Source organism: Phyllostomus discolor, chromosome 9 (assembly GCF_004126475.2).
Source record: "Phyllostomus discolor isolate MPI-MPIP mPhyDis1 chromosome 9, mPhyDis1.pri.v3, whole genome shotgun sequence".
Classification (NCBI taxonomy): domain Eukaryota; kingdom Metazoa; phylum Chordata; class Mammalia; order Chiroptera; family Phyllostomidae; genus Phyllostomus; species Phyllostomus discolor.
The window spans coordinates 89,325,071-89,395,570 of NC_040911.2; the positions used below are offsets into that span (position 1 = coordinate 89,325,071).

Sequence of the window (70,500 nt, forward strand, 5' to 3'; positions counted from 1 at the left end):
CATTTTATCACACGCTTATCAGTCAATGGGCATTTGGCTTGTTTCCACTTCTTGGTGACGATGAGTAATGCTGCTGGGGACATTCGTGTGCCTTCCTGCACACCTTTCTGCGTGGCCACGCGCTCTCCTTCCCGATTCCCAGGGCAAACCTGGGAGTGGGGCTGCTGGGTCACGTGGTGCCTGTTTTTACAAGCCCCGCCTTCTAGCTCTGGCTTTCTCGGACCCCGGGGGTGTTGATGGGGAAAGACTCGCCATTTCCATTGGCCAGCCTCTGGGGACTAAGTTTTCTCTTCCACTTCCCAGGCCTTTCTGCGGGATGCCACGGGCGAGAGTCAGCTGGGTTCTGACTCCCGCTCTGCCATCCACGTGCCAGGGGACATCCAGCAAGCCGTCCTACATCTCCGAACCTTGGCTTGCCCACTGGGGAAGTGGGATGGTCATCTCTGTGGCCTGTTCTGAGGGTTGGCTGGGGGCATAAGACTCCAGCATGAAGTTCATTCGGTCAGCGTGTGTACCGCTGACCGACGGGCCACGCACCGTTCACGGCAAATGAGACACACACATCCTAGCCCTTACGGTCCTGTGTTCACACATGGAGCATTCCGTGTAAGTCTCACAATGTCCCTGGAGGGGCACCCTACTGGTATCCCAACGCCCAGAAGGAGAAATGGAGAGAACTCTGGACTTGGGTACCCCACCTCTTCCATCCCGCTTTGGACTTAATTTAGAACCTCCGAGGACTGAATTGTTTGAAATTTTATTGAAATAGGCCGCACATACAAAAAGAGGACCATTATATGCATTATATGTATATGGAGTTGGCACATTTTCACAGGCCGAATGTGCCTGCTCACCCAGCGCCCAGGTGAAGAAAATAAAAGCCATCCCAGTCCAGTCCGTCCCCCACCAGGGAAAACAGCCCCGACTTCCCACACGCAGATGAGTTCTGCCTGGTCATGAACTCCGTGGGTGGGGCCGTGTTGACACTAGCCTTTGTGTCTGCTTCCTTTGCTTGACTTTAGTTCTGTGGCATTCGCTGCTTGCGTACCCTTGCAGGTCCTGTGTTCTCAAGGCTGGGCGAGGCATCGTTTTTGTTATCCTCTGCTTGTAATGGGTCCCTACGGCGGCTCTTGACACAGAGCACAGGGCTTCACGGTTTCCCGGGTACATGTCTCAGTGTCCCTGCACAGGCCTGCTGGGGCGGGAGGCCAGGAGGGGGAGCTGACCCCGTCCTGGCCTCATGGTGCACGCGCTTTCAGGCGGCCCCTGCCTGGCCTTCGGCCTTCTGTGTCTCCTTCCCAGATCCTATCAGCATTCTGTCGTTCCAGGCTTGGCCTGAGACCCACGTGCGAGCTGGCAGGCTTCCTAGGCCAACAAGAGCAGCTGGAGAGGAGAGGAACTGGAGGGCTGGGAATATGGCCCCAATCAGACCTCCCAACAGGGCTTGCATGGAGGCCTCTGCCCCCTGCGTTCTAGAACAATTTGGGAAGGGTTAGGGTTCACGTGGAGATGAAGCTTCCTCTGGGCTAGGCTGTGATCCAGAGAGGGCAGGCGGCCTGGGCTCCAGTCCCAGCTCTGCAGTGAGACCTGTAAAATGAGGGGAACGGCATGCTAACCGAAGGTTATTTGAGGAGTAAATAGTGCCACACATGTGAAGGTTCCTGCCAGGAGTAAAGCTGGCTATTGGGGTCATAGTGTGCTAGGGGCAGCTCAGCATTTTCTGGGCACCATGACATTGAATCTGCACATCAGTCACGGAAGTGGGCATCCCGTCATCCTCACTCAGCCGAGAGGCTGAGAACGTGCCTGCAGCCACACTGTGGATCCGCGGCAGAGCCGGGCTTAGATCCTGCCCCTGTGTGACTCCAGACCCCTGACACCAGGGCTGGGGGCTGCTCTTGGATGGGGACCCAGCAGCGCTGAGCTGCCATGTGACCGTGCACTTGGGGACTGTGCTCCAGGGACCCAGACTCAGGCCTCACACCTGGTTTGGAGAGCAAGCACCCAGGCTCACTTTCCCTGTTTGTAAAATGGGCCCACGTGACCAGCAGGGCATTTTTTCTTCCTGGGTTCCTGGCTACTGGGCCCCCAGGGCTGGAGCAGGCTTAGGGGCTGGTCAGGCGAGGCTGCTGACCCAGTCTAGCCCTGGCAGATCTGGCTGGGGCAGCCCCACTCCTGCCTGTAGAGAGTAGGCTGTCAGGTGTGGGTTGTGCTCTGATCCTGCCCTGAGTGATGTGAAGGGCTGTCCGCAAGGTGTTGAGGGGACCTGGAGGTTGAAGCAGTTGGCTGCAGCCCAGGAAGGCTTCATGGAGGAGCAGGGTTTTGAAGGCTGAGTAAGAGTTCCTGAGGTGGAGATAATGGTAAGCGTGTTCCTGGCAGAGGAAGCAGCGATGAGTATCAACTGCTCACCTCCATCACCTTCCCCACCTGCAATTGCCCAGCCATCTCCGTTTTCAGGGGGCTGGAGCCTGCAAATAATATTTTCCAGAGCTGCTTGCCAACGAGTTTCTGATTAGGGTCTGCCAGTGGGGAGAAGGCAGGAGAGGTGCCAGCCTGCCTCTGGCTCCTGCCGCAGCCGACTCCAGCTGGCCCTGCCGTCCCAGCAGGCTTTGCGGTTCCCAGGCTACAGTGACAGCGCCCCCAGCAGGTGGGTGCTGCAGATGCACTCATGGGCTCCTGCCTGGCCAGGGGGGCAGGTCCTGCCTGATTGCTGGGTCACGTTCCCCCATCTGCTCTTTCACATGCCTCTGGAATCAACTTCCCTTATGAACTCGGTCTCTGATTGAAAAAGTCCCGTGGTTTCCGTTTGCCAGCGGGTTACTAACCGGTAGACTGTTTGGGCAATCCAGGCCAGACCCAGGATGTAGGGTTCAAGGAACAGAAGGATACAGCCCCCAGATAACATGATGATGGGTGTTCGTTTAGATTTATTTTTCAGGTGCTCATCATGTCTTTTAACACGAGTTTCCCGAGGGCCAGAGACTGTCTTCCATTATTGTTTAATCCAGGAGCATTATCAGCGGCCGGTCAGTCGAGCGGCGGGGGAACCGGGGGGGGGGGGGGGGGGGTGGAGGCAAGGTGAATGACCGAGTTCCTGCAATTCTGGAACCCCAGACTAGACATGGTCCCACCCCACACGGCGGCCAGGAGCCACCTGCGGCTGTCCAGCTGCACGTGAGTGATTTGTGTTCTTTACTGTATGTAACTCACACTACAATAATAAAGGACAAAGTAAGAAGTGTATAGGCGTGAGCACTTGAAATGCAGCTCTCCGAACTGAGATGGGCTGTCAGTGTGAAATATGCACCACACTTCAAAGACCTAGCGTGAAAATAAGAATGTAAAGTCTTTGACTAATAATTTTTGTATTGATTATGTGTTGAAATGACAATATTTTGGACATATTAGATTACATAAAATACATCGAAATGTGTTTCACCTGTTCCTGTTTACTCTTTTTAATGTGGCTGCTAAAAAAAATCTTAATGACATGTATGGCTTACATTTGTAGTGTGTGTTATATTTCTTTTGGACAGCACTGGTTTTGTGAGAGCTGAGTTCAAACACTTTGATTTACCAATTCAGCATTTATTAGTGTCTGTTTAAGTGACACTTGGTCCCCACCCTTAGGGACTTCAGATGGAATGGTGAGGGGGAGAGATACACCAACATGGAATTAAAATTCTCAGATAAATGTTTGAGTTGGTCCATGTCTTGGGGCTCTGGGGGCTTGAGACAAAATCTGGGAAGGCTTCACAGAAGAGGTGACTTTCCTGTTAAGCTGCATAGGATGAGTAGGCGCTCACCAGATGGGTAAGGAAGAGGAAGGGCACTCTAGGTTTAGGGTACTACCCATGCAGAAGCTGAGAAGTTGGCAAATGCACGGGGTGTTTGGAGAGATACAGGAAGTTCACTGTGGCCCAAACACGTTTTGTTTGGAAAAGAGGCTGGAGAGGGAGCCAGACTGTGTAGAGCCTTGAATGTCAGTCAAGTTTAGACCTGGCCTGTCCTGCTGTGAATGAGCTCACCCACCCACCCCGCTCAAAAGCATGAAAAGGACCAGACCAGACTTCATTAGAATGTGAAAAATAAACTCTTTATTTCAGTGCTCGCTCCCTGTGGCTCAAAAGGCTAGCTGCTATCCGCGTGGAACTCAAAAGCATTTATAAATCATGGAAAAACAGAGCAATATTTATATAGAATGTATGCGTGTTGGCTCATTTTGTGATTCTTCCCTGTGCAAAGCAGTAGGTTCTACATGCATCAGCGTGACTTTCCCCAAGGCCCTCTCCGCGTTTTGGGGGGTCCTGGAGACTGTGACCCCACTACAGATAGAGAATGCCCCCTCTCTCCCTCGTCCAGGCTTAGGGAGGCCCAGTCACGTGGAGACTGCAGGCAATTAAGTCAGAGATGACAACTCACAGGCTCCCTGAGCTGTTTTCCAGGGCCTGGTCCTGCGAAGAGGGGGTGGCCGAGGGACCGGCCTTGCGGGTGAGTGATCAGCACAGGCAGTGAAGGCCCTTGTGAAATCTAGGCATGGCGGTGGGGAGGCTCCTGGGTGGAACAGGGGCCTCCGGGGCTCTTTGCCCCTGGAACTGGGTCTGAAGGAAGGTGTGGGTCCTGGTTAGGGCTGGGGGCAGAACAGTGGGCCTGGGCCTGGTTTCACTCTTAGAAACATCCTGGGCGTGAGGCCTACGTCTCTGTGAGACCAGGGAGCAGGACTTGTCGTCATGTGCAAGGCTGGATCCTACAAGGCATCAGGTGTGCAGAGCTCAGAGGCCCTTGGAGATGAGCCGGTTCAGCCACTGCACTGACCGGTGAGGACACCAGAGCCCAGAGAGGACAGGGCACTGGCTGGCCGGGCTTGGGGCTCTGACCCTTTCCAGTCCTTTCCCACTTCCTCACCCCAAACGGGTTCTTTCGGATCAGGTCCCAGAGGGTCTTGCTGGCATTCTCAGGTCAGGGCTGGTGTCAGGAGCAGGGCACTGGACTCCGAGTCAGGAGGCCTGTGCTCCGTTCCCATTACTTCATATGACCTGGTCTTTCAAATACCCACAAGCCCACCTGGGCAGGGCGGGCCCCGCCTTTCTCCGAGGCTCAGTCTCCTCATTGAGAAAGCAGCTCCCACCCTGCAGCTTCCCATGGCGATGGATTAAAAGGGTTGGTGGCTGCGTGGGCACCAGCAAGTGCAGGATACACTTGGCCCATTGTAGGTGCTTCACAATGGTGAGGAGGGGAAGGGACTGTGGGAGAAGCTCAAGCCTGCCTATACCTGGGACCCTCCCCATCGCCACCTGTGCTGGCCCCTGGGGAAGGGGTACAGGACATACCAGGGTGTTGAGTTCCCCAATCCGGCCAATGGGCACTTTGTCTTTTTTTTTTCTCTAAGGGGCTATGGAATAGATCAAACAATATGGCAGGTGGTGATCAGTTGCTTTCCAAGTGGCATCTGGGCTGGAGGGGGAGGCGTGGGTCCCTTCTCCCTGATCCCAAGCCCAGTCAACCAAGGCCAGGGCTCCCGCTGTGGAGGCACAGAACGTTGCTCACAGGTAGGGGGGTAGGAAACCAGGCTCAGGGGGCGACATGGGTCTGGGGTCCAAGGAGGGGCAAATTTTCCTCACTAGTGTGGGATAAAGATTGGCGGTCAAGTTGAGGGCTCTCAGCTAGCTGAGGTGGGGCTGGGCAAGGGAGCCCCTTAAGGGGGGCCGATGATGACATTCCGGTAGCCCTTCACGGCCTTTAGCTTGTCACTCTCGAAGTTGACCACCAGCTTGTGGAGGCCCACGTGGTGAGGCAGCAGGTTCACCCTGACTTTGGCTTCCGCCCCCGCGTCCACAGGCTCTGGGCTGTGGAGAGAGAGGAAGAGGCTGAGGAGATGCCCAGGCCTGGTCCCCACGATGGGGGCAGACTGGGGTGACCCACGACTCCTGAGAACTTAGCACAGAACCTCTGTGTCCACGGGGGTGTGGCTTAATGTTGACAGTAATAGCAAATGACAGTAATGAATGGACGTGCTCACTGCTCTGGCAGGCCCTGGGCAATCTGCCCTACTATGCGTAGAGGGGCCTGTGTGTGTGCATGCGTGTGCGCTCACACACACAAGAGAAGCCCACAGAGTGCTTGGGGTAAGAGTGGGTGTGCTCAGGTGCCCACATGCGTGAAAATGCATTGAGTTGTACTTGTGTGATCTGTGTTCTTTATTGCATGTAACTTACCTGACAATAATTCAGTAAAAAATAAGACGTGCCTATGCTCATATATGTGTGTGTCCATAGATAAGTGTCTAAGACACATGTGTAGACACTCAGGGTACCTGTGCTTGCATTTATGTGAGGCCTGTATGTTGGGGGCCAGTGCTTAGCGATGGAATGTGTAATTGTTTAGGTTTATGGAGACACGTGCAGGGAACCCAGCTAGCGCGTGTGTATACTGAGGATAAGAAGTTGGGAACTTTGCCCTGAAAGCATTTAGAAGGGGACCCTGGGGCATAAGAGTCAGGTTGGTAGGTAGGTATGTGACAGATGAGATGACGAGCCATGGGCTGGAGTTTGGTGCCCCGCATGGGCATCTGCCCTCCGCCCCAGGCCCCCAAGCTGGAGTGACCGGCACTTACAGTTCCACGGCCTTCTGCTCCTCGGTCAGGCCAGCTCCCTCCACAGTGAAGACGCAGCCTCCCAGGGGCACGGTGAGTGGGTTCTGCATGGACACCTCAGCCACCAGCTTGCGGTTCTGCTTGGGCTCTCCCAGGATCTGGGTCAGGGCACAGGGCAGATGTAAGGGGTAGCACTGAGGGAGGGGGACCAGAGCCCCCCAAGGGCAGGCAGGATCCTGGCAGGACCATCTTGGTATCTGCTGTGATTTGGCCCAATATTTGCTGAACAAAGCCTCCTCCACTCTGCCAGTCTCACCCCATGCCTCTGTACCTCAGTTTCCTCATCTTGAAAAAGCAGGTGATGACACCAGCCCAGGCCTCCTTCATGGAGCAGCAGGGGAGGCTCCACACAAGCCAAAGAAGGAATAGTGCCTCCCTTGTTCTAGGGTCTGGAGTGGGAAGATCACAGGCTTTGGAGCCCCTTCTTCACTGTGTGACCCCGCCGAAAGTCACTACCCTCTCTGAGCCTTGGTTTCTTCACGGAAGAGCAATGCCTGGCTGCAGCGTTCTCATAAGGATCGCTGAGCTAGGAACGTGCAAGCTCCCGGGAGACTGGCGCACCGTGCTCACTCCCTCCCCCTCCGTGCTGCACCATTCATTTGTAACTGCTGCCCTGGGGGCTCTGGGGCTGCGGCTCCTTGAGAGTGAATCACTGTGACAAGGACCATGACAATGACAATAGTCAGCTTTTATTGAGCCCTTACTATGCGCTGGATGGGGCTCTGTTTTTCTTATGGATGCACATTTAATCCTTACAACGCCTACCTTACAGATGAACAAACTGAGGCAACAAGGGGCACAGCGACATGCCCGGGGCCCCCTGGCCACAAAGCCAGGCAGTCAGGCCTCAGCGACTGCCCCACCTGCCCCACCAGGGCCCAGGCTCTGGGCCTCCAGCTTTAGGAGTTTAGCTTTTAAGCATCTGTGACCCTAAAATCCCTCATTTCCATGACCCTACCATTCTGAGATTCTAGGATTCACTCGTAAGTCCCAAATTCTTTTGGCTTCACGATGCCGTACTTGGATGACGCCAGGGTTTGAGGACCCCTGAGGTGTCAAAGAGCCCGAGCGCGCAGGGATGCAGGTGCATGAGGCTGGCCCGCTCCCAGCCCTGCCCAGCCCTCTGCTTACCCGGATCTTGATTTCCGGGTTCTCCAGATAGATGTCCCTCTCGGCCAGCAGGTACTTGTTGTCGGTTTGCTGGATGAGGAGGCCTCGCACCTTGATGAGGTTCGACTCCGTCAGGTAGTCACAGTACTTCTCGTAGAGGATTGAAAGGGGGATGCTCTTCTCTGCAGGGGTGGGGGAGGCACATTTAGTGACTGAGACTCCCCCCACCCATCCCCCACATTTCCACGGGCATAGCAAGGGGAAGGAACGTGCTTGAGCTCACCCCGCCGCCGGCGAATGTCTGGGCAGGTCCCAGGCCTTTCCCCCACCCATGAAGACTTCAGAGTCCCTTTCTCGCCGGGAGCCAAGGTCTGGGCTTTGGCAGACCCCCTGGGGGCGCACACCCCGACCTTGGGGAAAAGGCTGCATTGGTGTACCCAGACCTCTATCCATTCGTTCCCAGGGGAGATCTGTCCCAACCTCTGTTCAGATAACGCCGGGGGCAGAAAACCCAATCCACTGCCAAAAGGGACAGAAAGGAGTGAAAATTCCTGGTGGGGCAGAGTGGAAAGTCTGACCAGCCCCACAGGAAAGAAAGCAAACGCTGTCCCCTGGAAGCTCCGAGGGCACGGCCCCAACGAGTGACCTTTCCAGGAGGCCAAACCAGGGTGGGCTGGACCTCTGAGAGCTGTTTTGCCCGCCAGGGACCCCAGCCTTGATGTCGGGCCAGATGCTGACCGAGAGAAGGAAAGGGGTGTGCAGCAGCCAATCATTCCTTAGGTGATCTGCCTTGCTCCGGAAGGCACCGGGGGCGGGCGGGTGCGATCGCCAAGGCCACATTGGCTGCATCCCCAGTGGCCCACCTGGAGGGGTGAGCGTGGGACAGGAAGGGGGAGGGAGAGAAGCTGCAGCGCAAGGAGGCCGGGGTCAGGGGTGGGGGTGACTGGATTCTGTTCTGCTTGGCTTCCTATCCAGGAGCGCATGGAAATCCCCCAGATCTTATCGTCGAAGAATAACTGGCAGCTCAACCAAGTGTGTGATCTTCAAGGGCGGCTGAATCAGCCTCAGGTTGAGCTTGCCCCTGGAGGCCACACCAGGGCCCCCGGACCAGCTCCGCCTGGCCACCTGTGGACACCACGCAGGACCTCCGCTCTCTCCCTGTGGCCGGTGCCCTTTGGGGGTGGATGACAGAGCAGGAGGGACCTCTCCTGCTGTGAACACTTCCTCGGGAAGAGGAGAAGCATGGACAGGCCTGGCCGAACAATGCTCCAGGGGCCCACCGGTGTCTGGGAGGCAAAGCGGGCTCCACAGGGGCCCAGGAGGAGACCGTACTGGCATCGCCGGCACAGGCTGAAGTTCGCTTCACGCCACACACTCCAGGAAGGACCCGTCCTCCCTTTGAGGTGCTGCTGAGCCCAAGAAGAAATGACTCGTGTGGATTCTAACAAAGCGGCTGGAAGGGCTCCTCAAAGACAAACCAGTTTGTACAAATGAGGAACACGAGGCCGGGGATGGAGAAGAGAAATGCCAGGAGCCCACAGCCTGCCCATAGAATTGCCTGAACTAGAACTTGGGTGTCCTGATCATTCCCCCACAGCTGACACTTAGGCCTGGACCAGCCTGGGCCCTTTCTCTGCCATCAAGGTTAGTAGGGACTCACACCGTGGAGCCCAGCACTGAGGCCTCTGTCGGGCGCAGTGGGTGGTCAGGAAAGGTCCACGGGACTTCTCAGCCGCCCCACGCCTGTTTGCTCCTCTGCTCAGTGAGGAGTGAAGGTTCCGCCCCATCCAGGCACCACGTGACACTTTGCAGAGGTCTCCTGAGCACACATCTCCTCCTTCAGTCCTCACAGGGGCCCCTAGGTGGGGCTGCTGCCGCCCCAGTGCGTGGAGGAGTCCCACATGAGGCTCAGGGAGCATCGCCACCCTGTCCGCGGTCGTGCGTGTAGGAGGTGGCAGTGGCCAAACTCAAAGCCAGTCTGACTGGCCCCTGAATAACATCTTTCAACGGTGTAAGTGTTGGGGCTTCAGCCCCGGTGCCAAGTGACTCCATCACTGAGGGGATGGCCCCCTCTCAGGGACCCTTGACCAAGTGTCTGCTCTGGGCATGCAGCCCCAGGGGTGCCCACGTGGTGCCCAAGACAAAACAAGGAGGTGGTGCTGCCAGTACCACGGACCCCTGGCCCAAAATGCAGACAGGTCTCCTTCAGAAGTGGATGGCCCAATGCTGGCCCGTGGGGCCAAGGCCGAGGTCATAAAGGATTGGAAACGTTCGGGCTGGCCGGCCGGGGTGGGGGGCTGACGCTTCACAGACACAGAGTACTCTGGCCTGGGCCTTGCCACCAGGTCTGTGTGTCGGAATACTCGTTCCCATGTGCCAGCCTCTGTCCAGTGGGACAGTCCCACACCGACCGGTCATGACTCCCCTGTGTCTGATGGGGACGCGGAGGTTCAGGGAGGCGGCCCACTGCCCAGGTGGCACAACCCTCAGGACCCTCAGAGGACAGTCAGTGTCTCACTTCCTGCTCCCAGGGCCTCTCCCAGCTCCGTGACCCCCCTGCCCCCCTCGTGCCTCTGCCCCCACGCAGAAGGCGGGCCTGGGCTGCTGGGGCACAGGAGACGCCTCTGAGCTGCCTTAACTAAGCGTCCTCCGTGAGGCCACAATGCCTCTCAGGGTCTCAGGCTTAGTTTAAGGAAGGTAACTAGGCACAGGGACAAAGCTGGGCAACAAGAGGAACCAAGGAGACGACCGTGCAGGCATCCAACGAGGACGTTTGAACGACAGAGACTCTGCCCAGGGCTGAGGGCTGGGCTAGTTACCCCCAAACGGGGGAGAGCCCGGTACTAAGGAGCAAAGGGAGGGGGTCTGCCTCTCGGGGAGGCCAGGACGGGTGTGGGGCTGTCTATGAGGAGGTGGTCGGAGCTAGGAGGAAAACCCTTCTCCCCGCAGAGGGCGGACGGTCCTCCCGTCACTCTTAAGGCGACGCTGTCCTAAGTGGCAGCTTCTGGCCCCTTGCGGCGGTTCAAAGTAAGTGAAGTGAGACCTTCAGTTCTGAAGTTGCGCCAGCCACATGGCCCAGGAGCCCCACAAAACTACCGCCCCCGCTCCGCACAGCACAGACACGCAACTCACGTTGCAGAAGGTTCTGTGGGCGGCAGTGGTCTAGAGAGTCTTTTCCCAGAGGCTGAGGACCTCCGGAGGGCAGAGGCCCCGGTGGGGGGTGGGAGAGTTGCTGGAGCCCGAGGGGAACAATTAGCTGGGAGAGAGCGGTAGAGAATCTGGGAAAGCAGTCAGGAGCCCCGAGAACACCAGAGGGAACAAAACAGGGTAGTTGTGAAGAGTACAGGTTCGAATCTCAGTCCTGTCACATCCTAACTGTGTGGCCTTGGGAAAGGTACTTAACCTCTCTGTGCTCGGCCATCTCACTTGGAAAATGGAAGCAATAAAAGACTCTGCTTCCCACTTTTGTTACAAGAATTAAATGGGTTGATGTTTATAACTGTGCAGGACAGAGCCCAACCAAGAGTACGTGCCGTGCAGGCGTCAGGTGAACTGTGCAGGCTAAGCGCTCAGGGCACTACCTAGCACTTCTGTCAGCGCCAATCACTGACCCGGGAACCAGGGCCTTACCGGAGTAGGGCTCCAGGGAAAGATCCAGCGTGTCGTTGGAGCCGCACACGGGCCCCAGGACGCCGTTGTAGCTGACGGTGCGCGCGCAGAGCATGAGGCGGCATGTGTGGTCCTGGTCGGTGCTGTTGGTGACGTAGGCGAAGACATCGAAGTCGCTGCCCATTTTCATGCCCTGGGCCACACGGATCCGCATGGCCACCCCCATCTCCTCTTTATTATCCAGCTTGTTCAGGTGGTTGGCCTTCTGGAAGGCTTCCCTCTCCTCCTTGGACCCTGTGGGGACAGGCGGGAGAGCGTCTCCGTGGCTGGAACCTGTTCCAACGCGAACGGGGCCGGGGCCGAGAGAGCCGGCCTCTCAGAGTCCTGGTGACTCAGAGCAGCCCCGAAGGAGTGCCTTCTCTACACTTCTGTGCCAGGAGGAGGAAAGAATATTTTCTTTATTTTCCAAAGCGAACTCCTAGGCATCCCTTAAGACCCAGCCCAAAATGGCCTTTTCTCCAGGAAGTCTTCCTTTTTTTTAATCCTCACCCTGAGGATATGTTTTCATTGATTTTAGAGAGAGAGAAAGAAAACATCAATGATAATTTGCCTTCCACATTCGCCCCGACCAGGAATTGAACCCACAACTTAGGTATGAGCCCTGACTGGGGATTGAACCCACAACCTTTTGGTGCACAGGATGACGCTTCAACCAGATGAGCAGCCTCACCATGGCGGGGTGACTCAGTCACAATGTCTTCTGGAATTTCACAGCTGCCTATTGAGCATTACAGTGATTTAGCTCACCAAATTGGTTTCTGTTTTTGTGGTTACCCTCTTGAGCTGCTTGAGGATTAAGACTGTTTACTTTCCTTCATTTCATACCCTTTAGCCTACCATAGTGCTGGGCGCATAGTAAGCCCCAAGACAATGCGAACTTTCTCACCTGCGAGCCTTTGCCCTGGGGGATGACTTCTCCCAGAATCCCTTTCCCTCGGCTCCCGGCCTGTGGAGCTCTGCCGCAGGAGTGACTCCAGCCCCTCCTTTATGCTCTGTTTACCTCTACTCTATGCTCCTTTCATTTCCTGCCCCCCAGGTGTTATCAGGTTCATATTTACTCCTTCTATCAAACCATCAGCTCTAAGCCTTTCAGAGGCCAAGGAAAGCGTCTTTTCCTTCCGCGTTATCCTTTACACCCGAAAGCACGGCCACTTAATCCCTAACCCCCAGGCAGCTCTGGGAGGTCGGTGGGGGTCAGATGTGGGTGGGGCTGTGGTTTCTCAGTCATCTCGGTGAGCCCAGCTGCGCTTGGCACTCAGTAGATGCTTAGAAAATATCTATCATATCGGGACTGGCTGTCAGATGTGCTCGAATCCAATTTTTAAAACAAGCTACATCCTTTCTCCCCCCTACCGATTTAGCATGGGTAACAGAAAGAAGCCTCATCTTTGTGTCTGATCGAACCCATCTTATCTTGAAATTTCTCCTGGTCCATTTCTCTTTGATTGAACCCCTCCCCATCCTCCTCCACGCGGCTCCCCTGGCTGTAGGAGAAATACCGCCCAAACACACGTGACGGAGCCCCAGGAACCTCTCCTCCACAGCCCATCCGCGTCTCCCAGCCTCTCTGGTGCAAACATGTTGTGATAACAAAGGGTGGAATTACTCATCTCCAGTTGTAGGCGCCACAGCTGGTAAGTGCTGTTAGCACACGGCGCGGACATCCCTGACCTCTCTGTTAGCATCCACGCCTCTCCCCTTCAGCAGCCATTCCCTGCAGGTTTATTGAGTCAAACCCACCAACCAAAAAAAAAAAAAAAAAAAAGTGAAGCTCACAGACCCAATGGAATCCTTTGTGGAACGTGGAATCCTTTCCCTAAACAAATAATCCTCTAATAATAATCCTCTAATAATCCTTTGGTAAGTTTGCACCTGTTTCCAAGGAGTTTCTGGGAATGGAGAGGAACCACAGGTCATTCTTGAACGCAGGTGGCCAAATAGCACACACACAGGGCTGGGGAAACGGGCGGCTGCTCAGCACGGCAGTGCTGGAGGCGTCAGGCACCTACCCTCCGGGTACTTGTAGGTGTGGGTGATGTCCTCCCGTTCGTCACGGCCCACTCTCTTCGTGCTGATATTCAGCCCCACCAGCCGGTGGTTGACGGACTTGTGCATGGTCCCATCCTTCTGCCGGATCCAGTCCACCACGTCGGCGTTGACCTCGGCAAAGACAAAGGGTGCGTCGTACTTGACGCTTAGGTCGCCCTCCTTGATGGCACGAACCGGAACTGGGCCACAGCAGTATGTCCCTGGTTGGGGGGAGGAGGAAGGAGACATGGGCCTGGGGTGAGGGTAGGGCGGCACCCTCCAAAACCTTCCACGATTCAGGCACACGTGGCAGAAATTCTCCAGAGGATAAAGCCCTTTGACTCAGGGACTCCACTGCTAGGAAGGCAGCAGAGGGTAAGAACTAAGGATGAAGACGCTGGAGCCCAGCTTTTAGGGTGCGAGTCACAGCTCTTATTAGCTGTGTGATGTTGCGGTAGTTACTTAACTTCTCTGAGCCTCAGTTTCATGTGGGGATGGTATTTGTTCCTACCTAGTGAGGACCGGCACACCCTAGATGCTCTGTAAGCAATAAGTAAAATAGAAGAACATCCCAAAGCACCCTAAGGAGCTGAGAGAGGCAAGCAGCCAGCGGTATTTGAGGAAGCTGGGCATCTGTCTGGTGCAACACACGGGCCACTGCCGACTACCTCCGTGTGGTTTACCACCGCCTCCAGCTGCTCACGGATTTGGAAGTCGAGGACCGAGGCTGGGTAACTACCTTACACTGTATCCATTTGAGGGAACCCAGTAACCTGAAATTAAAATTCAAGTCACAGAACACTAGCCGATGGAGACGTGTGAACGGCACATGGAAAAGTAACAAAGCCAGCATAAAAGGCCACGTGCAGCCAGAGCTCTTAACCTGGGGTCCACGGACCCCTAAGGAGCAACAAATAGAACTCAGGGGCCCGTGAGCCTGGATGGGAAACAACAGGACATCTTGGTTTTCACAGTACTCGGGTAGCACTTCCTTGGATTGTGAAAGCAGACAAACCGTAATCTTAGGTGCTCTTACGAGTCGTCGCCCGTAAAACCCAGATATTTTCATATCGCTTTATAGTGGCCCCACGTATCCGGAGACACCACGTGTGCTCATCTCTGCCCCAAGTTATCAAATGTATTAATTCTATCACTAGATCTTGTTATGGGCAGCATGTGTTATTATATTACAAATTTATTTTTAAATATTTTTGATAGCTATATTTCAGTGCAATCGGCTTACTTTGTAAAGCCTAGGTATCGGAGTCTACGAATTTAAAAACATTTGGAGAAAGGACCCTTTTGGCTTCACCGGTTTTGCCTTGTTCTCGCTCACCTGCACGCTCATATACAGAGAGAATACAGTGGGGAAATACTGGAATCTGTGAATGAGTGTGAGTGATACTTCTATTCACGGGAGAGGACAGAGTTGCTCTTTGACGTTTTCTTTATGCTTCTCCTTATTTTCTGTTTTCTGCAGTGAGCATGAGTGACTTCTCAAATGATAAACCAGCACATCGTCAAACACCGGTGGGGTCCCCCACCCTCGAGCGGACCAGCCGATGACGTTTGGCACCAGCCAGACCTGGCTTAGAATGCCAGCTCTGTGCTCTCCAGCCGAGGGACTCTGGGGGAGTGCTCTCTGAGCCTCGGTCTCCTCATCTAGGTAATGGGGACACACCTACCCACCTTCACTCTTCTCCTGGGGCGTGGGGTCCAGGGCCTGCCATCCGTCATACTCTGGCTTCAGGTCCGGCCTGGTCATCCATGACTCCACCCAGCAGTGGAAGTTCCTGTTGGGAAATGCAGGGGGACGTCGGCCGGGACTTGCCCGCAAACTTCCAGTCACCTCCCCTCGGGGCAGTCCACACCGGCCTGTCCTGAGCTGAGCCCAGCGTGGCTCCCTGACACTGCTCTTGGCTCCTCTCTCTCTGCACCCTAGGCAGGCGCTCATCCTGTGCTGAGAGTCATTCTCGATTCCTTTCCTCCCCCTCCCTCCCCTTTCAGTGGCTCCTCAAGTTCAGTTGAGGTGACCTCCTAGTTTCTCGCTCCATCCTTTCTTTTCCAGCCTCTGGAAAACAGGCTCCGCCTTGGGGCAGGCCTCAGCACCAGCCACCTGGACCAAACCCCAGCCCCCACCTCCAACCTTTCCCTCCAGACCTCCTCCAAGGTCACTGGCATGTCCCTCTCCCAGTTGGACACCTTCGGTGGGGTGAGAGCCACTGCCTTTGAAAGCTCAGACCCCCTGTCCTGGTATTCCAGACTCCCAGCAATGTTGCCCATTGGCTTTCCCTCCTCTGGGCCTTTGTGCGCGCTGTTCCCCTGCCTGGAGAGCCCTTCCCAAGCCCTGTTTCCCCTTGTCCAAACGGCGTTCAGCTTTTAAACCCAATTCAGATGCAACTGCCTCTGAGAAGTCCTCCCTCCTCGGGGTCCTTCCCAGGACACCATGGGGCCCTGGCCCCAGCCCTGGGCCCCGCCTCACCAGATCATTTCGCTCTTGCTGCTCTCGAGCTCCCCGAACTCGTTGCGGAAGTACTCGATGAGCAGGTTGCTGTTCTGGTCGTGGGCCGAGCTGAAGTTGGTCACAACGCGCGTGGGGATGCCCAAGCACCGCAGCACTAGGAGGAGAGGGGGGAACACGACGGGGAGAGGCGTCAGAGGCGGAGCTGAGCGCCTGAAGACATCTGCCCCCCACGTGCGCATCTGCACCCCACTGAACACTGTGCCCTCGGTTCAGGTGGCGAGGGTGTGTGCCATCCTCTACCTGGGCAACGGTGCCCACCTCACTAGTCACCCCATGTCCTTTCTGTCCCCCTCATATCACAGCTGATAGAACATGACTCTAGAATGCAGATCTACATCAACACGCCTCTGCTAAGCCATCCATCGCTCCTCATGGAGGCCGGACTTCCAGCTGTGGTCCCTTGGCTTCACAGGGTCTGGCACCTGGCTGCCTCCTGCACACTTTGCTTCAGCCCCCTTGGCCTCCTTGCTGCTCCTCCAGCACTCTGCACTCCTGCCAGCCACAGGGGCATCAGCAGGTGCTGTTCCTGCCACCAGAAAGCCAGCCCACCAGGTTTAAGTTGCCCCATCGTTTGCACTCATACCAAGTCTGGGGACTCATCCTCATTCTCAATGCACCGGCTTGTGAAGGATGGGTCTTATTTCTCATCCCCGGAGCCCAGCATGGGCCTGGCATGAACTATTTTGTCAAATGGGATGAAGGTGTAGGTGACGTAGAGCGAGGAAGAGAAAGGGAGGGAATGAAGGAATGATAGAGATTCTGAGCGAGGAGTGAGCGGTGAAACAGGCGGAAGAGGAAACAGAGGTCAGGAGGCTGTCCCGTCAAGCCCTGGCTGCCTCCGGCTGTGTGGCCTGGGGCCAGTCCCGTCACCTCTCTGGGCCTTATTTCCTCTTCTCTAAAATGGGGTCAGGGTACAGGTGCCGCAGGGTCAGACCTGTCGGGACACACTGTGGACGCGGAGGGTCCCGCATTTCCACCAGAGCACACGGAGGTTGTGGGGACTGGCATCAGCAGACAGGGGGGAAGGACAACCCAGGTTTGAGCCTTCCCAAAGGGCGGTGCCGGGTGACCCCGACAGGTAGAAGCATGAGGGGTTTTGCTTCCTCATTTTTTGTGTGCTTTTTAGTTATTATATGTTGTAAGAGTAGCATACTCTCAGGATAGGACAAGGAGTGTAAATATCTAAAAAGAAAAGAAGTGAAACAAAAAAGTAGGTTCCCCTACTAATGGTATAACCTACAGGGCTGTTGTTTTACTTTTAGTTTTGAGGCTGAGTGGCTGAGTCTGGAGGAGGGGCGGGGGATGTGAACTTTGCCCACCATCAACCAGGGCAAGAGCTTCCCAGATGGCCCTGGCCCCTAGCCAGGTGTGCGGGCGCCAGGGGGAGGGAGGGGAGCAGCTTTGAATCTCCACCTCTTGCCTGGTTCCTGTGCCCTGAGGCCTGGGCAGAGGCCAGGCTCGCTGCTGCCCTAAGTGAGGGCTGGTGTCCCAACCTTAGGCCTTGCCCCCCCTGCCGGGCCACCAGACTCCTGTCCCCACTGCCCAAGGAGCAAGGCATCACTCCTGTCCCCAGGGATGGTATCCTAGAAAGCCTCATCCTCAGCACACCTGGTGCCAAGCCCAGCCGTGCCACTCACCAGCTGTGTGACCCTGGACAAGCCACTTCCCCTTGCTGAGCCCCCATTTCCTCCTCTCGGAGGAGCTAATATTAGCAGCTTGTCAGGACGGTGTGATGATTCAGAGTCGCTGGGCGTGGGCAGCCTCTCTGCCCAGGGCCAGGGCGGACCGGCTAAGAGTGCCATGGAGCCCAGCGCTGCTAACGTCTCGTCCAGGCAGTGCTGGCCAGCTCGCAGGCGCTGAGAAAGTGCTCCGGGATCCAGCCGAGGAAGCACAGCTTCCCCTGAAAACCCCCAACCGGAACCTACCCTGAGCCAGAGACGGTGCTTAAGGCCCATCTCCCTGGGGCCCACAAGCCTGTGAAGCTTAGTCACTACCGTCTCCATCCTACAGATGAGGAAACTGAGGCTTGGAGATGCCAGTTCTCTTGCCCACCTTCACGCAGGGGTGGGAGGCGGGGTGGAGATGAGACCAGGCAGTCCGACTCCAGTGCCCGCAGGCCAGTCCACCATTTGGTTTCCCTAAAGAAACACTGGGACCAAGGGAGTCAGGCAGCCCCTGGTTTGCCCAAGTTTTCCCTGGTTCCATGACGTACCACGCCTGGGAGGAGGCTGCAAGGACCTGAGTCAGCCTTGGCCATGGGGACAGAGGACGGTCAAGGGCAAGACCCGCTTCTAAACCTGCAGGCGGTCACAGCCTAGGGTGACAAAGGCAGTTGCAGGAGAGCTTGGAGACCCAGACCACGGATGGGGGCGTTTCTCCAGGAAGCCCGTGGGGTTCACTGACCAGATGTGTTTTGGGCCTCTCAGAAGAAAGGGTCCAGGACAGAGGAGTGTCCACCAGAAAGAGGAACCCAGAGGTCACCAGGGTGCAGACGGTCATGGTGTGGTGGTGATGAGGAAGGAACAGCAGGGACCGTCCAGCTGGCGACTGGCGCCGGGCTGTCCCCACCCAGCCTACCAGCGTGGGAGATGGTGCTGAGGCTGCTGGGGACCCTTTTCTGGGCCTGAGCACTGGTCTCAGAGTCAGCAAAACTAGAAACCTGAGATCAGCCTGTTCCTCCGCCCGATAATAGCGATACTAGTGATAATAGTACTAATAGGCAGCTGCACTGCCTGAACATTTGCTGTCATGCATCTGAGATCATTTTAAACATTTCACACATGTTAACTCACTTAATCTTTACAGCCACCCCAGGGTGAAGGCACTGTCATGCCCATTTTATGTATAACGGGACTGAGGCTCGGAGGTGGTAAGTGATTCGCTCAAGAACATGCAGATGGGAAGACGCTGAGCTGGGGCCTGCACTCAGGCCTGGACTCCAGTTCCCAGGTTCCCCGCGGCCTGGAACGCCAGCCCGTGCTCCTGGGCACTGCCGGCAGCCCCAGCACAACCTCCAACCTTCTTCTGGGCTCCAATTTTCAATATTTTTTAGCAATTATTTTTCTATTTTTTTGGTTTTAAATTGCTTTATTTTTTTCCTCCTCTGCATTTTCAAAAGTGTGCTCTCTTCCTCAGCGTTGGTGGGGGTATTATTATTGTCGAGTTATTAATAAGTCATACCTAGCGAGACCTGCACTGGGCCAAGTTCTATGCTGAGCGGCTGTATGTCAACCCCCCTCCCCGGGAGGTAGGTCCTGTTGTTTTCCTCTTACAGATGAGGAAACGGAGGTTCAGAAAGAAGTCATTTGCTCAAGGTCGCACAGCAAGTGAGTGCAAAAGTGGGGGCTTTTAACTCAGGTGCGCCTGGCTCTGAAGTCCGTATTCCCAACCCCAAGGCCGCGCTGCCTCCCAAATGACGTCCCCAGCACATCCCACTCCAGGGCTCTCAGTGCCCCCCTGTGGGGTTCTAGGAGCAGAGGGAAGGTTCCAGGCCCTCCCACGTCCCGGTGTGCAGCCCACCTACCTGTGCAAGCCACGGCAGCAAAGACCCAGCACTGGCCGTACTTGACCTTCTGCAGGCCGTAGTTCTTCCAGCGCCGTAGAATGTCCACACTGCCGATCCAGAACATGGGGCTGACACCATCCGAGTAGTTTTGGTCCCAGCGTCCCAACAGCACTCCCTGGTCATCGTTGCAGTTGACCTGCAACCAGCAGGCCATCAGGGGGACCAAGTCAGGGTGAGGGTGGCAGCTGTGCCAGGCTGAGCACCAGTGTGGCAGGGTGTAAAAGGCAGGGAAGGGAGTTTCAGGGTGGGGGAACAGCAGGTGCAAGGTACCGAGGAGTGACAGACTGTGGTGCATCGGAGAGGGTTGGGACTGAAGCCCGGGGCCAGGAAACAGAAGGGGGAGGGAGGAGGTGAAGAGGTGATGCTGGAGATGAGGATTTGTCTGTGACCCGGAGTGACCTGAGTGACCCAAAGGCCAGTTTTGTCCCCTGCTCGGATTGTGTGATTCCCCCAATCCCTGCTCCCTCGAGAATAGAACCCAGCCTTCTGACCACGGCCCACAAAGTGGTCTGGCCCCTGCCCACTTCCGCAGCCCCACCCTCACCCTGCTCCCTCTCCGCACTGTGCGCCACCACACTGGCCTCCCCTCTGCTCCTCAAACCCGCCACAGTGAGCCCCTCCTCAGGGCCTTTGTACAAGCCGCTCCCTGCACGCTCCGCCTGGAATGCTCTCCTCCTCCCAGTTGTTAGAGCAGCTTAGGGAGGTCCCCAGCCTTCTCTGTGGTTGGGCCCTGCGGTCAGATGCCCACACAGCTGGGCTCCTTCTGTGCCTGCGTCATTATTTATGACTCTGCACTTGTTCACACGACATTTCGGCTCATGTCTGTCTCCGCCCTCCCTCCCACCAGAGCATGAGCTCTAGGAAGTTAGCCCAACACATGTCTTACAACAGGCTGTGTCCCCAGTGCATAGGACATGGTGGTACTTAATAAATATCTGCCGAATGAATGAACGAGCGAATGACTTTGAGGAATCACATGTCAATATCTTCATTTGGGTAAATCTTGTCTTTCGAAATACAAGCTCTCTTCGCTGAGACTTAACCATCCCCTGAATACCCCTACTGCACCCTCTCATGGGCCCCTGGGCTGGGCCTTGCCACTCACCATGGCGCTCACCACCCGACACACGTAGACGGGGTTGCTGCGGCGGCAGCAGTCACGGCCACTGTCCTTTTGGAACTTGGGGTTGACATCTAGGAGCGTCAAGCAGATGTCCAGGATATCACCTTCAAACTGCATTCAGAGGAAACAAGAGGAGGATGAGTGGAGGGAGGCATCACCTCCTCCAGGAAGCCTGCCAGGAAGCCCAGCAGCTATAGGGCTTCTCTGCTCTGTGTCACACGGACTGGGAGCTTCAGGCTTGGTCGGCCCCATCTCTTTGATGCCAGCTCCTCCTGGCCCAGGAGGCAGGTGGGAGTGGGACAAAGACCTAGCATGTGAGAAAGGAAAAGGGGGTACGTCTGCATCTAGGGCCCAGCTGGGGGGTCCTGGAAATTTGGAGACCACAGAGTGGGCAGTGCAGTGTCCCAGGGGCTTCCTTGCCCTCAGTCACCTTGGGCCCTGCCAGTGCCCCTTCCCCCTTCTGCTCGGCCAAATCTCCCACTTCCCCTAAAGCCTGACTTACCCTGCAGAGTGGAGGAATGTCGCCTCCTCCCCCACCCCCCACACTGCTCTGGTTGGAACCCACATGGATTATAGAGAAATCTAATCTCATCACTTGCCTGTTTCCTCCACACTCAGAGTAAAGTCCGGACTGCCCTGTGGCCTAGGAGGCACTCCATGGTCTGGGCCCAGGGATGCCCCCCGCACCTCGCTCTGCCCTCAGGGCCTTTGCACTTGCTATTGCAGCCTTTGCTTGGAATGTTCTTCCTGCCACTCTCTGCGTGGCTCCCACCTTTCCATCCCTGCCACTCAGTAGTTACCTTTATCAAAAGTAGGACCCTGTTCTTGTCACCTCCATCTGTCATGTTCAAAGGCTCTCCCAGCTGCCCCTGGCTCCCCATCTCTGTGGTCTTGTCCCAAACCAGACCCCATCATAGGTCTCCCTCCATGGCTTGAACCCTTCCTTCTGTGGCTCCCTATTGCCATCAGCCTGGCATTAAGGCCAGCTTACAATCTGAACACTGCCGACTTCTCCTGCTTCATCTCCTGGGGCTCCTTCACAGACATGGTGCTCCCTGAACTACAATGAGCTTCTTAGGCATGACTGTCCCCTCTCCAAGCTTTGGCCCACGCAGTGCCCTTTGCCTGGGAGGTCATGCACCCAGCTCAGACAGCGCCTGTTTCAGGAACTACCCTGGCCCCTGTTGACAGTTATTTCCTTCCTTCACATCGGGAGGTTGAGGGGGTGGGGGCGAGACGGTTCTTGCTTCGTGACTTTTCTCAGCAGTGTCTTAAGAATTTATTTAAGGGAGGCTGGATGGTAGGGGACAACCAGCCCAGGCTGGCCTGCAGGAGGATGAGGAACAATATGAGACAGAGAACAGCCACCCAGCTGAGGTCAGACAAGTCCAGCTGAGAGAACTATGCCCTGGCTGACCCAGAGAGTCCTGAGAAATAATGAAGGATTGTTGTTTTAAGCCTCTAAGGTTTGGGCTTGTTTGTTACTCAGCAGTAGCTGGCTGATACATCTAGACCAGTGGTTCTCAAAGTATGGACACTGGATCAGAAGCATCAGCATCACCTGGGAACTTGTTAAAACTGCAGATTCTCAGCCCACACCCAGATCTACTGAACCAGAAACTAGGGATGAGCCCAGTGTGATCTGTGTTTTACACGCTTTTCCAGTGATTCTGATGTATATTCAAGTTTAAGGCCCACTGATCTCTATAATGTTTAAAGCCCTCTCTCAGCACATGCCTGCACCTAGTAAACACTCTGCAAGTGCTGCCTATTAGTTTGATATATGGGCTTGAATGCCCCCTTTTCCCTCCTGGAGTGACTGCCTGCCCATGACTCCTAAAGGCTCTCCTAATTCTTCCTCACCTTAAATATCCAGGGCTGTGGCTTCCACGGTAGGTAAGGCAACCCTTTGCTGTGTGACTTCAGGCCAGGCTGGTCTCTCTCTGAGCCTCCAGCCATTTCAGGGGGCTTGAATCCTGACAGCATGGGGTGGGTGACTCTGACACCCAATCACACCTTTGCAGCTTAACTGCCCCGGACCCAGGGCCCGGCACACAGTGGGTCCGAGATGGTTGGGAGGGGCAGGGAGGGGCCCTACCTGCCCAAAGTTCCAGGGTATGCCTTTGATGAACTTGGCCGAGCCCTGGTAGATGAAGCCCTGCTGGGAGAGGACGTACTCCTGCCGCTCCTCCTCCGAGTCCAGGTACACAGCATCCGCTGTGGGTAGGAAAGAAGGGGCCTCAGCTTTGGGTCTGGTGAGGCCCAGGGTCCCTGCAGACATGGCAGCCGGGGTGCCAACTCCCCGGACCCAGGTCGGTACCTCAGGGTCTTTCCTGTCTTTTAATCTGGAAAACTGATCATTAACAAATAATCCCATATCAACGACATAAGGTGTTACCGGTTAGTGACAGCAATGGCTGGCTGCGGGCTTTAGCCAACATTTTTTAGATAAAGTGCCGGGATTTGTGATAAGTGTGTGGCATATATTAACTTGCTTATTTGCCACAAAAGCCCTGTGTGGATGGGATCCGTGAAAGCCCCATTTTACAGATGGGAAAACCGAGTCCCAAGACTATTGTACCAATGGGAAAGCTGATGCCAGAATAAGAGACAGAGGAACACGGGGCCGGAGTCGGGAGCCCCCTGGCTCTGGTCCTCACTTGCGGTGTGAGATCCTGGGCAGGGCGCTTCTCCATCTCTGCCCCCTGTCTGTGTGCCCTGTGCGTAAAACGTGACCACAGATCTGGAAGGCGCTCTGTAAGCAAAAGCCCTGAGCCAGTGCGAGGAAGCAGCACTATTCAGGGTGGTGGAGAGAGAGCCGAGGAAAGGTGCCTGCAGCTCTGGGAGGTGGGGTCCTGTCCAGCTGGGGGGTCAGGGACAGCCACCCGGAACAGGTGGCATCTGATGCGTTGACGACATTCTAAGCAGAGAGCCAGAGGCAGCAAAGTCACAGCTGCCGGAGAATGCAGGGCGCTGGGTTCCCCATGACTGGTGAGGACAGAAGAGGGGGCCGAGGCAGCTGGGGCCAGGTGGCAGGAATAACCCCAGATGGGGTCAAAGGTCAGGCTGGCCTCTGCCATCTCCACTCCGCAACTGAGGAAACCGAGGCTGGGAGAGGAAATCCAGAGCCACTGTGCCTTTTGGTGGGGCCTGGGCGCTTTTGCTTTTATAAGAAAAGATATTAAAGATATATTTTATGACTACATTGGTACTATAATGAAGATATTAATATTATATACTAAAGCATATTCTCTGGCCTAAACGTTCATGGTTTTCTTCTAATTTTAAAAGCAATCAACTGCCCTGACTGGTGTGGCTCCATTGGATGGGCATCATCCCACAAACCGAAAGGTTGCCGGGTCACTCCCAGTCAGGGCACAGGCCTGGGTTGAGGGTTCGGTCCCTGGTTGGGGCATGTACGAGAGGCAACTGATCGATGTTTCCTTCTTACATCGATGTTTCTCTCCCTCTCTTTCTCCTTCCCTTCCCTTCTCTCTGAAGATAAATATATAAAAGCCTTTTAAAAGATAAATACAATCAGTCGATTAATAAAAGCAATGAACATATTTTCACAGGCCCCTGCAAGCACGGTGGCCCCAGGCCCTGTGCCTGTGGAAGTCAGTCTGCAAAAGCACACCCAGCCTTCCTGGTGACACTGGGCCTGGAACATGGTTGCCCAGGCCCGGCCCCCAGCCCCTGGGCTCCATCTGCCCATCTGCGGTGACCAGCACCCCCACTCTTACTGCGTGGAGGAAAGCAGATGTGAAAATGGCTGAGTGTCTTAGGTGTCCTGCTCTTTCACTACAGAAATTATGCGAAAAAAATTAGCCTTCTAGTAAGTGAATTTTGTGGTTAAAAACCAGCTGGCAGTGTGGGAGAAAGAATGAAAGAGAAAGAAGAACGCACAGTATTTTCCCACTGGGGTGAGTGTGTCAAGCCTGCTGAGAAGTTCCCTGCTCCGGTTTCCCTCTGGGAAGGAGGGAGGCATTGGGGAGAGAAGCCTCGAGTATAACTGGTGCTTGATCCTGCCCATGCTGGAGCTCAGGGACAGGAGGGTCCCCTGTCACAGGCAGAGCCTGCCCTCTCCCCCAGAGGGAGAACAGTGTCCTTGTCGACCGTCCCACCCCAACAGAGCCCAGCCTCCGGCTTCCCAATCACCAGCTCCGCCGTTTCCACTTCCTCCCGGAGACAGGGGCCTTTAGTCACTGTGCTGTTTGGCTGACCGCCACGCCAACCCACTAGGCAAGGAGGGGACAGTTCAAAAGGAAAGAGGACATGCCCCAGAACCTTGCTTCCTGTTCCCTGGACTCTGAACTCCCACGGTATTGGACAAGGCTGCAGGGGAGGGGGAGTGGGGCAGAGGCACACTTGTGCTCCACGGGCTGGAGTGCCAAATGGCCGTAAGCTCTGCGGACTGTCGAAAACCAAAATGAGCATACAGCGGGGTCCAGCAAGGCCCATTCTGTCCTGAGAAGCCGGTCCATGTGGCCGTGTGAACAAGGGTACACGTTGTGACACCCTCCCTGTGACGAGCTGCTGGGGCAGGGGACCAGCTGAATGAGCCAGGCACATGGGCAAGATGCGAGCGCTCGGGCGCTTAGAGAGAATGAGCCGATGTGCGCAGAGGCGTGTGGAAAGATCCTCCAGGCATACTGTGGAGAGAAAAACAACCCAGGAGGTCGCTGTATACGTGGGGTCCGGTTGTACTCAACAGAGACAGAGGCGCTCGTGAACGCAGGGGTTCCTGCAGGCTCGAGCCCCCGGATCTGAGGAGACGAGCCCTCCACCGTGGCTACTCAACCCGTTCCCGAGGAGGGAAATCAAGGGCTTGCCGTTCCTCTTTCTCTTGAAGGTTTTACCGAGACCATGTGTTCTCTGGTCTCCGTGTTACAGTGAGAAACAAAAGCTAAAGTATGCAAAAGGGAAAACAAAATATCCTTCTGCTCAAATATGTTACAAAATGTCCTCAACATGGAGAAGAAAATACAAATAAAGCAATGGCCCTGGAAGAAGCCCGTTGTCTGATGCTGGGGAGTCCGGAATCTCCGTTCTGCCCCGGGCCCAGGCTTTGAGTGGGGGCACCCCTTTCTTAGGAGGAGGACCACCCACAAGGTGTCTCTCTCTGCCTTGCTGGGTAGGATTGAGAAGGATGCAGATCTGGCTGCCTTGTAGTCAAATGGGGAAACTGAGGCCCTAGAAGTGCTGCGGCAGCCTGCCTCCCCCCGCCTGCTCCCGCGGCCTCGGCTCCTCCACACTCTCCCCTCTGACTCTGGTTTTGTCCAGCACTGGTCCCCTTTCTCATTGAAGAAGCTGCCCAAAGCCCCTTAGCTTCTCTGAGCGTCAGCTTCCTGCCTGGGACATGAGGAGGCTGACCTCTGCCCTCAGGATGGTCGAGGGGGATAATTGAGAGTGTGTATGAGGAAACACTTAGATAACAAAACCTGCCACCCCACGCCTCCCCCTCCCGCAGTTCCCCCTCCCCAAGCCAGTCTGGTGAGATTTAAAACAGAGCCCCGTGCAACAGACCCAGGTAGGGAGCCTTGGCCCTGGGCATGCCCTGGGCACCCCATGCCTGGACGGGGCTGGTGGACCAGGCCAGCTCACGGTGCTATGGGAACAGATGGGCCAAGATGTGGGGTAAGATCGCTTAGTGGCTGTGAGGCCTGGGGCAGGTCCTTTTGCTTCTGCAAGCCTGTCTCCTCTGTGAATGCGAGTAAGAGGAATCTTCATGGCACAGGGTTTCAGGAGGCTGAGCACGGAGTTGTACAAAGTAGAACTCACTCAGTCCACGCTGCTCTCTCTCCTGTCCCTTTCCCCACCCTCAGTGGCCCCCATGGGTGGGTCTAGCCTTGCCCATCTCCCCCTGCCCGTGGCTGGAGCGTGGCTTACCTGGGCACCAGGCGTTGAAGAGCAGGGTGAAGTGGCCCAGCACGAAGCTGGAGCCCTGGTCGCCCATGGAGGCCTCCAGGCTGAGGCGATACAGGCCGATGGGGGCGTGGGCCGGGGCGGTGAGCTGCAGCGAGAGGGCGCTGTCCCGCTGGTCTACCGCCGAGGCTGTCCAGGCGCCCTCCGGCACACTATCGGACAGTGGGAAGTGGGCCTTGGTCCCGGAGTCCTTGCTGGGGGCTGGTCCTGCGGAAGGAGAAAGCAGGGACCATGAGCCAGGGGTGGGCAGGGAGGGAGGGACTCAGGGTTGGCAGGGGCTGGGCACATGCTAGGGGTCCTTGGGCCTGAATTCAAGACCGCTAACCATTGAGAGAACTTAGGCAAGAGATCTTATCTCCCTGAGTTTTGGTTTGCCCATCTGTAAAGTGGGATCAAACCCCGGCCTTGCATGGTAGTTTCGTGCAAATGCGTGAAAAGCTGCAGGCACACTGCGGATTCTCGGCCAGACAGATTCCTCCTGGGAGAGGCGACAGCGCAGCCTGGGACAGGTCTCAGTCGCAGTGGTCTGGGCCGGCATGACTCTGGGCAAGCCCATCCTCCGCTCAGTTTGCCCATCTAGAGCAGGGACGGGAATTAGGCAGATGCTCCCCAAGGGCCCTCCTTTCCTGCCTAGTTCCTTTACCTGCTTGTGTCCTTCTTCCCTTTCAGAAAAAGAAACCCAGGCTCGCCCAGCCCGGGTGACTCAAGTGGTTGGAGCATCACCCCATATACCAGAGGTTACAGGTTCGATCCCCGGTCAGGTCTTGTTCGGGAGGAAACCGATCCCTATTTCTCTCTCACATCGATGTTTCTCTCTATCTCCCTTTCCTCTCTCTCTAAAAATCAATAGACGTATCTTCCTTCAGGTGAGGACTTTTTAAAAGAAAAGAACCCAGAAACCCAGGCTCTGAACAGGATGGGACCTCTGAAGCCCCGCAGAGCCTGCCCGCAAGCCCCCTGGCTGCTGGACCCGCATGCCTCTGAGTGTTCGTCTCCCAGCACCCCCTCTGGCTCTTGGCCTCTGGATCTCCACAGGCAGCTCCGAGGAGGGGTCATGGCCGTGTCTTGTCTCCCTCTAGACTTCCGCACTTTATGAAATGCCTGGGCGCTCCCTTCTTCCTCTTTTGGTGGGAAAACAAGCTGAGACAGAAGGGGACTTCCAAGGATATCCCAGGGGTCTGCGGCAAAGCTAGCGTCTGAGCCCAGGTTCCTAGGCCCTGGGCTGTCCCCAAGGGCCCCTCTCACTCCCAGAGGCTGCTCCCTAGCAGAGGGAGCCCCTCCTAGGGTGATAAGGCTCAGGGAGGTAGATGGAGCTGCTTTTTCAGGTGGAGGGGAGCGCCCAGCCCATGCAGGGAGGTCTGAGTCACAGGGAGGGCAAGGGCAGGCTGGTGGCCCTTTCTGGACTCGGGTGACTGAAAAGAGAAACAGAAACTCCTCCGCTCAACTGGGCAGCTGCCCAGGAAGGGCTATTTTTAATCTTCCACCTCCTGCCTTGCAGCTCTGCCCACTGTTGCTGACAGTCCAGGGGCCTGCTCACTGAGGGGCTCCCTCCCAGCACCCGGCACCCAGCCCCCATCCCTACCCAGGCCCAAACGGAATCTCGAACTAACAGACATGACGCAGGCCTCTGGGGCTCTGTCTGGGGGCCAGGCGCCCGCTGTAAGCCTTCAACCATTTTCGGTCTTCCCGAGTCGGCACTGGAGGGAGGAGTTTGGCAGTGCTGGGGCCCGAGAGCCCACCTAGATCTGGTTCCCCGACTTGGGCCCTGAGCGCTGTGTGACCTGAGCTAAGTCACCAGGGTTCTCTGATCCACAGTTTGCTCATCCAACAAAACAGGTTTAGATCACATGCTTGGGAGGGTCAGGTTCCAGGTCTGAAAGGGGCTCTGTGACCTTGGGCAGCTCAGCTTCTCTGTGCCTCAGCTTCCTCAGCGGTGAAACGGGCCAACGGCAGAACCTCATCACGAGGTCAGTGTGAAGCTGGAAGGAGGCGAGGCGCGTCGACCCCGCCACAACGTGCCTGGCACACGGTCAGTGCTCAGTAAACAAAAGCTATTGTATATTGTCGCCACCCCCTCCTAATGCTGTTTAGAGGATTCAGTGAGAGTTCACAGAAGGCATTTAAAACAGAGACTATGAAGCAGTAATTGTGACAGTAAATGTGCGCTTTCCTTGGCGTCGCCACAAAGGACCATTAAAAATCAGCGTCCTCAGGCCAAATAACATTCTGAGAACTGGAGTGAAATGGAAACTGAGGCCAAGAGGGGTAAAGTTGTGGTGACCCTATATCCCAGTCTGCCAGAGACAGTCCTACTTCATGCCTGTGGTTCTAGTATAATCATTATCATCGTGTCTTATCCGCACTCAAGGGCATGCTTGTTGATTTTAGAGAGAGAAACAAAGGGGGGTAGAGAGGCAGAGAGAGAGAAACATCTATGTGAGAGAGAAACACTGATTGGCTCCCTCCCATACTCGCCACAACTGGGGACCGAACCCCCAACCTAGGTGTGTGCCCTGAATGGGAATAGAACCCGCAACCTTTCAGCCTATGGGGCGATGCTCCAACCAACTGAGCCACACTGGCCAGGGCACTAGAACAATTATTAATGGCATCCCTTTCTTTCTCAGAAGTGCCCCTGTTTGCAAGATCAGTGACCTGGCCACCATGGTTACAGCCTGGGCCAGGTCCTGCAGCCACTGACTCTGTTGACTTACCACCCCTGGGGAAAGGGCAGCACACACACGTCCCTTTCTCTCGTCCCAGGACAGCTGGCACACACACACACACGCCCCTTTCTTCTAAGGGGTCTGGAGAGCAGGCTGTCCCCGGGCCTCACCGCTGCTCACGTAAGCTGGCTCTCCAAGTCCCCGGGCTGTGGTTCCACACAGCACTCTCTGTGGGGCCAGAGACACCACAGCGACCACTCTGGGCCTAAATGAGTCTGAGGACCTGAGGGGTCCTGGTCACTACCCCAGACCATGGTGGCGGGAGTCCAGATGTGGTGGATGAGGGGAACCTTCCAGAACAAAGCCTTCTTAGCCTCATAAGGGCTCTCTGATCACTCCTTCGGCCTGACCTCACCCCCACCCAGCTCACCCCAAAGCCCCACCCTCCCTCTTTAATCCCGTAACAAGGGTGGTGTCTGTGTACTGTGGTCCGTACCCTGTGACAGAGCCTGTCAGGTCTCAGACCATCAGGGTGGGGTACACGGCCCTCAGGTACCCCGTGTGGGGTCAGGCCACACACTTCATCTGCTAAGTGACCTTGGCCGGCTCTCTCCCTTCTCTGGGTTTCAGTTTCCCCGAAGAGGTAGAAGAGCATGATCGCAGAACGTGCCAACATTTTAAGGTGCCCGGGCCAGGCCCGAGGCTGGACTGTGACAGAAGCCAGGGCTTGCTGAGAGAGGTCTGCCTTCCTCCCACTGCCCTTCGGACCTGCCAGCCCCGGGAAGGGCCTCCGTTGCCCAGACAGAGAAGCTGTGTGCATTCAGAGATACTGTGCCCTCCGTGGCTGCCCCAGGGGCTGTGGAAGTGGCCAGGGCCGGTTGGCTACAGTCTGAGATAACTGGGTGAAGACTGGGGAACAGAGATTAGTTGCTGGGATGGGAAGGCCAGTAGCTTCCGTCACCCCAAACCTGAACCCTAATTACTTGACACCAGCCTGCCTGGATCATTGAGAAGGAGAAAGAGGGGACACCTGGAAAGTGAAAGAAGGAAAAGGAAAGCAAAAGATCATAGGCTACTCAAGATCGTAGCTCATCTGCCATCCCATCTCACAGAGGAACAAACTGAGGCCTGGTAGGCACGTGATGAAGGTACCTGCTGGAGGGTCACAGCGATGGAAAACACTGACTCTTGGTCTGGGCTTTTGAATCTTGTCTTTCCCCTACTCACTATGTGACCCGGGCAAGTAACTTGACCTTTCTGAGCCTCAGTGTTCCCTTCTGTAAAATGGGGGTCCCTTCTCCTTCCAAGATGAGAGCAGGGTTCAGAATGAGCACGCAGTAGGTGCTCTGTAGATGTGATCTTCATCCTAAGCTTAGGTCTTCTCAGAGCACCCCTGTCAGATGCTCCCACCCAGTACTTCACAGAAGGGACACTGAGGCCAGGAAGATCAGGGACTAGCTGGAGGCCCCTTTGTTAGAAAGGGCCCCACGGGGCTGGGTGTGTGCCCTTGGGTAGTGGGCGTGTCCTTGGCAGAAGGGGAGGGGAAGGGAGGCCGGGGCTGGAGGGGATATCCGAGGCCTGTCTGCAGGCACTGTGATAAGCGCTATCAAACGGGCTCCCAGGTAAATTCAGGCCTCAGCCAGGTGGGCGTAGTTCCTGCCTGCTGCTCCATCTGCCCTCGGAGACCTCAGGAAGAGCTGAGGGCCTTTCCCACCCTTGGGCCAAAGCCCCAGCCAGGTGGCCCCTCGCTGACCTCGAGGGGGTGGTTTCCACCAGAAACCAAAGCAACTGGTTCCTCATTCGAAACCACTTTCCCAGGACTGGGCACTGGGTGTCTGGGGATGGGGTGACTGGGGCCGCGATGTCTCTTTGCCCATCTCTGGAGCCCCTGGAGCAAGATCAGCAACAGCCACTAATATCTACGAGGCACCCCCCCCAAAGCAGGCCCTTCTCACTTAACAACCCTCCACCAGGACTGCTTTCCACGTGATAAATCTCAGGCTCAGAGAGGCTGAGCGACTTGCTCCACATCACACGGCAGGTCGGCAGCCCCGTCTGCACCAGAACCCAGGTCTGTCTGTGCAGCCCCAAGCCTGAGGCAGTCTTGCAAGGGCTGGAGCCAGCTGGGTTCTCTCCAGCACCCAGATGGGATCTGGGCCTAGTCCTAGAAGCCTGGTCGGGTTGCATGGATTTTGGGAAAGTTGCTTTAATGTGGGAAAGAGCAAACATGACCTCAACCCCAGCCCCGGTGCCAACAGGTTTTTAGGAACCCAGGTAGGCGGGAGCACAGACTTGTTTACAAAGCTGGGTGGCCTGGGGTGACATCTCTCAACTTTCCGAGCCTCAGTTCCCTCATCTGTAGGATGGGGCTGGTGGCTGCTGGGAATTTTCCAGGGGGCAAAGATGAATGGCGTCACCTGTCCCATGGTCTTTCAGGGGACAAGGACGTCACAGAACAGGGCGAGTTCAGGGTGGAGGCACTTACCAGTCACGACACTGAAGTTGAGTCTGTCCACGCTGGCCTCATAGTTTCTGCCCTCAAAGTACAGTGTTATCCGAAAGGGCTGGCCCCGCCGCACCACCAGCCCCTTCCCGCACAGGTCTGCCGTGTGGTGGTCACGGCCGTTGGCCTCCAGCTCCAGGTCACATCTCTCCACAACCAGATCTGCGGAGACAGGGAGGGGCGTGAGCCTGGGTGGCACCCCTCAGCCAGCTGTGAGCCCCCCTCCCCACCATGCGCCTTCATTTGCACAGTGCCTGGCACATAATAAATGATTAGTAAACTGGAGCTATTCTATTACAGCGGGGGCGTTCTTTTGGTTAAAGCAAGGGCGGTATTTGGTATAGGTTAATTACATAGGCTTTGCCTTTGAAGTTCAATGTCCAATTTACAAGAAATACAGAGGACTGAGGAACACTGTAAACAAAGAACCAGGACACAATCAACAACATTCATACTCAGGGGAACTGAAGGCACAGTATTTGGTTTCTTTAACAACTGAACTACAAGAAAAAAATGGGGGAAAAAAGTTGAAGCAAGAACCTATATATTAAGAGGCACTTAAGAAACTTTCCAAGCCTTTGTGCGATGTGAGTCTTATTTAGATGAAAAAAAAAAAACCCCAATGATTTAAAACCGTTTATTACATATAGGAGGCAGCTGGAAATTTGGATACCAATGGACTAAGGGTGATATTAAGGAACTTTTGTTAACTTGTTTATGTCTAAAAGAGTCCTTAGCCTTCAGAAAGATACACTGAAGTATTTTCAGATGATGTGATGTTCCCGAACAATGCGGCCGGGGATCGGCGGGTGTAGGAGGCTGGGGTCACCACAGGCGATAGTGGCTGAGGACATACGTGTTTATTATACCATTCTCTCTACTTTATGTATGTTCAATGTTCTCTGTAATAAAAGGTGTTTTTTTTCAATCCTCACCTAAGGATGTGTTTCAGAGAGAGGAAGGGAGAGAGAAACATCAATTGGTTGCCCCCCGCAAGCACCCCAAATGGGGGATCAAACCCATAACCCAGGCCTGTGTCTCCACCGCCCGGGAATCAAACCCTTCACCACCTAGTGCATGGACAGCACTCCACCCAACTGAGCCACTGGGTCAAGGCCATAATCAAAGGTTTTTTAAGGGACAGGGATCCGGGAGTTCTCTGGACCGAGGCTTCTGCCCTGCTGTGCCTCCGTGTGGCCCTGGACAGCTGCCCCCCTCTCTCTGCTTCCTTCGCTGAAGCCTCCAGGGGCTGCTGTGAGCTCCAGCAGCGAGAGTTAGGAGAGCCTTCCCTTGGGCCTCCCCTGGGGCAGGAGCTTGCTCTCTGAAGGTTCTAATTATAGGTTCAGAGGGAGCTGAAGACCAGGGCAGGGGTAGGGGGAATGCGGTGGGTGGGGGTCTGAGGGAAGCACAAACCTTACTAACCTTGGCAGGCTCAAGGTCGAGATTGGGCAGCCAATGGGTGGGGGAAGTGGGCAAGGCAGATTCTCGGTGTGGTGGGGCCCTTGGCGGGTGTGTGGTCCCGCTGAGGCCCAAGGGTAGGGATTTGCCCAGCGTCCCCCTGCAAGGGAATCCTGCCACTGGGACATCAGCTCAGGCCTCTTGCCCTTCACCATGGAACATCCCACAAGTGGGGTACAAAATAGACGTTATGTGGCCCCAGGTTCCACGGCAAAGGGCAGCTTTGGAGTTTGAACCCAGGGCTGCGGTTTCTGGAGTAACCACCTTACTCACAGCGCAGGGTTTGTTCTACACACACACACACAGACACACACACACACACACACACACACACACACACACACACCCCCCCCGCCCCCTCCCCCATCATGTCCTGCACTATTCTCCAGCCAGGGAGGGGATGTGGGGAGGCCGACCCTCTGCAATCACAGCAGGAGAGGCCTCCATAGGAAGAAGGGACTTCTGGTGGCCTGCCTATGCAGGAAGGAGGGCGCTGCTGTCCCCTGGGAGACCTCGGAGAGGGGGTCAGTCCCCGCTCTCAGGCTCTCGTCTGAAGAAGGATTTCCAAAAGCCACGCCCAGCTCCAAAGGTACAGAAACACAGGGATCCGACGCCCTAGGACTTCTGCCTTGGGGAAGGACCCGAGGTCCTCCCCCAGCGCGGGGGACTCCTGGAGGAAGTGGCCCCTCTGGCAATGGGGCAGAAGGCTCGTCATAACTGGCATCTCCAAGGTCTCTCAGCCCCACTGAGCCCCACTCTTGGGGACGGGGATGAGAAGCAGCACTGGGGACAAGCTGCCACCTTGATGACACGTCACAGCCAGGCCTGAGTTGGAATTTGATCCCACACATTGGGAGCTGGGTCCCAGAGAGGGCCGAGGGTGGCCGGAGGCCACACAGCAGGTCCGGGAGGTTCATGGTTCCTCCCACTGATCCCTGCTCCTACTGCCCTATATCCCTCACCTCATTTCCTCTCCCCACGGCTTTTTCCAGGTGCAGAGGTCATTTGCAAACGGCCCTGACCCAAGAGCCATCTGGGACGCTGGGCCCTGCGGCAGTACTGCAGGGACGTCCCTCACTGCAGGAATTCCCTCCCCCCAGGACGGTGGCCCTGCCTGTGTGTGTGTGGAGGGCAGGTAGAAAAGCAACTGAGCCCCTCCCCCACTCCTCTCGGCCCTCCAGGTGTACCAAGGGCCGGCCTTGTCACATGGCTGGTTTACAGAAGGGGGGACTGCGACTCTACTAGTAGCCAAGGACCCGAACTCGAGAGCCAGGAGGGACCTGAGAGGACACGCCTGCTCTCAGCCTGCTCCTCTGTAGGATGCTGGAACTTCCTCTCTGGCCCCTGAGACCAAAGCGTCAGCCAGGGCTGGCTTGCGCACCACCAGGGACGGCATGCACGCCTCCTTACAGCTGGCAGGGACTGACCAAAGCTGCGTGTTGTGAGACCAGGCCAGTGACCCCTGCATGGCATTATGTCACTTGGCACACAGCAGGGACGCAGCCCAGCTGCGGACAGGAGCAATGTCCCCTAGCACAGCACCTCACAGTTTACAGCTTACCTTCCTGTCCCATTGCTTTGTTGACCCAGGGAGGCAGGGGTTAATGATTACGCCCTGGGGAAACTGAGGCCCCAAGCCCAGGCAGGAGTGGGAGCAGGCACCTCACGCCCAGCGCAGCCCTCATGTTGCTCTCCAGGATAAACCCCAGCCTGTCCTGACCCCAACCGCACTGGCAGACCACCGAGACCAGGGAGGGACAGCCAGGCATGGGGGCCCCTGAACACAGCAGCACTGACCCTAATACTCACCCTCAGCCATGGTCAGGTGGTGGTGGCAGTGGCACCTTGTACTGGTGGCAGGACCCTCCAAATGCAGACCACTGGCAGCCAGTACTGTGCTGGAAGCTGAGAGCTGGGAATTTATAACCGCTTTGGGGCGGGCCGGGGGCGGGACCAGAAAGGAAGGCGGGGACCTCTTGAGGCCGCTAAGTCTGGGCCCACGCTCTGGGCTGGCCGGCTGGGACAGGAGTACCAAGGAGTACCAAGGAGGGAGAGGTAGAAAGGCAAGGGCTCCCCCTGGGGGAATGGACTGAGCGCAGGGCTGGGACAAGGACAGGAGCACACAATTAGATCAAGACACACAGACATGCCTGGACCCACAGTGTCAGAGCTGGGGGAACAAAGACACCTGGGTAGAAAAGTACGCACATGCAGGTGCAGACTCACGTGGGGCGGACACAGACACACAATCCCACAGATACAGCAGACAAACCTGGGCACACAGTGACATGGACGCAAAATCAGCCTAAAACCCCAGGGACAGGCCAGGGCGTAGACACAGGCAGGCAGACAGGTACCCTCCAAGAGCCACACACTGGGCATGCAGATGTCCAGATGCGTCCAGCTCACAGACACCAAGGTGCCATCAGATGTGGGCACACAGTCAGACTGGGGCACCCACAGGCCCGCAAAGATGCGTGTTCCCGGAGGGCTCGGAGACGCACACTCACGTGCAGAGGCAGGCACACCCACCGGGACAGGCACACCCACATCTCTTCCTGGAGCAGAACCCTGTCTCTCTCATCCATCCCTCAGCCCACCTACCCACCTACCCACCCATCCACTCACCCACCGGCCCATCCACTCGCCTGCTCCTTTACTCTCCCCTGCCTGCGCCCCACCCTGTCTTCACTCTCATTCACACCCTCCTTGCAGGCCTATTGTGTGCCGGAAGGGAACAAAGACAACTTTCCAGGGACCCAGGCTCTGACCCCTCCCACCCAGCATCCTGCAGGGGGAGATACCATCCACCCCGCGCCCTCTGGTCCCCTGGACTCCTACGCTCCTTCCTCATCCTGAGGCCCCTTTTCTGGAACAAGTTCCATATCTATTGATGGCTTTGGGCTACAGAACTGGCCCCAGTTCCCATTCCTGGTGACGGGGAACAAGCCTGTGTTGCTTTGGTGGGGTGTGTGTACTGCCTGGGGTCTTAGTGGACAGATTCATGACACGGAGGCACGGGGACAGTGAGGCTTTGCAGAAGGGAGGCTGTGAACTGTACGGGACACAAGTGTTAGTCCCGCCCCAAGTGAACGGCTGGATTTTGCCTTCATTCATTCTTTTCCAAGAAAACGACACGTTCTGTTCCACTTGGTACTAATTTCATTTTACAACCTCCGCCTGGGAGCTCCCTGGGGGACGGAATGCACTCGAGTCTTTTTAGAATGGCCATCAGGTCCTTTCCGTTGGGGCATGGGGCTTGACACACAGTCCTGGCCCGTCCCTGACTCAGCCAGCTTCCTTCCTCTCCTCTCACCGAGGAACTTGGGTCACCTGAAGGACGCCATGTCTGGGGCAACCCCAGCACAGGCCCAGTCCGCGTCGGCACTGGCCTCCGCGAAGTGGCAGGCAGAGGCCAGAGCCGGGGCCGGGTCCACAGGCCTGGATCTCAGGCTCCAGTGACCGGGGGGCACCCTTTCCACACTCTGGGCCTCCGTGTTCCCGTGCATTCAGGGGAACGGGGAAACCCTGCCTTGTCTTCCATCTTTGGGCAAGTAAAGACCCCAAATCCTGTTTCCTGGAAGGGAAACAGAGGTCTGGAGAGGGTGGTCGTGGGCTCGAGTCCCTTACACCACAGGGGGCAAACACAAGGCCCGCAGGCCGAATCCGGCCCTCCACCTTGTTTTCTCTGGCCCGTCACCTGGTTTCTACTGGGCGGTAGCACTGAGCTCCTTGCCCCTAGTTAAGGAGTCGTTACATTTATACAGTCCTAAAATGACGTTCAGCCCTTTGAAGGCAACTGTGAGGCTAATGTGGCCCCAGTGAAAATGAGTTTGACGCCCTGCCCTGCAGTACAGGTAGGAGCTCTTCATCATCCTGCGCGAGGCAAGTGCTGTGTATGTGATGGTTAGAGTGGGCAGCATCTGAGGCCACTCAGCTGTGTGACCTTGGGCAAGTCCCTAGACCTCTCTAAGCCTCTGTTTCCTCCTCTATAAAATGGGTATCACAAGAGTCCCCACCTCTGGGCGTTAGAGACGTCTGTTCGGTGCTGAGCACATGGTAAGTGCCCAAGAAATGGCCCCTGAAGCTTTGCTGTGAGGATGTTAAGGACCGGGACTCCCCACCCCCCACAAAAGCGAGGTTCCTGTGTGTAGGTGACTCGGGTCACAAACAATGTAGAATGTTTGGGGGTGCTCAGAAGAACTCCCTGCATGGCAAATGAGCCTTGTGCCCAGGGTCACTGATGCCTGGACCCCACCAACAGAGAGATAAGTTCTTCACTTTCAGGATTTCCAGACCTGACGTAAAGACAAAGGCACACTTTCACAACTTCTGAGTCACCCATCACCAGCCAGGTGTCCCATGTAAATCTCACCGTATAATCTCTGTCATCTGTTAAACGAGGGGCTCAGCGAGGGGACGTGACTTGCCCAGGGTCACATGGTCAGGAAGTGGGGCATTGAGTCTGGCCCGAGTTAGAAAGCCCGCGCTGACTCCTCTGTGGTCTGAAAGGCAGCCCTGTGCCCGACCACGCTCCTCCTGGCCTGGGGCTGTGGCTTCAGAGGCCCGGGTCACAAGTCCTGCAGCCCTGGACAAGTATGGTCGTGCTTTCGGTCCACCGTTATCTGACGTACGGTGGACATTCAATAAATGTTTGCGGCATGAGACGGGGGTGGGGCTGAGTCACAGAGAGCTGGAGGGAGGATAGGAGGAAGGAAAAGAAGGAAATGGATAAGATCAAGGTTCAAAGAGGTTGGGAAACCACCTGAGGTTGCACAGTGCAACTGGGCTCCCAGGCCCCAGCCCCGCTCAGCCATTCCCCAAGGACCAGGGGCCCATGGGCAAGAGATGGCCCTGGAAGGCAGAGCTGAGAGGAGCGAGAAGACAGGACAGTAGTGGGTGGGACGGTGACAGGGCATCTGACAGCCTCGGCTGTTTTACCACCCGGTGACTAATGGCGGATGAGCAGCGTCTGGCGTGAGCAAGTCCGGGGAGGGCAGGACCAGGCTCCCCTGAGGCGGGATGGGCTGAGGTAGGGGCGAGAACAGGAGACTTGGGGGAAAGGTCACGGGGTAGGTGTGACCTCTCATGCCCTTTGAGAGGGACTGTGGCTGATGGCCTGTCGGAGCCAGGGTCTGTGTGCCCCAGGTTGTGGGGGACAGAGAACAGCACTCCTGATCGGGGTGGCCCTGCCAATGTGTCCATTTCGCAGACGGAAAAACTGACCTGCTCGTGGCATCCTCAGCTCCACCCACAAGGCATCCCCTACCCCACTGACCCTGTCCCTGCGTAGGATCTCAGCCCCATATGCCACTTAAGCTCTGTGGGTGTGGGCACTGCAGTTCACCCCACTGAGGCTTCGGTTTTCGTTCCTGTCAAAGGAGAATCCCATCTGTGAGGTCGGAATTTGCCCCTCCCTTCCGAAACCCCTCAGGGGAAAGCTTGAGCTCCCAGGCCTGGCCTCTGGGGCCCTGCAGGTCTGGTCCGGCTTACCCTCCGATTGCATCTCCAATGTCTGGCGCGGGAGGGTTCCGGCCTCACCAGAAATTCCACCAGCCTCCACAAGCAGGCTGCAATTTTACTCCCCTCCAGGCGTTTTCTCAAGCTGTGCTCTGTACCTGGGATGCCCCCGCCCCAGCCCCTCTTCACCGATCCAAATTTCACCTGGCCTCGTCTGAGGACCAGTGTGCATGCGTCTCTGCCTCCCTCCGCCCACCTGCTTTCGTGGCTGCTCAATAAATATTTGCTGAATAAATGAGAAAGAGAGGAAGAGAAAGAGAAAAAGAGAGAGGGAGGCTTGTCCAACCCGGAGCCAACCTGTGGGGTTGGCTAGTTGCCCGTGGCAGGACCAGGAACCAGGGTGTGGCACTGTGGCCTCTGGCAAGCCTTGTGGCCTCCATCCGAGACGAGGGGCCTGAGCCCAGCCTACCCTCCAGTCCCATCTCTTACAGTCCCAGGGGCAGGACCACCCCCTGCTGAGCCTCAGAGACCTAGAGGGTAAACAGCTTTCCTAGGCCCCCCCGCAAGTCCGAACAGAGTCGGGGTGCCCCAAACACTGGAAAAGTACATGCTGGCCCGGCACCTCTACCCCCAGTTTTGAAAACTTAGAAAGCTGCTTTTGTTTCATTTGGGAGTGGGAACTGTTTTGCAATGGGGTGGAACATGAGGCTGGCGTGGGGCGTCAGTGGTGAGTGGCATGGGCGAGGCTGACACGGAGTACAGTAACTCCAGGCTCCATCCTGGACCCCTCTCATTGCTCTTATTGGCAGCGTGGCCTCAAATCTCAGTCAAAAAAGGAGAGGTGGGGGGGGGGGGCGGAGAAAGGAAGGGAGGGAGGAAGACAAAAAACAAAAAAATCCCCTCAAAACTCCTAGCCCACTGGGCTCAGAGAAGGTGATCCTAAAATAAAGGCAAAGCCCCTTCCTTCCAAGCAGAATAGGTTGATTCTAGTATTGTTGTCACTGTTAAGTGCTTCCATTTCTTAATGTCCAGACACTGCAGGGGATGGGGAGTTGTAGGATCTTGGGAGAGTGGAGTCCTGACCCTTCCAGGCCACAAAATTTGCTTCACTCACAGGAAAGCCTACTTCGGACCCTTACTCACAACCACGGATCACTTATTTGGCATGTAATTTCAATCCAAAGGTAACATCCTAACCTGATACAACGGCCCTCAGAGATTAGAAATTAAGACATTAGGAGTGGGGAGAAGAAACCCCAGAGGTGGGAGGTGCCGAGAAAGGGAGACGTCGGGGGGAAAAAGCACAAGAGTGCCCGGGACCTCTGGCGCTGGTAACGACTGGGGCCCTTTGGAGTTGGGATAATTGCCCTGCTCACTCTGTCCAGACTCATGGGACAATCATGACAGTGACCTACAGGCGTCCTGCCCATGAAGAGACTTTGTCATGTGTACACTGGGTCCCACGAGACACTCCACTCCCTTCCTGCTTCTTCTATCTTCTAGCAGCTGTGTGGCTCCGCTACAAGCACACAGGCTTGGGAGCTCAAAAGACCTGGGTTCAAGTGCTGCTCTGCCATTTACTTTGCTGTGTGGTTGTGGGTAAGCCCCAGCACCCCTCCAAGCCCCGGTTTCCTCACTTGTAAAATAGGGACAATACAGTGCCTACTTCACAGGCTATTTGTGAGGAGCAACACCATGCTTAGTAGAGAGCTAGCACTCAAAAAAGGGGGACTGATTATTTGACAATAAAAAGAAATAAAATACTGATCATGCTACAACAGGCGGGAACTTCAAAGCTGTTCTCCTCGGTGAAAGAAGCCGGTCACAGAAGATCACATATTTTATGATTCCACTCCTATGAAATGCCCAGAGTGGACAAGTTGATGGAGACAGAAAGCAGGTGGGCGGGTGTCAGGAGCTACGGGGAAGGGGCATGTGGAGTGACTGCCTGCGGGGATGGGCTTTCTTCTGGGGTGAGGAAAATGTTCTAAAACTAGAGTGTGGCTGTGGTCGCACAGCTCTGTGAATTCACTAAAAACCATTGAAGTGCACACTTTAAATAAATAAGTTTTACGGGGTATAAATTACACCTTAAATAATGGTTTTTTTAAAAATGGTGGTTGGGGAAAAAGCTAATAATAAAACTCGGGAAGCCTTTGCAAATATCGTCCCATTCTCTAATCAGAAAGCTAAGGGAGCCCTGGCTGGGCAGCTCAGTTGGTTGGAGCATGGTCCCATACACCAAAAGGTTGCGGGTTCGAATCCCCGTCAGGGCAGCACATACCTAGGTTTCAGTTTCCATCCCTGGTTGGGGCGTGTATGGAAGCAGCAGATCGATGTTTCTCTCTCACATTGATGTTTCTCTCTCTCTCTCCCCCTGCCTTCCTCTCTCTCCAAAATCAATAAACATTCCTCGGGTGAGGATTTAAAAAAGAAAGACAGAAAAGAATAATCTGTTTTACATTTAGAATTGAGCTTTCACAAAAATGGAAATACTCCAAAATAAAGAAATCCTGGCAAAGAAGTAGGTTGAAAAAATATACACAGAGATAAAAGAGAAAATTAATGTGTCAAAAAAAGTACCCCACCATGGGCCCATTAAACGACTTTGTCAACATTGGCACGGTGTTACAAAAGCAAACCCACAAGCGCAGCACTTGAGTAAAGAGGAAATTCATCATCTCCCTGTACTGGTAAGAGTTCCCACATCTGAAAACCGGAATTTCAAAGACTGCACACTGAATTGGGGTTTACTTCACTGCTCTATTTATGTCTTACTATGCTTCTAGAGTACCACGTGCACGCGCTCGCGCACACACACACACACACACACACACACTTACAATCCAAGAAAGTGCTTGGAAAACCTTTTACTTTGTTAGGAGGGGGTCAGAGAGGGGAAGTGCCTTGCCCAAAGTCACACAGCTTGGAAGAGGCAGAGTGAGCGCTCCAAAGTGCACGCTGGTAGCCGATACTGCAAGAATGTCACAAAGGGGCAGTTAAGCCTTGGGGCAGGTGGCTGGCCGAGCGCCCCTGCCCCCCTCAACACCCCCACCCTTGCCATTTGGGGCTGCCAGAGGGAGACCGGGCAGACAAACCCTTGAATGTGCACCCCTCCCCACCTTAGGCTGAGTCACTGGTGGTGTCTGCCTGCCACACCCATTTCAGTCAATGAGAGTCAAACACACTTTCTTCCACGGAAATAAATGACGCTCTAGGGCAGTGGCTGACATGTTTAGATGAAATGACCGCTTGTGTCTCCTGCCTGTTTGATGAGCCCCTTGAGTGACTGTCTGTCTGAACTGGATGCTAGCAGGTCTGAAGTCATACTCAACTTGACCCAGTTCATCCGAAACCTGACTTGCACATCTGAGGGGGACCGGCAGTCATCCTGTCCCAACGTCACAGAGATGGGAAGTTTGGTCTCGTTCCAGGAAGGGGAGGCGTCCGTGTTCAGGATAATAAACCCCAGTGCCTATAGGCCTCTGCAGGTGATGAAGCCCCCTTTACAGAGGCAGGGCCTCCACCATTTTACTTCTGGGTGAGGACCCTTTGCTGCAGGGGCTGTCAATCAAGCGTACAACTCTAGTTAGGGGCGGGCCTGGGACCCATACTCAGCCAATCTGGTTCTCTCCTGGGACTTTAGCTCACAGCTCCGACACAAGTTCTAAATACAGGCATACTTTACTTTATTGTGCTTTGCTTATGCTTGGCAGACACTGCATTTCTTTCACGCATTGAAGGTTTGTGGCACCAGGCAAGTCTATCAGTGCCATTTTCCAACAGGCTCGGATGGATGGTTAGCACTTGTAGCAGTAAAGTATTTTTAATTAAGGCACATGCTTTGCTTTTTTTAGATACAACGCTATTGCACACTTAATAGACTACAGTACAGTGTAAACATAACTTTTATATGCACGGGGAAACCCCAGTATTGGGGTGAGTCACCTTCCCGCGATGATCATTTTATTGCAGTGGTCTGGAACCAAACCTGCAGTACCTCTGATGTGTTCATGTAACGGTTCAAGTTCACCGGCCTGTTCCTGGAAGTATTTCATTTCTTGTCTTTCCTGAAGCTGGGCTTGTTAGCTTTTTGTTTCATGTTCTTTACATTGCATTTTTGAGTTCCTATTTACAAACATTCACCCTTTCCAGGTGTATAACACAAAGTTGACTGACATATCTGGTCATGTTACTGCATCAAAATCCTGATATAGGACATTTTTATCACCCCTCAGATTTTCCTCCTGTTCTTTTGCAGGCAATTCTCTCTGCCCCTACCTCCGTCTCTGGCAACCGTGGGTCTGGTTGCTGTTCTTCTGGTTTTGTCTTTCCCAGAATGCCATAGCAATGCCTTCCTACAGCATGCAGTCCTCTGAGCCTGGCTTCCTTCACTCAGCATGATGCATTTGACATCCACCCGTGTTGCCGAGAGGCGGCAGTTTGTCCCTCTTTATGGCTGAGTAGTATTCCACCGCACAGACGCACCGCTGTTTGTTTGTGCATCAACCAGCTGAAGGACATTTGGGTCGTTCTGGGCAATGAGGAATAGAGCTCTTTGTGTGGACATATGTTTTGGGGTTGTTGTTTGGTTTTGTCTTGTTTTGTATAAATACGCGTGAGCCATCCCCATGTCCTTCCAGTTGGTTTTTTGGATGCTGTTAAGCTGGCCTGGATCTCTGCCTGTTTGCGCAACCAGAGTGCTGAATAGAGACCCTTCCGTTTCCCTGATTTAGCCTCCCCAACAATTCTGTGGAGCTCTGGGTTACTCTCCTCACTTCACGGGAGGAGACTCAGAGAGCCTCAGTAACCTTCGCCAGGCCGCGTGACAGGAACTTGCCAACATGCAGTATGTCCAAACCTGTGAGAAGTCGTGTGAGTTTATCTGAGCCAAACCGATGCCAATTACTGGGAAGTAAAACCTCAACGGATGGAGAAAATACTCCAGAAAATGGTAGCTTCGCACCTTCTTTGATACATTACCATCACCAGAGAAGATGTGGGGGGTGGGGTTACACGAAATCCATTGGTGATAGGTTAGGGATTTAGGGAGGGGGAGAAAGCAGAGGGATGCCCTTTGGGGGAGTGGATAAAAAGTGAAAGGGTAGACACACACTCCTTTTACATAGGTGGGTACAGGAAGCTAACAGTCAACAATTCACATGGTAGCAACAACAATGAGGGGACTTATGGTCTCTGCTCTGGTGGCCTGGTTGAGCTCGAGGGGGAAAATGGGAGCTTTTTACCTGGACATTCCAAAGCTATGTTATATCCTAGATGCAAAAAGACAACAGACAGGCTCACGTAAAGTAAAGATGACTTTTGTCAGGGAAGATGCTAGCTGAGGACATGACTACCTGCCATCAGCTGCTTTTAGTTAAAAAGCTTTAGCGTCGGACCATCCTACGTGGTCACGGCGTCTGAGGTCGTGAGGCCGCCACGCAGGCCTCCTCTGAGTTTGTCGGGGTTAGTGTGTGGCCCCTTCTTGCCCACACCTTAAGTCCAAATTGAAGCCATGAAATTCGCCCAGCTGCCTTTCTAAGTCCCTGGGTGCCTGGGTGGGAGGTGAGCATCTTCATCACGTGGCTTCTCACAAATGTTTCTTGACTGACAGTTGATCAAATGAGGGCTTCACCCCCTTTCCTCTGGGCGTCTGTTTGCCCCTTTGAGAAACGACAAGGTTAAACCAAATAATGAATTCCTGATGCCTTAGAATCTGTGATTTTGACATGCTGTGACTGTAAAAGGGGAATTGGCAAGGCATTATCTTCTGATAAACAATTACAGGAAATGGAGCGAGTGGGGGATGGGAGCCCAGGCTGGACCCCACAGCTCCCCCACCGATGGCTTCCTGAGCTGGCACCCCAGCTGGCTGACCCCCCAGAAGAGCAATCTTCAGTCTCTGCCTTTCTGGCCGAAGGGAAAAACTCCCTTGTCACATTGGATTAGCGTCACCCTTTTGGTTGAGAATCTTCCCAGGGATGCAGCCCCCTTTCTTGGTCGATATTTCCAGAATGTTCAGGTTTCTAAATGAGACCTGACAGGTGAGGTTCTTCTTCTTCTTCCTTTTTTTGTAGCTTTGAACAGATAAGACAAATCACCCCATGCACACCCCGGAGGCTCAAATTAGGTTAACCCTGTGGGGGCTGCGGGCCTGCTGGGGGACGGAGAGGCGGGGGGAGGGAAGTGACCGATGCTTCATCTTGCATCATGACGAGTCCTACATCAGAACTCGCCTTCTTCTCAGGTCACAGCCCTCTCTGGGTGCTGGGGACAGTCTCCGGCCAGCCGTATCAGGAAGCTGGGAGGCAGAGTGGAGGGAGGGCTCCAGGGTCTGCAGCTCCCAGCTGCCTGACCTGATGAGAACACCTTTGCATCTCTGCACCTCAGTTTTCTCACCCAGACAATGGGGATAATGGGAGTGCCAACCCCCCAGATGCAAGAATAAAGGGCTTATTGCGTGGCAGAGCAGTGGGCACAGCAAAAGCTGCACAAATGTTGGCTCTTTTCGTGACTCCTTATTTCCAAGGACTTTGAGGCCCTCGATTCCATTTGCTCCCTCCCTGGAGTCAGCTCTGGGGGGTGGGTGAGAGGGGACGGTAGTGTTGTTGTGCACCTACTATGTGCCAGCTCTGTGTGGACAAGATTTTCCTGGTTTGTTGTCAGCCTCGCCTGGCCCCACAAGGCCCTAGCTTGTCATGATCTCGAGTGGTTCTCTGTCCGCACACAGGATGAATGGTTCTGCCACCCAATGTGCAGCGAGAATGAGATTCAGAGGGAGCAGGAGCTGGTATGAGGTCACTGGGCGACACTTCTGGAGATGGGATGGGCTCTGGGGTCTGTCAAGGCTGTACCCGTCAGGCCACCCCCACCCCCCCACTGCCATGCCTTCTCGATTGCCACAAGTAGCCCTGGGAAAAGGTGCATCTCACTAGACCTGGAACTCCAAGACACCCGAGGGGTTGCCTTGCTGGAGCCCAGGTAGGACACCCTTTGGGATACCCCCAGGAGGAAGAGGTCAGCAGGACTCTGGCCCTCATTAATCCTCCCTCCCAGGCTCACAGGGAGCTGCAAACTCGGTTCAGCCACCGCAAGTGGTTTTTGTGAAAGCCTTTAATCAGTGGGGAAACTGACATGCTTGCAGTTTCCACCCCTGTCAAACTGCAAAACCATGCTTTTTGCAAAATGCCTCTCTCCTAGAAGGGGCCAGCTGTTTTGGGGGTGGTAGGAGGGACATGGAGGGGAGACAGAGAGGAGGCTGGTGTCATTGTCCCAGTGGGAGGAGACGGAGGCCCGGGCTAGGGAGGTGCCTGTGCTGTTCCTTGTGCTTGTCTGTCCTTCAACTTAATCCCAGAGTCACACATCCCAGCGACAGCCAGGACATCAGCAGCTGCGTGATCACTGGCTAAGCACTTACGGTGTGCAGGGACCTGTGTTTTCCATCCATCATCTCCTTCAATCCCCACACCAGTCCCAGGAAGAGCTCGGCCCACCCAGTGACCTTAGACACCGTCTGTATACGGATGACTCACACAGCTGCATCTTCAGCCCTGCCTTCTCTCCAAAATTCCAGACCCAGCTTTCCAATCGCCTCCTCCACAATTCTGGGTTCCCCCACCCCCAACCGTTTCCTCTGACAGTCTCCCCTCTCAGTAGATGGCAACACTACCATTCTATCTGCTCAGGCCCCCGGACCTCGACCTCGGTTGACCTTAACTCTCTGCCCCTACCCCGCAATGTCCTGACGACTCGGCCTTTAACGTATCTCCAGAATCCACCCCTGTCTGACAACTCCTATTGCCATCACTGTGGTCCAAGCCACTGTTGTCCTTCAGCTGGAGTGAGTCTCCCTGCTTCTTCTCTTGCCTTTCTCCCCCACCCCCCTCCACAAAGCAGCCAGAGGGACCCCTTTAAAATGTAAGTCAGATCATGCTACTACTCTACTCAAGAACTTGCAGTGGCTCCCCCTTTCACTCTGATGAAAGCCCAAGTTCTCATTAGGCCCCCAGCAATGCCATGGTTCCACCCTGCTGCTCTTTGACCTCCTCCCTGGCCATTCTTTCCCTGCTCACTCAGACCCCCCCACTCTGGCCTCACTGTCATTCCCTCAGCGTGCCTGCCATGCTCCCAGGTTAGAGCTTTTGCACTGACTGTTCCCTCTGCCTGAGACGCTGTTCCCTGATGAGGGGACCTGGGCATGGGGCGGGTGCCCGAGAAGTGTGTGCTGTGTCTGCAGAAGTGCGTGAGCATAAAGGAAACCCAGAAGTGATGGGTGAAGCTTTGACCACACATGTTAGATGCCGTGGGACCCCGGATTCTGCTTAACTCTCTCCTGTGTCTCAATTTCTTCTTCAGCTGAATTAGCTTTCAAGGAAGCTGATAGCATCACTGCAGTCTCTGATCGGTCACAGCTGGTGGGGGAGAGCGAGGTCATGCCCTCAGAGGCCACTTAGTTCAGCCTTGCCCTTTTACCGCTAGGGACACTAAGGCCCAGAAAGGGCTCCCAATGTCTGGAGACCCTTAATGAGCTAGAGCCATGAGGGTGTTTTTTTAGGAGATTATTTAATTTACTGGATGATTTATTTATTGAACATTTATTGAGCACTTACTGTGGGCTGAGTCATGAATATGACTCAGTTCCTACTATCTAGGAACTCTCAGGTCAGTGCAGGAAACAGACAGGTTTCAAGATTCAAGGTGCTCACCGTGTATATAGTGATTCCCGTAAATGGTGTTGGAGGAAGGCTTGGGGCCTTAGGAAACCCAGATGGGAGAGAAGTTCTATGTGGCAGATCAGGGCAGGCTTCACGGAGGAGGTGACCCTGAGTCTGGGTTTTACACTGTGACAATGAGTTAGTCAGGCAGATAAGGCAAAGAGGAGCGTTTGATGCGGTGGGACCTGTCTGTACATATCAGGGGCAAAGTCTCAGAGGTGAGAAGGAGTGTGGAGAATGTACAGGAAGGGGGTGTCCAGGAGTGTGGCTGGAGTTTAGGGGTACTTGCGAGGAATTAAGCTTGGGAATCTTAGTAGGGCCCAGACCACAAAAAGCCTCGTATGCCAGGCTCGGGTTAGGCCCTAGGGAGCCATGGGAAAGCTTTCAAATGGGGGAGTGACAAGGTTAGGAATGAGCGTGGGGAAGATGATGATGTAATCACTAACCATGGCATTTCAGAGCCTGAATTTAGTGATTATCATAATTGCAGGGCCCTATTTTAAAGGTGAGCAAATTGAGGCCAAACACGGAAAACGGCACCCACAGCTGGTCAGGGGTGGAAGCATTTCCTCCCGCCCAGTCTCTGGAGGCGGGCTGAGTCTGAGGCTGGGGTAGGTTTGCAGGTCCTGTGAGGGGAGCTTGTCCCAGGGGGACCAGTTCCCATGCTTCTGTGACGTGTCTCTCTCTGCTCCTCCTCTCCAGGCCTGCCCTGGAGTCTCCGAAGAGCAGAGTTCATCTGGGAGCCCTCTCCTTACACATTCCTCTTCTGGTTGTGTGACCTTGACCACGCCCCTTCCCCTCCGGGGCCTCAGTTTTCCCATCTGGCTAACAGGTGTGATAGATGAGGTGATGGCTGGTGCTGACCATCAAGTGTCCTGGGGCCTCACCAAGGCCCCAAGGAGGACGACGAGCAGCTATTACCGGGTGCCCTGTCCACTGGCAGAGGGTGTGTGGGAAGCTGGCTCTCGGTGAGAGGGGGAAACCAAGGCTGATGCTCCACCTCAGTGGTTTTCAACGGTTCCATCTCAAGAAACAACTAATTACTACAATTCTGTGGCACACCAAAAAATATGTTTTTTGCTGATAGAGCCAAAAGAAAAGATATAATTTTGATTCATTCACACCAGACAGCTATAGCTGTGTTGGCTGTTGTCATTTTTTTTTATTTGACGGTCTAAAGGGAAGGCGCTCAGTGCCCTCAACTAAATAGTCAGGGACCGCATGTTTTACAAATCCTTGCGGCACACCAGTCGAAAATTTGCTGCTCTACCTCACTAACCCAAGTTGTGACTCTGGGTGGCAATTGAGACTCTCATGTTTCTCACTCTGGTCTCTATGCTCTTCTCAGTGTGACCTAAGACCTCAACAGGTGTGTACATGAAAGCGGTAAACACCTTCCACGGAGGAACTCCTCACAACACGGACGGCGGACAGCCCTCGAGAAGCACCTGGCTGAGCCCAGCTGGGAGCCAAGGAAGCAATGGCCCCAGGGCCTGACAGGTCTACAGGGTGGAGCTGAGTTACCCGTCTAGCTCTTAGAGATTCTTGAGCATGACCTCACCCTGGCACAGCCTATGCAGGCACTCGAGACTGGCACCTGGAAAAGGTCACATGGCTTTGGCACTTGGCCAGTTTTCTCTGAGAGACGCACCACCGTGTCAGAGTCTGGGCTACCTAGACCTTTAATCCCACCCTCAGGCTCCTTGAGTGTGACCCAGAAAGCCCTCAGGTAGCGAGTGGAGATGCACCCACGTAGTCATCGGGCATGATTTGGGGCACGCACAGGTTCAGCCCTGTGTCAGGACGTGTGGGCGACAAAGACATGCGGCGGGCATGTTTTCTTTCTGTGGCTTTAACAATATCTGTGGGGGGTTTTCCCTAATTGATTTTAAGGCACATTAGAGATTTGTAAAATATAGAAGAGCCAAAATGGGAAAGTAAAAGCCACTCCAAATATTACTACCAGAGAGAACAACTGTTAATATTTGACTATATTTCTTCCAGTATTACTGTATCATATTTAAATTATTTGTCTATGTAAATGTTTTTTATTGAATTTATTGGGGTGACATTGGTTAATAAAATTATATAGGTTTAAGGTGTCCAATTCTGTAACACATCATCTTTGTATTGTACTGTGTGTTTACCACACCAGGTCTCCTTCTATCACCTTCCTCTTCCTCCCCCACCCCCACTTTCCCTCTGCTTGTAAAAGGTTCTAATTTCTAAAAATGAAATCACACAAAACCATCCAATAAATGTTTACTGAGCACCCCCTCTGTGCCAGCCAGTGGGGCACACAGGTGGGCAAGACAGAGGTCGCTCCTGCTCTCATGAAAGGCCTGTGAGTGCCTTGCTATTTTGTCACCTGCCTTTTTTCAGTGTGTTCTAACATTTTCCAAGTCACCATGTGTAGTTCTACAGCACACATTTATTTGTTATCTAGGATTTCACCAAACAGGCGAAGCCCAATTTACCAAACACCTCCTGTTGCACAGTTACGTTGTTCCCCCATCTTTTCACTACTGCGAACAGTGGTCAACCTTGCAGCTGGGGGTTGTGGTGGGTTGGCTCATTCAACGTTCATTTCAACCTCTTCCTATGTATCTCCCTGTACTGCAAGGGCTGAAAGGGTGAAGACGGCATTTCCAAGGCTCCCTTGCAGCTGGGGGTTGTGGTGGGTTGGCTCATTCAACGTTCATTTCAACCTCTTCCTATGTATCTCCCTGTACTGCAAGGGCTAGAAGGGAGAAGATGGTCTTTCCAAGACTCCCTTGCAGCTAGGGTTTAGATACAAATTAGGTCATCCCATTAACTGCACATGTGTGAGATGCACAGCTTTGGTTATTTCCTGCCAGTTATGAGGTCACTGGGATTTCTGCAGCCATGCTCTCAGTGTTCAATCACCAACTCATGGGTGTCCAGAGATGGTCAGGGTGTATGTGTGTTGGGGTGGGAGGGAATCAGCACCATCTGATCCTTAAATTAAAGCTAGAATGACAAATTCTTGAACACGACAGTTCCCAAGCTTTTGGGTTGTGGCAGAGGCAGCAGCTCCCATGGGTAGACAATACAGCACTGATGTTCTGAGTCATTCCTGGAGGCCCAGCGCACTGTCTAGGTTTTCAATAATTTTGCAAGAACCCAACTTCCTGTTTTAAATTTATTTCTGTTTAAAGTAGTAAATGAGGTAAGTTTCTAACCATGAAATCAAATACCCTTTGTTTGTTTAAATAGTTATACTGAGGTATAATTAACATACCATAAAATTCATGCATTTCAAAGGCACAATTTAATGGTTTTTTGAAAAGTTTATTTATTTATTTATTTTTAGAGAGAGAGGGGAAGGAGATAGAAAGAGAGAGAGAGAGAACCATCAATGTGTGGTTGCTGGGGGTTATGGCCTGCAACCCAGGAATGTACCCTGGCTGGGAATCGAGCCTGCGACACTTCAGTTTGCAGCCCGCGCTCAATCCACTAAGCTATGTCAGCCAGGGCCCTAATGGTTTTTAATATATTCAGAGTTGTGGATCCATCACCACAATATCATATTAGAACATTTTTTCATACCAAAGAGAAACTCCATACCCATGAGCAGTCACTGCCCACCCCCCTCCTTCACCCTCGGCAACCACTACTCTGTTTTCCGTCTCGATGGATTTGCCCATTCTGGACATCTCATGTAAATAGAATCATGAGATGTGTGGTCAATAGAATCATACAATATGTGGTTTCTCATGACTGTCTTCTTTCCCTTGGCATAATACTTTCAAGGTTTGTCCGTGTTGTAGCATGTATCAGAATTTCATTCCTTTTTGTCAGATAAAATTCCATTATATGGATACATCCCATTTTATTCATCTATTCATCAGTTAATGGACACATGGGATGTTGCTACTTTTTAGCTATTGAGAATAATGCAACTCTGAACTTTTGTGTACATGTTTGTGTGCGAATACATGTTTTAATTTCTCTTGGGTATATACCTAGAGCTGAAATTGTTGGATTCTATGGTAACTCTATGTTAACTTCTTTTTAAAAAAAAGATGTTATTTATTTATTTTTAGAGAAGAGAGGGAGAAAGAGAGGGAGAAAAACATCAATGTGTGGTTGTCTCTCACATACTCCGTATTGAGGACCTGGCCCGAAACCCAGGCATGTACCCTGACCAGGAATTGAACCAGCAACCCTTTGGTTTATAGGCTGGCACTCAACCCACTGAGCCAGACCAGCTAGGGTTATAGTCTCAAGTTAACTTCTTGAGATACTGCTAAACTGTTTTCCAAAGTTGTACTATTTTACATTTGCATTAACAGTGTATAAATTTCTATTTTCTCCACATCCTCTACAACTTTTAGTATTGTCTCTTTTTTTATTATGGCCATTCTATAGGTGTCAAGCGCTATTGTACTATGGATTTGATTTATACTTCCCTAATGAATAACGATGCTAAACATCTTTTGGCCACTTGCATACATTCTTTGGAGAAATATCTCTTCAGAGCCTTAGCCCATTTGTAAATTGAATTGTCTTTTCATTGTGTATATGAGTTGTAAACATTCATTATGTATTTTGGACACAAATCCCTTATAAGGCATGTGATTTACAAATATTTTCTCCCACTCTGTGGGTTGTTTTTTCACTTTTTGTTTATCATTGTTCAATTACAGTTGTCCCCATTTCCCCCCCATTACTGTCCCCCGCCCTACCCGCTCCCACCCTCCACATTCAATCCCGCCCGCCCCATTCTCTTTGCCTGTGGGTCCTTTGTTCTCTTCACTCTCATGATGACACAAAAGTTTTTAATTGTGGTGAAGCCCAATTTATTTATTTTTTCTTTTGCTGCTTATGTTTTTGGTTTTATATCTCAGAAGGTTTTGCCTAACCCAAGGTTGCAAAGGTTTACTCCTATGGTTTCTTCTGAGAGTCTTCATTTCAGTCTGTGATCCGCTTTGAGCTGGTTTCTGTGGACAGAGTGCACATGGACATTCAGCTGTTGCTGCATCACTTGTTGAAAGACTTCTTTCCTCCACTGAATGGTCTTGGCATCCTTGCTGAAAACCAGTTGGCCACAAATTCTCAATTTTATTCCCTTAATTTATATGTCTCTCCTGAATACAATACACATTGTCTTGATTACTGTAGCTTTGTAATTAGTTTTGAAATCAGGAAGTGTGAATCCTCCAACTTATTTCTCCTTTTTCAAGATTGTTTTCACTACTGCAATTCCATATGGACTTTATGGTCATCTTGTCAACTTCTGCAAAAAAAAAAATCCAGCTGGAATTTTGATAGATATTGCATTGAATCTTTGGATTCATTTGGAGAGTATTGTCAGCTTAACAATATTAAGTCTTCTGAACCATAAACACAGAATGTCTGTCCATTTATTTAGATCTTTCACTTCTTTCAATAATGTTTTTTTCTTAAACATGGTTTTGAAAAGTTTTTTTTTAAGACTTTATTTATTTATTTTTAGAGAGGGAAGGGAAGGAGAAAGACAGAGAGAGAGAAACATCAATGTGTAGTTGCTGGGGGTCATGGCCTGCAACCCAGGCATGTACCCTGACTGGGAATCAAACCTGTGACACCTTGGTTTCTCAGCCCGCGCTCAATCCACTGAGCTACGCCAGCCAGGCTCAATAATGTTTTATAGTTTTCAGTAGAAGATTCTTAGTATTAGTCTTACTTAGTATTTGCCTTTCTAATACTTTTCTATATGGTTCCTTAGGATTTTCTATGTGTAAGATTATGTCACCTACATATAGAGACAGTTTTACTTCTTTCCAATATGAATATCTTTTATTTTGTTTTCTTAACTAATTGCTCTAGTTGAAACTCCAGTACAATGTGGAAGAGAAGTGGTGAAAGCAGGCTGCACTGTCTTGTTCCTGATCTTAGGGAAAAACATCTAGTTTCTTGCAAGTAAGTGTGATGTTAACTATGGGTTTTCCATCGACGCCCTTTATCAGGTTGATGACACAGCCATTTTTTAAGTCTTTTGCTTTGAGGCATGAACCACGCCTTTTTGACATGCCAGTGATTATACTTTGGGAGCTCTCTCGGCAACATTTGCCAGTGACAACCTGGGTCACTGTGAAGGTGTAGCCTCCAGGAAAAAACAAAACTCTCCAGGTGATGACTGATCAGGAGAGAGAGAGAGAGAGAGACAGGGAGAGAGAGAGAGAGAGAAAGAATCACCTCCCTTAATCTAGTTATAATATTCCTATTTATACAACTTAATGCAGGCCCGGTTCTTTGGAGAAATGTCTCTTCAGGCCCTTAGCCCAGTTTTAAATTGAGTTGTCTTTATTATTTATATGAGTTGTGTTTATTGTGTATTCTGGACACAAATCCCTTATAAGTGTGATTTGCAAATATTACATATCTTAGTGTGGATTCCCAAATTAGTGGTTTTAACCTCATCAGTCCAAAGACCCCACCTCCCCCACCTTCCAGCAACTTATTATTGTTATGTGTCAACTTGCTTGGGTCATACATAGTCAGATGTTTTTTAGGTGGGATTAACATTTAAATTTCCATCAAAGACTCTAAAAAAATCACATTACTCTCCATAATACGGGTGGGTTGTTAGTCAGTTGAAGGGCTTAACAGACAACTGACCTCTCCTGAGGGAGAATCCTACCAGCAGCCTTCCTTCAGACTCAAGCTGTTACATCAGCTCTTCTCTGGGCCTCCAGCCTGCTGGTCTACCCGGCAGCTTTAGGCCTCTCCAGCCTCCACAGCTGTATGAGCCAGTTCTTTAAAATACCCTTCCCTGTATGCATAGATAGATCATGGATATTTCTCTTCCTGTGAATATATATGACTAATGCAAATATAGATGCAGAAAGATGCACATAAATAAGTGTACAGCTTGATGAACCTTCACAAACTGAATGTGACCTATCAGAAACAGGACACGACCATCGCCCCAGAAGTCTTCCCTCTGCTTCTATCCTATCATGAGCCCCCCAGAGGTAACCGCTATCCTGACAGCCAACATTATAGACTGGTTGTGCTGGTTTTAGAACCTTATGGAAGTGACATCAGGTCCTGGCCAGGTAGCTCAGTTGGTGAGAGAGTTGTTCCAATACACCAAGGTTGTGGGTTCGATCCCCCGTCAAGGCACATATAAGAATAAACCAATGAATGCATAAATAAGTGGAGCAAAAAATCTGTTTCCCTCTCTTCCTTCTTCTTTCTCTGTAAAATCAATGAATAATAATGTAAGAAATGGCATCATTTAGAACATACTCTTTCGCATCTGGCTTCTTTCACTCAACTGCACCTTCAGGTGAGATTCGTCTGCATTGGCGCGTGTGGCTGTGCGTGGCTCATTCTTCTTGCTGTGGAGTGTTCCGTTGTGTGGCTCACCCCGGTCTGCGGGCCGATGCAGCTTTGACCGGTGTCCTGTTGCTCCCGGAGCAGGACTACGCAAATGCACTGCTGCCGGCATCCTCGCACGGGTCTTTCAGTGAGCACAGGAGGCAGCCTAGTGGGGTGTGCAACTCGACGTGTGATCCCCAAAGCCCCATTTTCTGGAGCAAACATTTTATGCTTTCTTTCATTTTAATTTTCTGAAAGGAAATTCGTGGGTAATAACCCACCCTCACATGTCAGTCACTCTGTGGCCCAGTCTGCAATACGAAGGGGGTATAACAGGAAGTAATTTATATTAAAATCCTGTGTGTTTCACTATGCGCTTGGGCACAACTACTCAAGAAGATATCACAACCAATGTGTACCCATAATGAATAAGTTGGAATTCCAGAGACGTAAGCAGATCAGACATTATTATACAAAAGAAGTGCAGGGAAATGACAGGGAGAAGGTGCAGGTGGAGATTAAAATAAAAACTGCTGTTAGGGCAGGACATAACAGGCCTGACTTATTAGTGTGTGATAAGAGAAAGAGAGAGATAGCCTTGCCCGAAGCAGGGAGAACACGAGACACGTAGCAGCATGTCAAGGGCAGGGAGGAAGGAAGGGGAGCCTCTGGGCGTAACACTAAGTCCCATTTTACGACACTGGACAGGGTAGTGGTGTGGTCACACAGGAGACACGTCTTCCCCAGAATCCCACTCCTCAACAGAGGGGTGCCTGCCCCCTTCAGAACTTCACAACAACTCAGCCTTTTGCAACCACCTCCCTCATTACAAAGAAGTGACATGCGGATGAATCACAGAAGGAAGCTTCCCATCCAAGCTAACAAGGAACCACGTGGTGCGCCCTGACTTGTGTGGCTCAGTGGACTGGGCATCATTCTGCAAACCACGGAGTCACTGGTTCCGTTCTCGGTCAGGGCGCATGCCTGGATTGTGGGCCAGGTCCCCAGTTGGGAGTGGGTGAGGGGTGGCCAATCAATGTTTCTCTTGCACATCACATCGATGTTTCCCTCCCTCTCGGTCTCCCTCCCTTCCCCTCTTCAAACATAAATAAGTAAAAATAAATTTAAAAATAAAAAAAGGAACCCCATGGTGCATCTATGGGGACAGTTTTGGAGTAAGATTGAGAAACGACAGGCAACCGCCAGATAAATTAGTTTAACATGTACTTTTCCTGACGTGGATTCAAAGCAATCTTCCTTACAGAAATTCAGTAAGATTCCTTACATCTCTAACTTCCTAACGTTTGTCTCTAAGCCTGTATAATGGAGTCACATATCTCCTCTATTCATACATGTAGCTGGTTGCACGGTCTCTAAGTAACTGCATTCATGTCCCAGAAACTTTCCTGTCTGAGTATGTGCCGGTGATGGTTTTAGTACATTTCTACACAGGCTGGACACAAAGAAACTCGTTCAATAACTGAGTTATTATCCTTTTTGCGTCTATGCTTTGCGTCAATAACAACCTTCTCCTCAGTTGCTAAGTTTTGCACGTAACTTCTTATAAAAAGAACTCTGAGTTTTGTGATGCACGGAAGTCCAATCTGTTAGTATTTGTTGTGAGTTTTCGTCTGGTGGACGCTTAAACTTGTGAGGATTTCAGGGCAATTTGCAACAGTGCGAGGCTGTTCTGTGCAATGTGGGGCACCGAACATGCTTGGTCCTTGTTTCCCAAATGTCACAAGAGCACCCCAAGTGGTAGTGACAGCCAAAGGTGACCCCATAAATTTGTAAAATGCCCCACGGAGAACTCCTGACTGAAGTCTGCTTCGTCTCTCCCCTGCCCTCCTCATCCCAAACTCAGTCGGTGGCGTTTGGGTTCAAGCACAGAGGCAGACATTCACTCCACCGATTTCATCTTCTTATATTCGGTTCATTGGCCCTGCTCCTCAAGGTCTTTGGATATCCTGGTTCGGACAGCCAATGTCTTCTTGCCCCTCCTGGCCACACTGTAAAGGGCCATCTTCCCACCTTCAAGTGATCCACAGACGTGCTGAACAGGATGGGGCTGGGGACAGAATCCTGTGACATTCCACCCTAGACCAGACCTCTCCCAGAGCCAGGAGTGAGCTGATTGATATCTGGCACCTGACGTCTGGTTGTTTTTGACGTCATAGGACGCAACTCACATTTCATTGACTTGTTATGAGAGTGCTCACGTGGTTGGCCTCCACAGGAGCGGAGCGAGCGCAGCTTGGACAGGGAAGTGACTTGCCTAAGGAAACCCGGCAGATGAGAGTAACAGCCAGCGGATAGCAGGCTGCCCCTGGGCTGACCCAGGCCAGCCAGGCCCCAGGAGATTTAAATTCCTCTGATGGCTACTCAGAAGCCCAGAGCGGACTTTGCACTGCTCTGATGTGGCCTAAAAAGGGGTGGAATCCAGGGGCCAGCACCAGCCAAGCGCACGGTGTCCACAAGCTTATTTCAGCATCTGGCTTGTCTCTGGAGGATGGGCGGGGAACCCGTGCTCTGTGGAGAGGGCGGGTGGGGTGCACGGTCCCATGCGGGTTGCAGGCACCAGCAGCTGTCTACTCGGCTCGAGCTCCAGGCCTGCGCACACACTCCCCACACTCCCGCCCCCTGCCCCCTGCCTGTGCGGTGGCAGCCATCCCTCCTCCCTTGCTTACCTCTCACAGGGGTTGTAAGGAGTCAACAGGGGAAACCTGACTGTTCAGGCCTTCTAGAACATTCCAAAGACATTGCCTTTTACTTAAGAAGGGAGCCATGGAAGGAGTCGAGCCGAGGAGACAAACCTTCTCACTTAGGTTGTTGCAGTTGCTCTGGATCCTGTGTGGGGACTAGGCAGGGGCCTGGACGCTGACTGGGGGGGTGGGGGTGGGGCAGGGGGGCGCTGTGGTAACCCAGGCAGGAAACAATGGAGAGGGCAGGGCTACGAAGGGGTCAGATTCTGGATGTATGTTGAAGGGAGTCTCAGCTGGGTTTGCGAACTGATTGGATGTGAATGTGAGAGAGGAAGCGAGGCAGCCAAGATGACCGCAAGGGTTTTGGCCTGCGGACGGAGGGACTTGTCATGTTCTGGGGTGGGGTGGCTATGGGGACAGCTGGTTTGATGAGCAAGAGCAGGAGTTTAGTTCAGGACCTATGAAGTCTGAGTTGCCTCAAACGTCCAAGTGGCAAGGTCAGGTTGAAGAGCATTAAAATCCTGTTGCTTCTCTTCGAGAGCACATGACTCCCACAGCACGCCCTTGACATTCTGAAGTAGCTCAGTCAAAAATCAGTGTCTGCCTCCAGGGTGCCCACCCCTCCGCCACTCCCTCATCTCTCACCTGCCTCCCCGTGTGCCTCAGTTTCGGCCATGCTAAGTGGTAGGTGCTTCCTCCCGAGATGCTCTGGGCAGACCTGGAAAGCCCAAGGTGAGTTCCGAGAGCTCAAGATGGCCCAAATTTAAAATCGTGTCATCCCTCACCTGTAAAACTTCAGTTTTCTCTGTGTGTGTGATATGGTAACAAACAGACAGAGTTTATTTTACTTAAGGTGGATTCTTATGTTTATGCAAGGGCTCTGGAACCCGTCCGTGCCCCGGAGAGGTGAGGTATTATTACTGAGCCACTTGGCCTCTGGCGCTGTTTCCTCTCCTGTGAAACAGGCATGAAGTCGTTGCTGCCTAGACCGAGGGGAAGAGACAGTCAGAGTGACGTTCAGACCTTTGTCTTCCACTGGCTCCGTGTTTGACAGGCTCCTGGGCCAGTTTTCTGGGGTCCAGCCCCAACCACCGATTGTGCTAGGAGCAGCCCCTCAAGACCAGATGGCTCTGGCTCCCGGCCTCCAAGAAATCAAGGGCCTAGAAACGGGCAGTGGCGTTCCTGGGTCTCACAGCGACACAGGCTTGAGCCGGGCTGGGACCCAGGCTCTCTGGACCCCAGCCCGGAGTGTCGCCTTCACCCCCATCCAACCCCAGCCACACGCTTGCTCTCCCAGGGGCTCGTAATGTAGAGCAGTCTGAGTCAGAGAAACAACCCGCCCCCCTGCCCCACGCTCTGCCCTGCCTGGGGCCTCCCCCCCCTCCTGCTTCCTTCCCTGGACACTCTCCTTGTCTGTCCTATGCCCAGGTGTTTGGCTTACTCGGGCCCCTAGGAACTGGACTTTCAGAGAACGATCTAGACTTCTGGTCTGCCACGGGTCCATTGGCTGGGTGCCACATGCTGTTATGAGCAAATAATCACTTATCCACTGCTCTTAGCAACCCCAAGAGGCAGACACTATTACGATCCTCATTTTACAGATGAGCAAACTGAGGCCCAGAAAAGTTAAAAGGCAGAGCTAGGATTCAAAAAAGTGGCCATCGGGCCCTTCCCCACCATGATTTGCTGTCCAGAAATCTCACTCTAATCAATTCCTGTGGCCACTGCTATGCGCAGCCGCCTGGGCCCTAACCACTGCTGGGAGGGCCAGGCTCGTGGAGCGGCCGGCAGGGGAAGGGGCCCCGCTTTCTAAAGCAGAGAAGGCCAAAGCGGGACCACGCCTGTGTCAGGGCCAGAGACCGGAGCCACACCAGAGTTGTCCTCTGGTGCCTTCCACCCCAGGCTGAGGCCGGGCTGTGCCATGGTCTGGGCTGAGCCCTGCGGGCCAAGGAGGGGCCGCCCCCAGGGAAGGCCAGGCCCTGCCAAACAAGCCTCCTCCCTCTGCCAGCTCAGCCTGCCCAGCCCTGCTGGGCCCTTGGTGGCAAAGCCACCCTCCCCTGGCCTCTGTGGGGCTTGTCAGGACACTCAGCCCCAGGAGTGTGAGACACCCAGCTCTGTCCCCAGCTGCAGCCTTCCCTTCTAAAAAACACCCCTGTTTTCTCCTGACACATATTTTGGCCCTTTATTTTTCCCAGGGGCAAGAGATAGAGAGAGGAGCCCCAGAATGCCTGTGAGGACCTCAGATTGTTCACTTAACATCTAGGGAAACTGAGGCAGCAAGCAGGGAAGTGACTTACCCAAGGTCAATTAGCTGGTAAAGGGACAGGCCTCACACTCCGACTCAGCTCCGAGTGCAGCTGTGCCCAGCCCTGCAGGGCCTCACAGAGAAGGGGGAGGGGTGGGCAGGCACAGTGTGTGCTGGGAACCCCCAAAGGGAGGTGTCAGCACCCACCCCTGGCCCCGGGCAGATGTTCCTGTGACGTCAGAGCCCACGTGTTCCTGGTAATGAGAAGGTTAGGACGGGGCTCGAATCATTTCTCTAGAAAAGGGAAAAATACCACAAATGAAACAAAACCTAAAACCAGACAAACTACAATGTACACTTGCCCCCATTCCCTCCCCCGCCCCACACATTTGAGCTACAAACTTAGACGGGAAACCTGGGGTGTTTTCACTCGTCCATTCATCCACCTTGTCACTCGTTCACCAGGCATTTACAGGGCCACCTACTCTGTTCTAAGCCCTGTGCTGGGTGTTCGGGATTCGGTCACGAGCACGCCAGCCCCCGTTCTTCTGGAGACAGACAAGTTGAGAGGCACATACAAACACAGACAAATGTGGACAGGTCTGGTCTGTGTTGGGGAAAAAATAGGAGATGTGGGTGCCCAGAGAAGGTACTAACTTCAACCTGAAGAGGAGGATGGTCTCGGAAGGCTTCCCGGAGGAGGTGTGATGTTGGAGCCATGCTTTGAAGGGTGAGTATAGGAGTTAGCCAGGCAGGCAAATGAGAACATCAGAGCAAGAGAGTACAGTTTCTTTAAGGAACTGCCAGGAGGCCAGGCTTCCCAAGGCAAGGCTCAGGGACTGATGAAGCATGCGCCAGCCCACAAGATCCTCTGGGGCCACCCCAGCCCTGGTGCTCATGCTTCTGAGCTCCCCAGGGCCTGCTCTGACCCAGACAAGGGTCAGGAAGATGCTAGGGGGTGCTGGGGACCGGGCCAAGAACACTCAGCAGGGATGGGAAGGCTGAAGTTCAGGCAATTTCCTTGGAACTTTCTAGAACAGACCCCTGAGCTCCTGGCACAACTTGTATTTTCAGTCTGAGGCTTCACCAGGCAGTGGGGTCCAGGATGGTTCGAGTTAGAAAATGCTGGTGACAGTGCCGGACACAGCCTTCACTGAGACCCACCGTGAGCCTGGATCAGACCTTCACAAGGACCATGTCTAATTGCCATCACCCCCTATTGCAGAGGTGGCCGGGGAGGTCGTTGAGATTGCCGAGGGCCACGCAGTGGGTGGGAGGCAGAGGTGGTGTTACACCTGTATCTGTGTGACTCCAGCTTCAGCCCCAGGTGAAAGGGGTCCTGAGTGAGATGACTGTTTTCTGCGGGGCCCCCGAAGCGAGCTCTGAGACAGGGTTTGTGCAAAAGTGGTTTACGAGGCAGCGTCTCCAGGACACACCAGAGGCCTAGTGGGGCAGTGAGACAGGGCGGGGCAGGAGGCGAGTAAGGGCCTGCCAGCCAGGTAAGTGTCCTGCCAGGCAGAAGGTACAGAGACCAGGGTCTCTATTACCCTGTCCCCAGCAGACCTTGGCGGGGGTTGGGGGTGTACCCCCCAGGAGTGGGCATCAGTTCCCAGGCATTTTCAGCTCTCCCTGGGCATAGGCAACTGGGCTACTGACAGGCTGAGCAGCGCGCGACAGAGAGGCAGGTGCAGGCTGCTGGAAATGAGTGGACCTCAGGGCGGTATTCTGAGCTGGTATGCAGGAAATGGGAAACAGACCTGAGGGGACGGGCCTGAGGGGACGGGCAGAGCACAGCCTGAAAGCGTCTGCTTATAGGCGAAAGCAAGCCGAGTGACTGTCCCAGTCCCCGGGCCAGTCCCTGCGGCGGCCTTATCATCTACATGATTCCGTCACCACATACTGCTCACATTCATTCAACCAAGACCTGGCCATGTGCCCACCACATGCTAGACTCTGGGAACAGGGCGGTGAATAGAGCAGCGTTGCGTAGTCCCTGCCTTCATGTAGCTAAGCGGCAGGAGGCTGGCTGGGGATACAGATGCCAGATGCCAGGTCATCACTATGAATAGACAGGGGCTCTGGGCCATGGCCAGATAGCTCAGTTCATTACAGCATCATCCCAATATGCCAAGGTTGCAAGTTCGATCCCCAGTTAGGACACATACAACAATCAACCAATGACTGCATAAATGGGTGGACAGCAAATCGATGTTTCTCTCTCCCCACCTGTAAAACCAACAAATTAAAAGACAGAGAGTGAGATGGACTCTGAAGGGAAAAAGTATGATTTTCCGAGAACAGAGGAACTTGACCCAAACCAAGAGTATGAGGGACAGCTTCCCCGAGGAAGGGACATCTGAGTGGGCCGGGAGGGGGAATGGGCGCAGCGAAGACGATAGGAACAGCCTCTGGTGCTTCCCCGACCGGGCGTCTCTCAGCCCAGAAGCTCCTGTGGGAGGCGGGTCCTGCTCAGGACGCATGGACAAGCCGTGGGCTCAGCCTCAGTTCGCCCATCTGTACAATGGTGCAGAACAGGTCTGTACTTCCAGCTCTGGCCCTCGGCTCGAAACATTCACTGAGAAGTGGGAACAGCAGCCATCTTGGGACTCTCAGTGACCTCTGTCCCTGTGACCCAGGCCTTCCTCTTTCCCTGGACTGTGTCAGCCTGCCACTGAGGGCCCCACTTACGATGCCTGTGTTGCAAAACAGCTGCCAGGCACCCCTGGCCGAGACAGCCCTTCTGCCTGTCCAGGAAGTGTCAGCCTCTGGGGACACTGAGCTGGGCCTTTGCAGAAATAGCTCCATTTCTGGAGAAAGCCTGGCCCTTCTTGGGTAGCGAACCTGGCGCCTGGGTTCAGAGCTGACTGTGCCTTGTGTAAGTCTTGGGCAGCCTGTGACCTTATGATAGGGGATTCAAAAGTTGGGAAACTTTAGTGTAAGGTAAAAAAATTATAAGCCTAGTAAGGTAATGTATATGTTAAAGCTTTTGTTTCAGAAACTACAGATAGATAAGGCCCATCCTGGCTCCTGGGAAAACAGCCGACCTCCCGGGGCACAGCTAAAGATTACCGCCTGGGGACAAGTGGAGCATCCGGGCCTTTGTGTTCCAGGGAGAGACAGACCACCACCCTCCCCCCGGGAACAGCTACCTGCCCAGGACAGGAATGTTGCAGTTTCTTTCACCTACTCCTCCTTGAACTTCAAAGCCCCTCATCACACCTTGTTTATTCCCTGGTATAAAAACGTTGGCCTGGAAAGAAAAGACAAGATGGTCTGTTCTTGTCTTCTCATCTTCTCAGGTCGCGGGCCATCTGAATGAAGCACCCATAAAGGTTCAATTGCTTCAAGGTTCAAGGTGTCATTGCTTATTGGGTTTGGTAGTAACAGGCAGCCTAAACACCAGTATCTTTTCCGGTTTCACTTACGGCCTTGGATCCTTCCATGCGACAGAATTCACTAATTCAACATTCACCGAGGATCTACTATGTGCCCGGCACTGTTCTAGGCACTACGAGAGAGAGCAGTAAAAACAAAAAACAAAAACCAAAAAAACAAAAGACAAAAACCCCTACGCTTGTGGAGCCAGATTCTGCTAAGGGGGTTGACAACAAATAGACAAATGTCCTACAATGTCAGGTGGTAAAAAGTGTTTTTTTTGCAGAAAAATGCAGGATCGAAGCTACTAAATAAGACAGGGAGGTCAAGGAAGTATTCTTTGTAAGAAGTGACGTTTGAATAAAGGCCTGACGGAAGTAAAAGAGGGAACAGTGTGGTTTTCTGGAGGAAGGGCACACGAGACAGAGAACACGCAGTGCAAAGGCTCTGTGGCTGGAGCCTGTGGAGGGTGAGAAAGGTTAGGGTGAGACCAGTACGGTCAGGGTCAGGGGTAGAGGTGGAGAGAGATACCTGTCTTTCACTTAGCCCCCCCCCCTCCATGTGGCATCATCAAAATTAAGCAGGAAAATGCACAGATGAATACAAGGTTGAAATGGGCAAGTAACACCTCAGTGAGCACATTATGCAAATCTTTGCAATTAACATTACAGAGGAGGTGAAGCCACCAGGGCCCAGGAGCTCATTTCTCCAGGGGCTCCAGCTCCCTTCTTGCCCTCCCTGCCTGCCAAGGACTCATGGTCAGGGGTGGAAGGGAAGGGGGAGGGCAGGCACTCACAGGGGTGAGCCAGAGCTGGTGCAAAGAGGGGCTTTCTGTCGTTACTCGCTCCACCCTCCCAGCACCTGTCAGAGGCAGGGACAGTTAGTATCCTATTTTACAGAAGAAAAAAGTGAGGACTGGAGAGAAGGAGAAGGTTTTTTTTTTTAAAGGTCTTTATTTATTTTTAGAGCGCAGGGAAGGGAGAAAGAGAGGGCGAGAAACATTGATGGTTGCCTTCCATAAGCACCCGGACTGGGGATCAAACCCACAACCTGACCGGGAATTGAACCTTTCGCTTTGCAGGAAGATCCCCAAGAAACTGAGTCACACGGGTCAGGGCGAGGAGGAGGAGATTTGAATCTCTGGGTTTAACTGGGTCTCAAGTCAAACGGAAGAGCTTTTTGCTGAGAAATTTCCAACTCATCCTCAGGCCTTCAAGAATAAGGCAGACTTTCTATAAAAGGCCAGGTAGTCACAAGGCTGCCTCATCAGCTCAGTGACCAAACGTAAGCACACAGGATGCTTGCTATCTGATCACAAATTCCTAACTGAGTAGGTTATTGTGGGCTGTCACGTCCCTGGCCCGTAGCTTTCTTAGCAAAGGTCAGTCCTTACCTTAAGTGAGCCCTGTCCATTGTTCTTTTGCATCAAGGATAACATACCTTTGAAATGTCAGAGTCATTTTCTTTTTCTACCCTTCAAAGGCATAGCCCTCAGCTGCAAAGCGCAAAACCCTCAGAGCACGAAACTGCCTCGAAACCATGGAATTCCTTCCTCCCTGTTATCTTGTCCCTGCATACCATCTCTGTGTGCTGTAAATGTTCACGGTTAGCCAGCCTGTACCCACCAAGGTAAAAGAAATATGTGTTTCTACATTTCCCTTTTATGCAATCCGGAGATTTCCCCCCTTTGCTTTCTCCTGCCTCTTTAATCTACCACCACTGAGTTTCATGCACTTCTTAATAGCTTCTCCTTGATCCTCATCTTGTAGAAGATAAGCTGCAAAACTGCCATCCTCTGGGGTATTTGAGATCTTTCTTCTTGGCATATGCTGTCGATTTGGCCCAAAAACAAAACCTTATAAAAATTCTCTACAGCTTCGCATGTTTCTTTCCTTTTAGGTTTTGTGGGCCCTTGTAGCATAGAAGCAGGTGATGTGTAAATGATGGTGTGACTGTGTTGCAATAAAACTTTATTTACAAAAGTAGGCAGTGGGCCAGACTGGCGGCTGTCTCGCTGATTGCGCTAAGGGATCTGGTTGAATCAGAGCTTCCCCTGCAGCGGGCAGCGAGCCTCTGAAGGCTGTGGGACCCGGGCCCAGTCTGCGGTCCCTCTGAGCCTGTGTCCTCCCCTGAACAATGAGGCGACGTTCTGGGTGAGGCTCAGTGACGAGAGGGCATGGGGCTAACTATGGTGTGGGAGGGCTCAGAAGTCCCCGAGGGGCACCCCCAGGAGGACACACACGATTCCAGCGCCACCTCTGTGTCACAAACCACCCAGGACCTCGTGGTGTAAAATGGCCATCTGGTAAAGCTCCCAGATCCTCAAGGTCAGGAATTCAGATCTGGCACAATTAGGGATGCGGGGACCCATGATGTCAGCCGTGAATACCTGCAGGGTGACTCAGTGGCTGGAGACAGGAAGCAGCCTCACTTGACAGGTCTAGAGATTAAGGCTGCCTGCCAGTGGGGGGCTCCACAGGACTGCTGCCAGGACCCTGCCTCGCTGTGGGACCCTCCAAGTGGTCTCTCTCCAGGTGGGCTTCCTTAAAGCGTGGTGGCTGGGTTCCAAGAGAGCAGAGTGGAGGTGCAGTTTTATGCCCCACCTTTGGAAGCCACGTAGTGCCACTTGGCCCTGCTCTGCGGGTCAAAGCAGTCACAGAGGAGGGCACACAGACCCCCGCTGCTCAGCAGATGGAGAGTTAGGGTCACATCGTAAGAAAAGCATGCATGTTGATTCTTAGGCATTTTATTCTTTTTGTTGCAATCTCAAAAGGAATTGTGGCTTCTTCATTTCTTTTTCTGAAATGTCATTGTTAGTAGAGAGGAATGCAGTATGCTTTTGTACCTTGATTCTGTATTCTGCAACTTTATTTGTTTATTGTTTCTAGTAGTTTTCTGGTGGTGTCTTTAGAGTTTTCTATATATAGCATCACGTCATCTGCAAAAAGTGACACTTTGACTTCTTCGTTCTCAGTTTGGACGTCTTTTACTTCTTTCTCTTGTCTGATTGCTCTGGCTGGGACCTCCAGAACCATGTCAAATTAGAGAGGTGAGAGCGGGCATCATCCTCGTCTTGTTCCTGATTTTAGAGAAAAAGCTTTCAGTTTTCACTGTTGAGTATGACATTGGCTGAGGGCTTGTCATACATGGCCTTTGTTATGTTGAAGTTCTTCCTTCTATACTCATTTTATTGAGGGTTTGAATCATGAATGGATGTTGTATTTTATCAAATGCTTTTTCTGCGTCTATTGATAAGACCATATGATTTCTATCTTTTGTTTTGTTAATGTGGTGTTTCACATCGATCAATTTGCAGAGGTTGAACCATCCTTGAACAAACCCCACTTGATTGTGAGGTATTATTTTTTTCATGTATTTTTGTATTCGATTTGCTAGTATTTTGTTTAGGATTTTTGCATCTGTATTCATCAGAGATATCGGTCTATAGTTTTCTTTTTATGTGTTATCCTTGCCAGATTTTGGTATCAGGGTTATGCTGGCCTCATGAAATGTGTTAAAAAGTATTGCCTCTTCTTCGATTTTTTGGAAAAGTTTGAGAAGCGTCCGTATTGAATCGTTGAATGTTAGGTAGAATTCACCAGTGAAGCCATCTGGTCCTAAACTTTTATTTTAGGGGAGATTTTTGATGGTTGTTTCAATTTTCTCACTGTTAATCAGTCTATTTATATACTCCAGTTTTTCACAGTTTGGTCTACATATGTCTAGGAACTTATCCATTTCTCCTAGGTTATTGAATTTGGCGGTATATAGTCTTTCATAGTATTCTAACACAATCCTTTGTATTTCTGTGATGTTTTTGGTAACTTCTCCTTCACTTCTGATTTTGTTATATGAATCTTTTCTCTTTTTCTTAGTGAGTCTAACCGGGGATTTATTGTTAGGGTGGTCGGTGACACAGGCTGTGAAGGAATTCACAAAGAGAAGAAAGTGTAGAGAAGAAAGTTTTTATTCACTCTCCAAGAGAGGAGAGGGGCATGGTGTGGAGAGATACACCAGCATTGAGGGGTGGGGGCTTTGAGTTTTTGTTGGATTAAGAAAAGGTGGGGGTGTGCTGTTGTATAGCCCCTGGGCTGTTGGGGTTACCCAGGCTGCAGTTGGTTCTAATTTCATCTTCTGCCTGTGGCTGTAGGGAGTGGTTAGGGTTCTGTTCTTGCTTTCCAGTAATTTCCAGTCCTGAGGACGGAAGCTCAGGTGAGTAAAATGGCAGTCAGGGTTAATAAGGTCACAGGCCCGCTAGGCAAATGCTGCCACAACAGCCAATGGGGCTGGCTTTATCCTTTCCTTTGTTAATTTGATTAGTCTTTTCAAAGAACCAATTTTTTGTTTAATTACTTTTTAAAATATATCTTATTGATTATGCTATTACAGTTGTCCCATTTCCCCCTTCACTCCCCTACACCCTGCATACCCCCTCCCACCCACCTTCCCCCCCCTTTAGTTCATGTCCATGTGTCATAAGTTCTTTAGCTTCTACATTTCCCATACTATTCTTGCCCTCCTCCTGTCTATTTTCTACCTATCATCTATGCTACTTATTCTCTGTACCTTTTCCTATTCTCTCCTCTTCCCGCTCCCCTGTTGCTAACCCTCCATGTGATCTCCCTTTCTGTGGTTCTGTTCCTGTTCTAGTTGTTTGCTTAGTTTCTTTTGTTTTTGTTTTAGGTGTGGTTGTTGATAATTATGAGTTTGCTGTCATTTTATTATACATGTTTTTTTTTTTTTTTTTAGAGAGGGAAGGGAGAGAGATAGAGAGAGACAAACATCAATGTGTGGTTGCTGGGGGTTATGGCCTGCAACCCAGGCATGTACCCTGGCTGGGAATCGAACCTGGGACACTTTGGTTCCCAGCCCGCACTCCATCCACTGAGCTACGCCAGCCAGGGCTACTATACATGTTTTTTTTAATCTTCTTTTCTTAGATAAGTCCCTTTAACATTTCATAAAATAAGGGCATGGTGATAATGAACTCTTTTAACTTGACCTTACCTGAGAAGCACTTGATCTGCCCTTCCATTCTAAATGAAAGCTTTGCTGGATAGAGCAATCTTGGATGTAGGTCCTTGCCTTTCATGACTTGGAATACTTCTTTCCAGCCCGTTCTTGCCTGTAAGGTCTCTTTTGAGAAATCAGCTGACAGTCTGATGGGAACTCCTTTGGAGGTTACTGTCTCCTTATCTCTTGGTGCTTCTACGATTCTCTCCTTCATTTTTACCTTGGCTAATGTAATTATGATGTGCCTTGATGTGTTCCTTATTGGGTCCAACTTCTTTGGGACTCTCTGAGCTTCCTGGACTTCCTGGAAGTCTATTTCCTTTGCCAGAATGAGGAAGTTTTCCTTTATTATTTGTTCAAGTAAGTTTTCGATTTCTGGCTCTTCCTCTTCTCCTTCTGGCACCCCTATAATTCAGATGTTGGAATGTTTAAAGATGTTCTGGAGGTTCCTAAGCTTCTCCTCATTTTTTTTTTAATTCTTATTCCTCCATTCTTTCCTGTTTGGTTGTTTCTTTCTTCCTTCTGGTCCATTCTATTGTTTTGAGTCCCAGTTTCCTTCCCATCACTATTGGTTCCCTGTGCATTTTCCTTCATTTCTCTTATTGTAGCCTGCATTTGTTCATCTAATCTGCGACGAAAATCAACCAATTCTGTGAGCATCCTGATCACCAGTGTTTTGAACTATGCATCTGATAGGTTAGCTGTCTCTCGGTTGCTTGAAAGGATGGGTTCTGGGGCTTTGATTTGTTCTTCTGTTTGAGCCATCTGTCTTTTTTCTTTTTTTTTTTGATCTGGTCACACCTGTTACAGTGAGGGGCGGAGCCTTAGGTGTTCACCAGGGCAGGGCGCCCAGTCGCTGAGTTGTGACGTTATATGTGGGGGTGGGGTTGAGAGGGAACAATGGTGTTTCTCCATTCTCTGTGGGACTTCAGTCCCCTCTGCTGCTTCCCCCAAGCAAACTGGTCCCCTCTGGTGCCAATTCCTGTGTGGGTGGGCTTGTGCACACTGTGGGGCCCTCCAAGGACCTCCCCTGTGAGGCTGGGTGTCTCTCCGTACGCCTCAACTCCCACAGGTGACCTCAGTCAGTGCCCCGAGGCTCTATTTCCCAGCGCTGTGATCCTGGGTTGCACACACTGCCTTGCATTACAATCACCGCCTCACTGGGTCTGCCGGTTGCCGGTTGCCACCCCTGGGCCAGGGTCTGCCAGCTGCCGCCTGTGCACGCTGGGTTCACCCGCTGCGGTCTTGCGTGCCCCGGCTGCCTTACTTGCCTGGTCCCACCGGTCTCTGCTCTCCATGCTGCAACCCGCGCCTGGCTGCTCATCTCCGCCCCTCCTACCGGTTTGGATGCACGGGTCTAATTCAACTTCTTGGTTGTCTGACTTTCATTCAAATCAATTTTCTGTCACTTATGGATGTTATTCTGTTTCTAAATTGTTGTTGTCCCTATCTTGGTTATGCGAGGAGGCACAGTGTGTCTACCTATGCCTCCATCTTGGCTGGAAGTACCTAATTAATTTCTTGTATAGCCTTTTTATTCTCTATTTCATTTAATTCTGCTCTAATTTTTCATTATTTCCTTTCTTCTACTCACTTTGGGTTGCTTCTGTTCTTCTTTTACCATTTCTTTAAGATGTAATGTTAAGTTGGTTACTTGGGATTTCTCCTGTTTCCCGAGATTGGCCTGGAATAATATAAACTTCCCTCTTATTACTGCTTTTGCCATACCCCAGAAGTCTTGATAAGTATATTGTCATTCTCACTTGTACTTTTGTTTTTTGTGGGGTTTTTTTACATTTGTAATTCTTTCATGCATTTCATGTATTTCAACAGCACGTTTTGTTTGTGGATACAGTGCTAAAAGCTAGAAATCCAAAGATGACTAAAACAAAGTCACAATCAGGCCTGACCCATGTAGCTCAGTTGGTTGGGCATCATACTGCAAAACAAAGGGTCACCAGTTCGATTCCCAGTCAGGGTACATGCCTGGGTTGCATGTTTGGTCTCTAGACCGGGCATGCTGTGAGAGGCAGTCGATCAATGTTTCTTTCCTTCTCTTTCTTCCTCCCTTCCTCTCTCTCTAAAAACTTACAGTCATGAAGGTGCTTGTAATATCACAGACAAGTCAGACATACAAGAGGTCAATATATATTAAAATATAAAGGCCTAAGAGAGGGAACACTGGAGTCAGCTTGAGAGTGTCAGGGAAGTAGAGAAGAGAGGACATTTAAGAGAGGTCTGAGGAATGGCTGGTTATTTGTCAGATGGGAAAAGGCATTTCAGGCAGAGGGAACTAAGCATGAAAAAAGTATGGCTTTACGAATGAATGACAAAAGTTGGAACACCATCAGCTTGGCCTGTGGACGGTGGTAGTTAGGTGAAATGATGAGCAAGCCCAAGAGGCTAGGAAGGACTGAACTGGGAACAGCTCTGATTGTT

At 52.8% G+C, this 70,500-nt stretch overlaps 1 protein-coding gene across 1 annotated transcript; it reads right to left on the reverse strand.

Annotated features, from left to right (window-relative positions):
- Positions 1-4,077: 4,077 nt before the first annotated feature.
- TGM2 (transglutaminase 2) lies at positions 4,078-35,163 on the reverse strand. Its single transcript, XM_028524237.2, has 13 exons — positions 35,033-35,163; positions 31,748-31,927; positions 26,561-26,803; positions 22,770-22,888; positions 20,654-20,782; positions 19,507-19,684; positions 15,942-16,077; positions 15,149-15,252; positions 13,441-13,680; positions 11,393-11,665; positions 7,784-7,944; positions 6,614-6,750; positions 4,078-5,846 (listed from the first exon to the last, which is right to left on the reverse strand). Exons 1-13 carry the CDS (start codon positions 35,040-35,042, stop codon positions 5,696-5,698), a joined length of 2,061 nt encoding a protein of 686 aa, XP_028380038.1. The 5' UTR covers positions 35,043-35,163; the 3' UTR covers positions 4,078-5,695.
- Between the last annotated feature and the right edge of the window lie 35,337 nt (positions 35,164-70,500).

Coding starts and splice junctions, on each gene's coding strand:
- TGM2 (XM_028524237.2), bottom strand. Junction 16,078..19,506: donor TGCTGCCGTGGCTTGCACAG/GTAGGTGGGCTG, acceptor CTCTCCTCCTAG/TGCTGCGGTGCTTGGGCATC. Junction 5,847..6,613: donor GAGCAGAAGGCCGTGGAACT/GTAAGTGCCGGT, acceptor CTCTCTCCACAG/CCCAGAGCCTGTGGACGCGG.